The 64487-nt window shown below is 62.5% G+C and overlaps 6 protein-coding genes across 15 annotated transcripts; 4 read left to right on the top strand and 2 right to left on the bottom strand.

The window, feature by feature from the left end:
• The first annotated feature begins 5842 nt into the window (after nucleotides 1–5842).
• On the top strand, nucleotides 5843–22485 carry Fzr1 (fizzy and cell division cycle 20 related 1). 2 transcript variants are annotated; one of them, XM_076851617.2, is made up of 14 exons: nucleotides 5843–6014; nucleotides 15762–15865; nucleotides 16284–16409; nucleotides 16520–16583; nucleotides 16667–16794; nucleotides 17325–17407; nucleotides 17688–17871; nucleotides 18208–18273; nucleotides 18989–19091; nucleotides 19179–19363; nucleotides 19633–19866; nucleotides 20225–20329; nucleotides 21187–21279; nucleotides 21351–22485. In XM_076851617.2, the coding sequence occupies exons 2-14, from the start codon at nucleotides 15797–15799 to the stop codon at nucleotides 21390–21392; spliced, it is 1482 nt and encodes a 493-aa protein (XP_076707732.1). In that variant the 5' UTR covers nucleotides 5843–6014; nucleotides 15762–15796; the 3' UTR covers nucleotides 21393–22485. The 2 variants fall into 2 exon arrangements, with proteins under 2 accessions (XP_076707732.1, XP_076707741.1); XM_076851626.2 differs by lacking the exons at nucleotides 21187–21279; nucleotides 21351–22485 and adding an exon at nucleotides 20694–21177.
• Nucleotides 22486–24285: 1800 nt separating this feature from the next.
• Nucleotides 24286–26211, top strand: Tektip1 (tektin bundle interacting protein 1). Its single transcript, XM_076859223.1, has 4 exons — nucleotides 24286–24368; nucleotides 25528–25766; nucleotides 25837–25962; nucleotides 26039–26211. The coding sequence occupies exons 1-4, from the start codon at nucleotides 24286–24288 to the stop codon at nucleotides 26209–26211; spliced, it is 621 nt and encodes a 206-aa protein (XP_076715338.1).
• Nucleotides 26212–26459: 248 nt separating this feature from the next.
• Mfsd12 (major facilitator superfamily domain containing 12) lies at nucleotides 26460–34527 on the bottom strand. Of its 2 annotated transcripts, none has more exons than XM_076851602.2 (10): nucleotides 34049–34527; nucleotides 30250–30460; nucleotides 28935–29079; nucleotides 28680–28859; nucleotides 28441–28533; nucleotides 28265–28357; nucleotides 27866–28036; nucleotides 27701–27795; nucleotides 26888–27018; nucleotides 26460–26797 (listed from the first exon to the last, which is right to left on the bottom strand). In XM_076851602.2, exons 1-10 carry the CDS (start codon nucleotides 34344–34346, stop codon nucleotides 26775–26777), a joined length of 1440 nt encoding a protein of 479 aa, XP_076707717.1. In that variant the 5' UTR covers nucleotides 34347–34527; the 3' UTR covers nucleotides 26460–26774. The 2 variants fall into 2 exon arrangements, with proteins under 2 accessions (XP_076707717.1, XP_076707707.1); XM_076851592.2 differs by having other exon boundaries at nucleotides 27701–27790.
• Nucleotides 34528–42672: 8145 nt separating this feature from the next.
• Hmg20b (high mobility group 20B) lies at nucleotides 42673–47706 on the top strand. 2 transcript variants are annotated; one of them, XM_076852046.1, is made up of 10 exons: nucleotides 42673–42724; nucleotides 43037–43092; nucleotides 43439–43547; nucleotides 44080–44283; nucleotides 45065–45185; nucleotides 45442–45488; nucleotides 45645–45717; nucleotides 45952–46167; nucleotides 46760–46892; nucleotides 47150–47706. In XM_076852046.1, the coding sequence occupies exons 2-10, from the start codon at nucleotides 43055–43057 to the stop codon at nucleotides 47160–47162; spliced, it is 954 nt and encodes a 317-aa protein (XP_076708161.1). In that variant the 5' UTR covers nucleotides 42673–42724; nucleotides 43037–43054; the 3' UTR covers nucleotides 47163–47706. The 2 variants fall into 2 exon arrangements, with proteins under 2 accessions (XP_076708161.1, XP_076708169.1); XM_076852054.1 differs by having other exon boundaries at nucleotides 42688–42746.
• A 2043-nt stretch (nucleotides 47707–49749) lies between these two features.
• Nucleotides 49750–56257, top strand: Gipc3 (GIPC PDZ domain containing family member 3). Of its 5 annotated transcripts, none has more exons than XM_076851547.2 (6): nucleotides 49750–49988; nucleotides 50662–50847; nucleotides 50983–51163; nucleotides 52227–52339; nucleotides 52536–52630; nucleotides 52741–56257. In XM_076851547.2, the coding sequence occupies exons 1-6, from the start codon at nucleotides 49764–49766 to the stop codon at nucleotides 55718–55720; spliced, it is 3780 nt and encodes a 1259-aa protein (XP_076707662.2). In that variant the 5' UTR covers nucleotides 49750–49763; the 3' UTR covers nucleotides 55721–56257. The 5 variants fall into 5 exon arrangements, with proteins under 5 accessions (XP_076707662.2, XP_076707681.2, XP_076707673.2 ...); XM_076851566.2 differs by having other exon boundaries at nucleotides 52536–52617; nucleotides 52741–52984; XM_076851558.2 differs by lacking the exons at nucleotides 49750–49988; nucleotides 50662–50847; nucleotides 50983–51163 and adding an exon at nucleotides 51235–52133.
• Nucleotides 56258–56544: 287 nt separating this feature from the next.
• Tbxa2r (thromboxane A2 receptor) lies at nucleotides 56545–63902 on the bottom strand. Of its 3 annotated transcripts, none has more exons than XM_076851580.2 (5): nucleotides 63560–63902; nucleotides 62174–62361; nucleotides 60377–60447; nucleotides 59347–60194; nucleotides 56545–57183 (listed from the first exon to the last, which is right to left on the bottom strand). In XM_076851580.2, exons 4-5 carry the CDS (start codon nucleotides 60130–60132, stop codon nucleotides 56938–56940), a joined length of 1032 nt encoding a protein of 343 aa, XP_076707695.2. In that variant the 5' UTR covers nucleotides 60133–60194; nucleotides 60377–60447; nucleotides 62174–62361; nucleotides 63560–63902; the 3' UTR covers nucleotides 56545–56937. The 3 variants fall into 3 exon arrangements, with proteins under 3 accessions (XP_076707695.2, XP_076965814.1, XP_076965817.1); XM_077109699.1 differs by having other exon boundaries at nucleotides 63565–63902; XM_077109702.1 differs by lacking the exons at nucleotides 62174–62361; nucleotides 63560–63902 and adding an exon at nucleotides 60805–62148.
• Nucleotides 63903–64487: the final 585 nt, after the last annotated feature.

The following is a 64487-nucleotide window of genomic DNA, read 5'->3' as shown; positions in this document are numbered from 1 at the left end:
CAAGGCTGGGGGGCAGCTCCGTGGGGGGTCCTGGGTTCAGGTTCACCCCCAGCACGGCAGGGGTCGGGGATCTTGTCAAGGATGAGGACAGCTTTGACAGGAGTGACTGGAAGGATGCAGCAGCCATTAACCCATCTCCACCCTCCCTCTGAAACTGTCGGAATCCGCTCACGTCACTCATTTCTTCACTTTTTTATTTTTAGTTTTGCAGTTCTGGAGATGGAACCCAGGGCCTCACACTGGGTAGGCAAGTGCTCTACCACTATGCCACGCCCTGTCTGGCTAAGTGGCCCAGACTGTCTTTGAACTTGCAAATCTCTGGCTCTGCCTCCCTAGGACCTGGGATTACAAGCTGTACCACTGCACCGGGCTCAGCAAATGCCTTTTATTTCTATCTATCTATCTGTATGTAAATATTATATTTATATATGATCATATGTATTTAGATTTACTTTAGTTGTAGATGGACACGATATCTTTATTTTTTATGTAGTGCTGAGGATCGAGCCCAGTGCCTCACACGTGCAAGGCAAGCGCTCTGCCATTGAGCCACAACCCCAGCCCCTCAGCAAATGCTTTTTAAGCAGAAGCCAGAAAGCAAAGATTTCACACACAATCTCTACAGGCATGCCTGTAGTCTTTGCGACTTGGGAGACTGAGCTAGTAGGGTGGGAAGTTGGAGGCCAGTCTCAGCAACTTATCAAGGCCCTAAGTAACTTAACAGGACCCTGACTCAAAAAAAGAAAAAAAAAATTAAAATAAAATAAAAGGACTGGGGTGTGTCGTGGTTAATCACCCCAGGTTCAATACCCAGAAACTATAAACTATTAATAATAGTTATAATAATAATAATGTGGGCAGGGAGCCAAGTGTGGTGGCACGCACCTGTAATCCCAGCTACTTGGAGGTGGGGGGAGTGAGGAAAGAGGATGGCAAGTTCAAGGTCAGCCAGGCAATTTAGCAAGACCTTGTCTCAGAAATGAAAGGGGCTGGGCTGGGGATGTGAACTCAATGTCTATCATATGAAAGGCCCTAGGTTCAATCCCCACTACTGCAATTTAAAATGTATAGGGAGAGAGGGGTGGGATGGGGCCAGGGGCTGGGGAACATCACCCAGTGGTAGAGTGGTTGCCTGGCATGTGTAAGGCCCTCGGATTCAGTGTTGCAAGAAATCCACACAGGGGCTGGGGATGTGGCTCAAGTGGTAGCGCGCCCGCCTGGCATGCGTGCGGCCCGGGTTCGATCCTCAGCACCACGTACAAGCAAAGTTGGTGTGTCCGCCAAGTACTAAAAGAAAATAAATGTTAAAAAAAAATCTCTCTCTCTCCCTCTCTCTCTCATTCTTTAAAAAAAAAAAAAAGAAATCCACACAAACATATAGGTATCCATGTATTTATACGTATAAACATGCATGCGCACGCACACCACACGGGCAATTCATGAAAACTATTCCACGCACAGCAAAACAGAGTGCAGTCACTTTGACCGGCCAACTGCTGTTTTAAGACAACGCTGATTCAAGATGAGCAGAAACACCTATGTACAAGGCACAGCCCTGGACACCAAAGACACGGAAGGAAGCAGATGCCATCACTGGCCTCATGAAATCGACTTCCCAAGGTTGTGCTGCCTCCCAAGCCAAAGGAGACTCTAGACAACCAGCTCTGGGCAGCCTGGGGGCGCTCCCCAGGACCCCGCCCCCCAGTCCCACTGTGGCTCAGGCTGAGGTTTAATGAGTCTTCTAGAAGGCCAGAGGCTGTGCCGACAGGGCAGAGTGCCAGGTGTGAGGGCCCCCAGGAGGATCTGCGGGAGGAGATAGGCCCAGGGGTACAGGAAACAGATATCAGAAACCACACCCCAAAACAAGGCTTGTGTAAGTCTGAGAACTTGATGTCTGGACCCTGCAGACACACCTGTGTGTAACTGATACCAAAGAGAAGCCCAGGCACCTGTGTTCCCCCCTCTGCCCTCACCCCAGTGTAGGGGTGAGAGGCAGGCCTCTTGGCACAAAGGAAGGCCATTGAACTAGCAGGAAAATCGTCTTCTTCAAAGCCAGCATTGAAGGAAGGTAGAGGAGACATTTTTGCCTCAAATCCCCATCTTCAGAAAACTCCAGGGACAGGAAACTTTTTCTAAGAGAAAAGCAGCAGAAGAGCTGGGAACGCCCGCAGGTTCAGTTAGCAGGCAGCGTGGCGTCCTGGCTTCTGGGGAGTCCCCTCTGTGTGAGGAGGCCTCCATTCCCAGTAAGAGGCAGTTTAGAAGTTAAAGCAATTTGGAGCTTCCACTTCAGAAGGGGCTGCTCCGGAGGCTACAGAGAGACCAGTTATCAGGAAGTTGTCCTCAATTTTAGAGGGTGTCTGTTCCACCACGGCTACTTCTGCAGGGTCCTGGCAGCCAGAAGTCCCTGATGGAGGTGTCAGCAGGGCCAGCCTCTCTCCTGGCTCTGGGGAGGGTCCTTCCCGTCCTTCCTGGTAACTGGCAGTCCATGGGGTTCCTCAGCTTGTGGCCTGTCCTCACATGGCCAATTTTTTCAAAAAGGTATAGTGCGCCTGGGTGGTTTGGGTGAGTTCTCCAGGTTGCACCTTAGCTGACGTGTTGATGCCTTGGTGGGGCAGGGAGCCTTCACTGACCAGAAGCATCTCTCTTGAGCCTGGTACTGGTCTGAGGAAAGAGCAATCAGGGCTGGTCAGGGAGAAGATGGTCACTAACAAGCTGCTCAGTGCAACATTTTTTCTTTCTTTTATGTGCTAGGGATGGAACCAAAGTCCTTTTGAAGTAGGACAGAAGAAATTAGAAGAAAAAAACAGGTAGACAGGACCCAGAAGGAGCGACAGGGAGCCAGGCTGTGGGTCAGAAGGGCCGCCCGTCACTCCCGGATTCCTGGGAAATCCGTGACTCTGCCTATGCAGAGCTAATCTACCCCAGAACATAGAAGCGGCAAAGACAGGACATTTTAAGAAATCTAAAGCTTAGGAGACCTTCCATTCCTATCTACGGATCAGATAACAGACCATGTCAGCCTCAGGATCTCAGAGTGACCAGACCCATGTCACCCACACAGCTTCCTGTGCCTACCCCTCCCTAAGATTGCTTTGAAGAGGAGCCCTCGGGACCTCTGGGGACCTCTCCCTCTGGAGATGGCCGCATCCAGCCTGGAGGGCGCATCTGCTTCCTACACAAGCCTCTCTCCATGCCCAGGGCTGGCAACCGCTGGAATTCCTTTCTGTCACATGAGCCAAGGGCCCCATTGAGCCTGAGTCAGTTCTCTGCTCTCTCCAGGAACTTCACCCTTCTCCCGGGCCACCTCCTCTCCAGTGACACTTGTACTCACTGAGTGCAGGCTGCATCCTAAGTTATGCTCTGGCCCCTCGCCCATGTGCTGGGATCCTGTCTGTGATGGAGGATATAGTCTACATCTTCACCAGCCAGCATGGTGGCCCCTAACTAGTTGGTGCCACTCTGGAACTGAATTTGTAGTTTTCAAAATTTAAGCAGTTGAGGGGCTGGGGATATAGCTCAGTTGGGAGAGTACTTGCCTTGCCTGCGCAAAGCCCTGGGTTCAATCCACAGCACCACAAAAAATAACAATAAAAAAATAAGAATTTAAGCAATTTAAATGTAGAGAAAATAAAGCTGATACTTTGATTCAGTGTTCGGAAAACTTCTAAGCCTGTTTGAAATACCTGGCAATGCAAACCTGTTTTTTCCCACTGTAAAATGTAAAAAGAGATCAAGGATTTCTGATGCAAATTAACATCAAGAGGGGGATGTAATACGCACTGGATCCTAAGACTGGATTTGACAAAAATGACATAGAATACCCCATTAATGATAGTTGAGTTTGATTACATGTTGAAACAAAAATATTTTTAATAAAACTACTTAAAATGAATTCTGCAGGAATTTTTGTTTTACATATGGCTACTAGGAAATTTAAATTCCCAGATGGATCATGTTCCATATGCTGAGTGACTGCGCCAGATCCTATGGTGGCTGTGGAGCTCATGGGAATCAGACAGATGTGCATTTGTATAATACACATCATTTCACACCACAAGGAAAAAAGTAGAAATTGGGTACCATGGTGTCTACTCTCCTTGCAGGATTCTGCCCAAATGCAGGGGGTCTTGGGGAATGGTAGAGGGACTCCCACCTCCCAGGAGACTCCACACCCATGCACACAAACTGAGCCAACTTTCAGGAGCAGTAAAAGGACACCTTGGGGCTGGGGATGTGGTTCAAGCGGTAGCGCGCTCGCCTGGCATGCATGCGGCCAGGGTTTGATCCTCAGCACCACATACAAAGATGTTGTGTCCGCCGAGAACTAAACAATAAATATTTTAAAAAATTCTCTCGGGCTGGGGATGTGGCTCAAGCGGTAGCGCGCTCGCCTGGCATGCGTGCAGCCCGGGTTCGATCCTCAGCACCACATACAAACAAAGATGTTGGGTTCGCCAAGAACAAAAACATAAATATTAAATAAATAAATAAATAAATAATTCTCTCTCTCTCTTTAAAAAAAAAAAAAGGACACCTCAATTTGCCATCTGAATGGGTCATTATCCTTTCACGAGTTGAAGGACATCTGGGTTGTTTACACATTTTGACCACCATGAATATTTGTGTAGAAGTTTGTTTTATGAAGTGCTTGGAATTGAACCCAGGGCTTCACCCATTTTAAATTTTGAGACAGGGTCTTGCTAAATTGCCCAGGCTGGTCTTGAACTTGGGATCCTCCTGCCTCAGCCTCCAGAATATGGGTGTGGCCACATACCAGCTGGAGTGGATGTGTGTTTATCTCTCTTGAGTCCATACCTAGGAGCATCATTGCTGTGTCATGTGGTATTTCTGTTTAACTTTTGAGGAACTGCCCAAAACTGTTTTTCACATCGGCCTGCACCATTTTACCACCTCACCAGCAGCGTAGGAGGGTTCCTATTTCTCCACATCTTTGCCAACATTCATTTGCTTTCCTTTTTTGTCTGTTCAGATTTGTTTTGTTTTGAATCAAAGCCAGCCTAGTGGGCAGGAACTACTATCTCAGCGCGACTTTGATTTGCGTTTCCCGATGACTGAAGGTGCTGAGCATCTTTACATGCACGTGTTGTTCATTTACATGACCTTTTTGGAGAACTGTCTATTCAGATCTTTGCTCCCCAACCCGGCTATTTTATGCGGTGCTGGGGATGGAACCTAGGGTCTGGAGCCTGCTAGGCAAGGGCTCCACCACTGACCCACACCCCAGGACCAACCTTTGCCCATTTTTTTTGTGCAGGGATTTTTAAAATGCTCTTGTTGTTTCGACGGCCAGGGATCTCCATCGGGCTGGCTCCTGCTGTTGGATGAGGGCTGGGAGGACACTTCGTGGGAGCAAAGCGCTTGTTGAATGACGGTCTCGGCAGTGGGTTTCTTGGCGGTGGGTCCCCTCTGCCTTATTACGCGCGTGGCCGCCTCACGAAGGTGTAAGCCTGCCTCTCCGGTCTACCATTTGTGGGTCCACCACTCGGGGTCCAATTGTACAACCGTCCCGTAATAGGAGCCACGCCCTCCACTGAGCAGAGACCTTTTCCCATTCTCCGTGCCGACTCAGCTTTCCGCCCGCCTCATCCGGCCGCGGTTGCCCTTGGCAACGCGTGGCGCCTCGCTTCCTGTATTGATTCGAATAGCGAGGGACGTCACGTCCTCCCGAGATGCTCCACGCGCGCAGGCGCAGCCTCCCGGGGTGGGCGTGGCGTGGCAGGTTGAGGGCGGGGCGGCAGCACGCAGCGCGCCGGCGTGGGGGCGGGGCGGCCGCGCGGGGGCGCGCGCGGCGGGGCGGGCGCGCGCGGCGGAGGGAGGGAGCCGGGAGGCCGCGGAGCAGCGAGCGCCGCCATATTAGGCACCGCGGAGCCCGGGAACCCGTCAGCGGCGGCCGCGGCCGGGCCTGGCGGAGCTGCGGGGGCCGGAGGCGGGTGCGGCACGGCGCCGGGAGAGGCGGGGCCGGCGGGAGCCAGCGGGCGACGGGAGCGAGCCAGGTGAGGTGGCCGGGTGGGGGGACCCGCCCCCCGGGCTCCAGGCAGCGGTGGGGTCGGCCGCGACCCCCAAACGCGGCGGACCGCCGGGCCGCCACCCCTGCGCAGCTCGGGCCCTTGCAGGAGCTCGGCGCCCTAGTCGCCCCCCAGGTGCGCCGGCCCGTGACCTCAGCATCCCACCGCGGTCCCAGCCCCGAGCCGAGCGCCCGCCGCTCAGCCCAGGGCGGCCCCCGGCGGCACCTGCAGGTCGGACTTCGCTGTCCCCGCGGGCAGCGCCGCAAGTGTCAGGCCGAGCGCCGCCCCGGAGCCGCGGGGTCCCGTCCTGCCCGGCCTCTCCCCCGGCAGCCCCACGCCCTCCTGGCCGGTCGCTCTCCGGCCTGTCACCCGCCGACCCTCCCAGCCCTGTCGCTTCCCCTTTTAAACCGCCCACCCCGCGGCGGAGCTGCCGCGACGCCCTCCCGCAATAAAAAACAGCGGGAGACCCGGAAACGACCGACTCTTGGGTGCTGGGACCCTGGTCTCCACAGGGACACAGAATTACCCAAGGGACAAAGTTTGAATGCTTTCATGTCCCCATCCCACCCGACCCCTCAGATTTTTCATCCTCCACCCTCCGAGCCCCGCAGCCAACGTCAGTGACCCCTCAGCACCTGGCTTTCCCATTTCAGCAGTGACCCTACCAAAACCAGAGGCAGCCTATCTCTGCCCAGTCCCCCATCTGAACCTGCATCCTGCCTGGCCACCTCGGACCTCCTGCATGCCCCTCACTCCCAGCCCTTTCCCCAGCTGAAGCCCATGGACCACCCCCTTCAAGACCGGTCCGGACCTGAAGCCTGAGACCCACCCACTTCAGATGCCTAAACCTGTTTGGTTTTTCCCTGATTTCTGCACCCAAAACTCATGCCCTGAATCAGGGCACTTCTCTGGCTGGGAAGCAGATCCCCCCCACCCTAGTCCACTGATGACCTCACCCTCTGGCTGGGGAGGTGCACCCCCCCCCACCTTCTCACCCAACTTTGAATGAGGGTGATTTGCCTAATGGAAACTCATCCAGGCAGAACACACACTGCCCCCTGGGCCTGGGTCCTAGAGGACAGACTTTGAAGTGAGGGAGCTCGGGAGGTATGTCTTGTGGGTGGGGGCTTGATGCACCCCCACTGGAGGCTCATGGCTGATGGCCCCTGAGGGCCACGCTGGAGGAGCAGGGTGCTTCCAGAAGGTATCCAAGGCTGTTAATCATGCAGAATTTCTCATGAGCCACTGGGCCCGTGTAGCGGGTGCTGTCTGTTTTGGTAGTGCTAGGTTGTCGCAGGTGTGCGGGCACCATGTGGGGAGCAGCTGGGCTGCAGGGGTTTTGTAAGGCACAGGCTCCCCCAGAGAACTGAGCTGTGGTCTTCACTCCTGCTCCCAGGGTGACTCGTTGCTGGTGGCAGTTTCTCAGCAGTGTGTGCTGGTCGCTCCTGTGACTGTTCCTCAGTGAAACCTGGGAACCCGTGTGGGCGAGGGGGTAGTGATTGTTTGGGGGTAGGGACAGGAGTACCTAGAGGCAGTGGAGAAGCCTAGGAGGGCTTCCAAGGGGGTTCTGTGTAGGTGCTCAAACCACTGTCTCTATTTCAGCAGGAAATGTCACACTGTTTACTAGTCATTGGGGCTCTTGGTGGGTTGGGCTTTGTGTATGGGACACATCCAGGTTTGGGGGCCTAGAGTGGGGTTAGTTGGCCCTTCCCTCTGGGTTATTTAGAGGGATGACTATCCAAAGCCACTCTGCTTGGTGGACTGATCCTGGGGCTCCTGGGAAAGGGACTTGGATTTTGGGAACTGATGCCCACAGCGCCCTCATCTGCCTTCTGTTAGAGTTGAGCCAGTTTGGGAAGTTACCTGAGCTTGTCTGAACTGGAGGAGGGGTCCTGGGATGAAGTGGGTGGGAGCCAGGGAGTCCAGATGGAGCCTGTGGCGTGACTGTCTGGTCTCCTCTCCGTCCCCAGAGGGGCTGTGTCCTGAGCAGGCTGCAGTGCCCAAGCACATACTGGGGTGAGTGGAGGGACCGTGGGTGTCCTGGACTCCTGCTGGAGGACTCATAGGGCTCATGTGGCCTCCCCCCTTTTCTGTCCCCAGCAACTCCCTGGGGTTCCTACTGACCTCCTGCTTGCCAGAGCGACCCATGACTATCCTGCCCACACCTCCCTTTTGCCCTGCAGAACCTGCCCTGGGGACCTGGACAGGGTGTGCTGTGGTGACGGCTGGGGCAAGCCCAGAGCCAGAGGCCCCCAACATGGGCATTCCTGCCCTAATGACCTCGGCAGGTCACTTCCCTTCCTGGTCTCTTCATCTGGGGAAGGAGACCCAGGCGGCCTCCCCTGCAGTGCCCCATCCAGCGTCAGGTAGTCATGCTGGCCGCACACCCTCAGGGTGGTCTCTGGAGCGAGCCGCTGTCTGTTCCCTAACCTGGCTCTCTCTCCTTCGGTTCCCTTCACTTCCCTTTTAAAATTTTGTTTATTTTTTTAGTTTTTTGCTGATGACAGCGGTGGCGTGCACACAGTTCTCACGCCACGCCACTCACAATAGACACGCACAGTTTGGGTTTTATGTATTTGCCAAGCTGTGTGGTTGTCACCACTGTCCACTTCTAGGACCATCACCCCAAGGGGGCCTGTCCCACGGGCAGTCACCCCATCCCTCCCTGGCCCCCAGCACCCACAGATCCTTTTCCTGTCTCTGGACTCGCTTACCAAGACAGTCACACAGTGCCACCTTGTCATCTGGTCCTCCCTGAGCATCGTGCCCTCGAGGCCCGTCCGCTGCAGAATCTTGCTCCTGCCGTGGCTGAGTAGTCCTCCAGGTGTGGCTGGACCGTGCTGCGCATCTTCTCCTTCCCAGGCCTTCCCCACCTTCGTGATGCTGCACCAAGGGACACGGACAGTCCTGAGGGCGCCGGTGGCTGTCAGGTCTGGGCAGTTCTGGCATGGAGCGGGTGGAGACAGCGAGGCTGCACACCAGGACAGCCTGTCACCGAGCAGGCCCCAGCCTGCCACGCCGGGATGGAAAGGCCACCTGAGCAGCCTCGCTGTCCTCCACCCGGGCATGGAAATGCCCAGCCTGAGCACCCCAGTTCCTCCTGCGGCACTTCTTGACCGCAGGTGGGCACTGCGATGGCCCGCGACCAGGGAGAGTGAGCGCTGGGCGTCTGCAGACCGGGCACCACGTCACCGTGTGGATGCTGGAGGACCAGATGACAAGGCACAGAGTGTGCTCCAGGTCCCCCGTGTCACCCTTTTCTACCTGGAGCAGCAGTTCTCTCGGGGTGGCCTGGAGGGGCAGGGCCCCCTGGCTGGGGACAGTGGGGCAGGAGCTCAAGCCAGTGGTGAGAGCTCTGCTGGGCCCAGAGTTCTCACTGGGGCAGGGTGGGGTGTAGTCACGTGAGCTTGAGAATGAGTGGGCACAGGGGTGGCCGAAGGCCTGGGCACAGTCTCCCTGGAAGGCACCTGCCTCTGAGGGTTCCCACTGGAGCCTGAGGCTGGGTGCAGCCCTCCTGGGTTCTGGGCCTTTTGGCCTTGTCTTGGCTGCCTTGTCTGAAGGGCCCCTGGCTGTTCTTGTCCCCCATGGCAGAGGCCCCGATTTTGGCAGGTCTCAGTGTGCGGCTCAGCTGTCAGCGGCCAGGGCTGAGTTCTGGTCCAGCCACCGCCCCATGTCATCAGCCGCCTACCTGTGGGACTGACCACCCACCGGGGAGCCCTGTTGCTCTGTACTTGACGCCCTCCCCAGCATGGGCATCACGGGGGCTGTCACTGGATGGTAGGATGGCCTCCAGGTACCTCCCTGCCACGCAGTTGCCTGCACTGGGCAGATAGAGGGGCAGGAAGCAGGCCGTCTGGGGGACCTGTCATGTGCCTGTCATTGAGCCTGTGGCTAGCCACCAGTTGCTTCCTGGGCACCTCTGTGTCAGGCTGCTGAGTGCTTCGCAGGCCTTGTGCCCTGTCCCACAGCTGTGCTGGCAGGAGGGGGTACCCCTACCTGAGAAGAGGAAACCAAGGTGCCAGGAGGTGTCCAAAGCCTTGGGGCCTGTAAGGGTTGAGGTGGCCCAGAGCCAGAGCTGGCTATCCAAAGCCCAGGTCTTTCCCTTTAGAATGTCACCAGGGCATGTGATTCACGGGAGGGAGGGCAGGAGGGTTACAAGGTGGTTCCTGTGCTCCAGGGGTTCGCTGGCCAGGCTCTGTGGGGTGGACAGCATGGGTTGCCCGTGGCTCCTGATCAGCATGCAACCGAGAGGCCAGAGGGGGTGACAGGAGCAGGTGAGGGGGCACGGTGATGCTGGTGCAGGCGTGCTGTGCTGCCTCCAGGAGGCAGGGGAGACCGGCTCATGAGACCCCTCCTGTGTGCGCAGGAAGCCGCTGACTCGTGCCCTGCTGGCTCCGTCCTTCTTTCTTTGGAAGTGGGTTTTAGCTGTAAGTGGACACAGTACTCTTATTTTTATGTGTGTGTTCTTGTGTGGTGCAGAGGGTGGAACCCGGTGCCTCTCATGTGCCAGCAGAGTGCTCCGCCACTGAGCCCTAGCCTTGCCCATCTGCGGGCTCTTTCTATCTGGATCTTCTCGCCCAGCCCCGTAGAGGATGGCTGGCTGTAGACCATAGGCCCCGGCTGCCCTGGCTGCCCAGCCTGGTCTCTTAACCTCTTAACCTCCTGGGAGGCAGGGCTTGCCTGCGGGGGCTGCTGGAAGTCTGGGGATGCCTGGGACTGTGCTGGGTCTCCTGGTTCTTGCGTCTGGATGCCCTAGATACAGCACTTTGCCTCTGAGTCTCTGCCCTCGGCCATTTGTCACCTTGGTCTTTCATTGGATGGTTCCAGCTGGAGCCAGACTGCAGAGGTCCCAGCGGTGCTCTTACTGTGGAGTCCTGGGTGTCTCGACCCCTAGAGCGGCCTTGTCTGGGGCCCAGAGGGTGAGCACAGGGGCGAGTGCCAGCTCAGGGCCCGGCTCCTCCACCCCCCACCCCGCCCCATCCCGGCTGCCAGCCCCACCCAGTCACAGGGTAGCACTGGGCCTGTCTGCAGGGCTCTTGTGAGGACAGAATTAAGAAAGAGCATGCAGAGTCTGCCGTGTGTTGGTGGCTGGGGCAGGACCCAGTCACACAGGCATCCAGGAGGCTGGTCTGGGGCTCTTGGGGCTGGCAGGTGCCAGTCTGCAAGTACCTGTTGGTTGGCTGCTGCTCTTGAAGGCTAGAGCCACCCTTATCCAGGGATGATTCTGCCCCCAGGAGGCACTGGTGATGTCTGGGGGCATGTGTGGTCCTCACTCCTGGAGGAGCCCCTGGCCTGGAGTGGTGGAGGCCTGGGACGCCTCCTCATGGCCTGCCTGCCCAGGGCCCCGCCCCAGAGAACAGCCCGGCCCTGTGTCTACAGTGCTTTGGGGACACTGGCCTAACCATGTCAGAGCCAGTCACAGCCAGACCCCAGTCAGCTGCTGATGCGGGTGACAGAGGTCCCTCATTACAGGAGTGAGCCTTTCCTTTTGTTTCTTGAAGAGCTTTAAAATGTGAAAAGAGTAGGGACCAGTTTTTCAAGATGAGCAGGACTGGAAGGAGTCAGGACCAGACTGCTCTGCTCCTGGAGATGCCTGTTGGTCAGCAGAGGTCCTCAGTGCTGCCCCTGCCAAGGGAGGCCAAGCCTGCAGCAGCCCTGACTGCTCCAGCCAACCCTGGAGCCTGCAGGTGGAGCCCGGAGATGGCGCCCTGGCTCCTGCCCACGCGGGGGCGTGGCCTAGCGCCCGGAACTGAAATCTGGTGCCCCGTCCCTTCTCATACAGGAAAGTGCTCTCTGGGACCACACTGGTTTCAGGGGGCAGAAGGACATAAGTAGGGCACAGGCTGCCCTCAGGCCACGGGGTCCTTGCTGGCCTAAGGGCCAGCCTGCTCACTCCCTGTGCCTCAAAAGCAGATTTGGCGGTGGCCTGGCCCTGGAGCAAGGTCTCGCCTCAGCACTGTGGACACCTGTCTGGTTCTCGGGGTGGGGTATCCTGGGCACTACAGAGTGCCGGGCAGCATCCTGGCCTCCACCTGCTCCATGTCGATGCACTCCGCCCCGCCCAGCAGTGACAGCCACAAGCCTTCCTGAACACCACCCAGCATCCCCTGGGGCACAGTGGCCAGGGCAGGAACTCCTGGGTACAGCGAAGGGGAGCTGCCTCTGCTAGATACCTGCTGAGGGGAGCCTAGAGCACCCACGGCTGCGGGTGGGCGGGCTAGTGTGGCACAGCGGCGAGCAGCAGGGCAGGCCTGGGAGGCCCAGCGCAGGGGCTGTCGGAAGGCTGTGCTGGGAGCCAGGCCCTGGGCGACCCGTGGTGTAAGCAGGAGAGCACCCCACCAGGCACAGGAGCCCTGGCTCAGGACAGCCTCCCTGAGGGCTCCCTGAGTGGACCCTGGCTGCGCGTCACTGGCTCACGTTGTACTCCCAGAGGAGCAGGTGGGAGCGCAGAAACAGAAGGCGTGAGTGTGAGTGGAGCAGAGGCCTCCTGGTCTTTATTCTGGGGACTCTGGTGAGCAGGTGGGCGACACAGTGGCCCTGACCAGCAGCGGGTGGGCAGCGGGAGGCTCAGCAGCCAGGGGTCCTGGCCCACCTCGCGGGGTCTCAGACAGCAGCCTCCCCATGGGGCACACCCTGGGCTGGCCCCGTGGGGCTCCCTGCAGGCCTGTGGGAGGCCCATTCCTCGTGCTGCTGGGCTCTGTACTGAGCCCCTCGATGCCATGGTGTCCAAGCCCAGCGGTCTCTCCTTCTCGGTGGCAGCTCGTTCTGATCGTTCTCCCCAGACATTTCATTGTGAAACTTCTGAGGGGTGGGTTGGTTTGAACAGCTGACGCGGCCACGTGACTCCAAACTCAGGAAGTAAAAGTGGCGGCAGGTTAACTGGGACTTCCTTCCCCTGACCCGCCTCATCCCCTCCCCAGGCCCAGCCTCTGCTCCAGGTCCTTCCCCCCCTCTGCAGGCCTGTGGCCTGGCTTCTGCAGAAGAGCTGCTCCTGTGCTCCCGAGCGGCCAGAGTTTCCAAGGATGAGTTCTTAGAAGGGACAGTGCCTCCCTGTGGCCTCAGAGATGTGTGGTCACGTCCTGTGAGCACCAGATTGCCCTCTTAAAGCTCAGTTCCGCCAGCTGTGCGCCCCGCAGGCCCAGGCACCTTCACTTCTGCGGCCGCAGGTCAGGCGCTCCTTGGCTTCGCAGCTGCGGTGAGCACAGGAGTCTTTCTGAGAATGATTTGCTCAGGCCCTTTGCCAGTTTGGTCCCCTCTCTGAGGGGGACAGTTTTCCTGGTTTGGCGGGGGGGGGGGGGGGTGGAACCCAGGGCCTGGCACACTGGGCAGGCCTCCACCCGAGCCACACCCAGCTGTGTTGGTCATGCTACGTGATAAGGTGCCTCTCACGGCAGATGCCCCCGGCTCCTTCTCTGGAGGCTTCCGGCCTTTCGTTCTCCTGCGGTGCAGGTGAGCTGGGGCCTCGCAGCAGCTCCCACAAGTCCAGAGTCCTCCAGGGCTGAATCCAGGTGTGGCAGGCCTTGCCCACGGTGGGGAGACTCAGGAGGGGATGAGCCGCCACCCGCTGTCAGCTGCTCTGTGTGTCCAGTGCACTGAAAGCCAGGATTGCATTGAGCCACAGGAGCGTGTCCCGGTGTTCATGGGGCAGAAGCCAGTCACCAGGGAGTCGCAGCTGCTTCAGGAGGCTTAGCTGATGGGGGAGGGGCTGGGCCCTGTAGCTTGGCAGCCCCCTCCCAACAAGCCAGAGACTGATGTCGGCCAGGACGAGGACCCCAGAGCTCAGGCCTCGGGAGCCAGCCCAGCTCTTGGTGTGACGGACCAAGCACAGGTCTGTGCCCGTGCTTGGTCTTGGGGGTCTCACCTACAAGAGGGCCGCTCAGCTAGGAGACCCTGCAGAGGGTACAAGATGGGACCCGGGTCTCAGCCGAGCGGGGGCTGCTGTCTGCATGCTGTGGGCTCTGCCTTGGGGTTGCTGGGTCCGCCAAGGAGCACGGGTGCCCTGCTCCTTTGCCCCCGGATTCACACCGTCAGAGGCCAGCGGGGGAGGGCGTGGGAAATGGGGGTGCAGACCTGCCTCCACCTCAGACACCAGCCGAGGCAGCCGGGCATGCGCCCACGGCGGCGCTGACCAGCATGGCCTGTTCCTCAGGAGTCTTCCTCCTCCCCTGCCTGTCTGCGGAACTGGTGGCCCTGGGAACCTCCTGTGATGGCATCACCTGGCTTTGGGCCTTTTGGCACTGGCTCATTTCCCTGAGCACGGTGCCCTAGAGCCGTGCCGTGCCGTGCCGGTCACAGCATGTGGGAGTTTCTGTCCGTGGCTGGGTGGCACTCCAGCCGAGGTGTGGGCCGCGCTGCGGGTGCCGGTCTTCACCTGGATCTGCATTTCCCTTCTCAGTGTCTAGGCGGTCACTGGGTCACATAGCGTTGACGTGACAGCTTCAGTGTAGGAAAAGGAGGACGTTGTGAAGGTGGACGGTGGTGAGGGCTGGCCACAACCTGAGCGTGCACTGGGAGTGGTCAGGACAGTGAATTTCAGGTCTCACTGTCACAGTTGTTAAAGCCACGCGTTGGTGTCACTCTGGTGCTCCTGGAGAAATTTGTTGGTTTTGTTTTTTGGGATTTTTTTTGTGGGGGTCGCTAAGTTGCTGAGGCTGGCTTTGTACTCACGATCCTTCTGCCTCAGCCTCCCGAGGTATGCGCCACCGCGCCAGCTAGGATCTGTGCTTTAGAGCTTTTGCCTCTTGAGTGGGGCTTTGCTTTTTGACTTTCTGCATACCCAGCTGTCCACCCCAGGCCCCAGGCCGAGGAGACCAAGCAGCAGTGCTAGGCTGGAGGAGGCAGGGGCTCCTGGGGTGCAGAGTGGGCAGACCAGGGAGAAGCGGCCGTGGCTGAGCCTGATCCGCTGCTGTGCAGAGGCGGCGCCCAGGTCAGGCAGGAGGCTTCTCTGGCCCACTCTGAGCACTTCTGCCCTTACCTGCTCTCAACGTCCATCACTGAGCACAGAAGCACCGTGGAGGCTCCGGGCAGTATGTGCAGCTGTGTGCCAATAAAGTTTTACTTAAAAAAACAGGCGCTGCCCCTCACCCGCCTGAGGCCACATCCTACTGCCCTCCCTAGAGGGCTCCTTGCTGGTGCACCTGCTGACCTCAGCTTGCAAGTCACCCCTCAGAGAGGCCTCCCTGGGCTGGCTGCGCACACAGGACCCCTGTAGGGTACCATGTGGTTGGTGTGATGGCCACACGTTGGCATCCCTGAGCCACAGCCTGGTCTGTCTTGGCCCTAGACCCCATGTGCTGTCCCCTCGGTAATGTCTGCAGTGACATGGAGCTCACTGACGCCACACGCACACGTGCAGGCCAAGGCCTGGGGCTCCCGTGCTGTGTGGCAGGTCACAGAGGCCACCATGCTCAGGACAGGTCTTTGCTGTGCCACCTGCACCCTGCCAACTCTCGGCATCCAGAGCAGAGAACCCTTTCCCAGGCAGGCAAGGACCAAGGGGCACAGACCTGCCCCAAGGGCAGCATGTGGGTGGAGGGTCTGCGGGCCGGCCTTGGGGCCTGGGGCCTTGCAGTGGAGGTTCCTGCCGAGCAGCCTGTCCCCGTTCAGTGTTGCTCAGGGCTGCCGGACCCTAAGTTGTGGGAGCCAGTTCCACAGGCACTGGACACTCGGCTACTCGTCTAGTGACCCCCACGGGGGCTTCTGGCACTGACTGACCTCCAGCCCTTCCTGCTTCAGGCTGACCTTGCCGGCAGGCCCTGCCCTGCCCCACCATGGATCAGGACTATGAGCGGCGGCTGCTCCGTCAGATTGTCATCCAGAATGAGAACACGATGCCGTGTGTGAGTCCTGCCCCTGTCTGTGCAGGGCTCTCCATGGGGTGGGTTCAGGGGCCTGGGGACCAGTGGGGCCCCAAGCACATTCTTCACCAGGCTCCCTCTGCGGAGGCTGCTGGCCACTGTGGTCTTGCACTCCCTTGGCAGGTGGCCTGGGTATGACCAGAGTACCCCAGTGCCCATGTCCGTCCCTGGACCTGGCAGAGGCCTGCTCTGGGATGCTTCTCCCCTCCTGTCCCTCGGCCTGAACCTTGGGCCAGCCCAGCACCTGACGACCTGGGCCCACCAGCAGGCTCCAACGTGTCAGCTGACAGACGCTTCCCGACCTCGGGTTCCTGAGAGGGTTCATGAAAGGAGCCGTGGCAGCAGAGGCTGGCCCGGGGCTCCTGGGTCTGGCTGAAGCAGTGTCCGCCCGCCTCTTTAGGTCTCGGAGATGCGACGTACCCTGACGCCCGCCAGCTCCCCGGTGTCCTCCCCCAGCAAGCACGGGGACCGCTTCATCCCCTCGCGCGCCGGAGCCAACTGGAGCGTGAACTTCCACAGGATCAATGTGAGTGGCCCCCGGGGGAGGGAGGCCGCCAGGGTCCACACGGCCTGCTGTCCCAGCCTTCTCTTGCTGGACAAGCAAGACACGTGCCACTCCCTCTCCTCCCCACGCAGGAGAACGACAAGTCTCCCAGCCAGAACCGCAAAGCCAAGGACGCCACCTCAGACAGCGGCAAAGGTAGGGCCCTACCCACCCATCTGCCCACCCACCCGCCCACCCTTGTCTGCCGGCCCTGGCCTCACTATGAGCGCTTCCCGCAGATGGCCTGGCCTACTCAGCCCTGCTGAAGAACGAGCTGCTGGGAGCTGGCATCGAGAAGGTGCAGGACCCGCAGACCGAGGACCGCAGGCTGCAGCCCTCCACGCCTGAGAAGAAGGGCCTCTTCACGGTGAGCTGCTCTGGCCACCCAGCCGGCAGGCCAGGTGCTGGGTCCTCCGTTGCAGCAGGCTGAGGACCCAGCGGGTGGGCTGCAGGAGGGCTGCACAGTGTCCATGGCCTCTAGTTCCTTCCCCACAGCGGTCCCAAGCATCGTTCCAAATACCTGAGTCAGTGGGGCCCCTCCTGGGGGCCAGGCCGGGCTGCAGGTGCCCCCAGCCACTCCCTGCCGCTCACCTCCTGAGCATGCACTGGCTGCGGGGACCCTGTGGCTGGTGCCTGGACAGCAGCCTGCAGAGGTGGCCAGGGCCTCCTGTAGGAGCGCTGCACAGAGCCCCCCAGTTTGTCCTCTGGTGGGAGACTGCGGGCAGCAGTGTCAGACAGACCTGGCCAGGCACCTCCGCAGAAAGCAGTCCAGGTGCCCAGAGGCAAGGCTGCCTCGCCCAGAGCAGGGCTGCGCCGGGGTCACAGAGCACACCTGGACGCCTGCCCACTGGGGTGCTGAGTGCAGGTCAGGTTCTTGAGCGCCTGTGTCCCCCCCAGTATTCCCTCAGCACCAAGCGCGCCAGCCCTGAGGACGGCAACGACGTGTCCCCGTATTCCCTGTCTCCTGTCAGCAACAAGAGGTCAGCCCCGTCTCTGGGTGGGGTGTCCCTGGGGGCCCCGGAGGCTTCCCAAGAGGGCCTGTCTTCCTGGGGCACAAGCCCAGCTGGGACCCCACAGCACTGGGTACAGCGGGGAGCCAGGGAGGGCGACCTGGGGGCCTGGCTGCAGGCGTCCAGGGCCGCCTCAGCCACAGGGTGGATGTGGCGGGCAGTAGGCCTGGGGCTGGCGGGCGTGGCCGGCAGCTGTGCCGTGCAGGGTGTAGGCTGCTTGATGCCAAATGGCCGTCTCGGCTGTCTCCAGTCAGAAGTTGCTCCGGTCTCCACGGAAGCCCACCCGCAAGATCTCCAAGATTCCCTTCAAGGTCCTGGATGCCCCTGAGCTGCAGGACGACTTCTACTTGAACCTGGTGGACTGGTCGTCCCTGAACGTGCTCAGTGTGGGGCTGGGGACCTGCGTGTACCTGTGGAGCGCCTGCACCAGCCAGGTGGGCCCGGGATGCGGGCGGCTCTGAGCAGTGGAGTCCTGGGGCAGAGCCGGGTGGGTGCCACCACCAGACGGGACTGCTCAGGGACGAGCCCAGGGCACAGGGCGGAGGAGGAGCTCTGCCCAGGGGAGCTGCCCTGCCTTGGCCCACGCCACCCACGACTTCACCCTGTGGCCACGGCCGCCTTCTGGCAGCAGGGGCCCCTTGCCCCGGCTCTGCGCTCTCCCGCCCAGCTGTCCTTGGGCCTGTGCTGGCCTGCGTCCTCCCCACTCCAGGTTGGGCGCTCCCCGACCCTGGCCACAGAGGACATGTGGTCTCACCAATCTCTTCTTACAGGTGACCCGGCTCTGTGACCTCTCTGTGGAAGGGGACTCCGTGACCTCCGTTGGCTGGTCTGAGCGGGTGAGTCCAGAACCCGTCTTTCTCTGGAGAACCCTCAAGTGGCCCTGGGTGCATCCCTGACGTGACCTGGGCGTGCTCCTGGTGGAGGGTGACAGAGACGCACGCAGCCCTGGGACCCCGCTCAGAGTTCCTCCCCACAGGGCCCTGTGCAGGTGGCAGCAGCTCCTGACCCTGCCCTGCCCCTGGCCGCACACACCCCTGCCCTGGAAGGGAGGGCAGGGTGGGGGGAGCCGGTCCCCGCTCCTGTGGAGCCCTCCGTGGCCCAGTGCAGGTGGCCTGTGTGGGCTTTCACGTCTCGGGGAAGCCGGGGCCCTGCCCAGCCCCCCTGGCTCCAGTGTGCAGCCCCAGCGCTCGAGGGGCCGCCCTGTGCCCCGCAGGCTGCCAGCAGCGCCTCCCCGTCCCGGGAGTCCACGGGCCCAGCCAGCTGCTCCCCACGCCGCCCGTCGCCGTGGCCTGGGCTCAGGGTGGAGGTGCTGCTTTCTGTGTGAAGTCCCCACGTTGGAGTGCAGGTGTCCCACATGTTGGGCCGGTCGTCACACCTGAGTCCTGGGGCGCTCTGGGGGCTTTCCAGCCTCCGGCAGGTCACTCGCAATAGGGGCAGTCCGAGGCACCACCCCAGTCCCTGGAAGAGGAGAACTGGGTGACCAGGTCCAGGCTGGCTGCCCGTCCACAGTCCGGGCCTGACCCTGCCCTCTGCCCTTGCCGTTGCTCCCAGGGGAACCTGGTGGCCGTCGGCACACACAAGGGCTTCGTGCAGATCTGGGACGCCGCTGCGGGGAAGAAGCTGTCCATGCTGGAAGGCCACACGGCCCGCGTGGGTGAGGAGCCCGGGCCCTCCGCCCTCTCCCTTGGGGCCAGGCTTCCCGGCCAGGCTGAGGCCCAATCTGCCTTCTGCCCGCCTCCAGGGGCCCTGGCCTGGAATGCTGACCAGCTGTCTTCCGGGAGCCGGGACCGTATGATCCTGCAGCGGGACATCCGCTCCCCACCCCTGCAGTCAGAGCGGCGGCTGCAGGGCCACCGGCAGGAGGTGTGCGGGCTCAAGTGGTCCACGGACCACCAGCTCCTCGCCTCGGGGGGCAATGACAACAAGGTAGGCACCAGCGCCCGCACCCCAGCCCCAGCTGCCCACCTGCTGCGCGCTCTGTGGGGACACTGGGACAGGAGGCCGGGTTCTGCTCCTGGAGGCTGTCTGGCTTGAGCTTGTCCCTTGCTGCTGGCCCAGCCCTGCTTAGAAGAGCAGGGTGACGGGGGTGTGCCCTGGTGGCCCCCAAGGGAGGGCCTGGGGAGCAGGTACCACCTCTTTTTTGGGGCTGGCCTTGGGGACATGTGCCCCGGGCTCACACAGCCACTGTCCCCTAGCTGCTGGTCTGGAACCATTCAAGCCTGAGCCCCGTGCAGCAGTACACCGAGCACCTGGCGGCCGTGAAGGCCATCGCCTGGTCCCCTCACCAGCACGGCCTGCTGGCCTCAGGAGGCGGCACGGCTGACCGCTGCATCCGCTTCTGGAACACGCTCACAGGGCAGCCACTGCAATGCGTGGACACGGGCTCCCAGGTGTGCAACCTGGCCTGGTCCAAGCACGCCAACGAGCTGGTGAGCGGGCGGCCACCGGGCAGGAGGACGGGGCGGGGACACGGGCCGGGCCTGAGCCTCTCCCCGCCAGACCAGCAGGGTGACGGGTCAGAGCGGCCGGCTGGCCAGGAGGCCCCGTGGCTGCCTCTGTGGGGAGAGGGTGGAGAAGGAAGCCTGGCGTCCCCTGGGCACACTGACCCACGCCTGTCCATCCTTCCACGGGTGGAGGAGGGTTTGCAGTGGGCACAGAGGCAGGGGCTGCAGCGCCCTGGGATGGGGGTCCTGTGGGCGACCGGGAGGCCAGTCCTCCTTCAGGCACCTCAGCCCTGGGCGCGGGAGCAGCCACCACGTCCTGGAGCCCAACCCAGCCCTCCCCTAGGTGAGCACCCATGGCTACTCCCAGAACCAGATCCTCGTGTGGAAGTACCCGTCCCTGACCCAGGTGGCCAAGCTCACGGGGCATTCCTACCGCGTCCTCTACCTGGTGAGCGCGTCCTCTCCTGGCTCTTCTCCTGGACCCTGGGAGGGGACTGGGGCCAGGTCACGGGGGGGACAGTTGCTACGTCCTTGGCTGAGCCGCCTCACCCACCTGGCCCTCCCGGCCACCTCCACCCCTTTGCGGGTTTCGTTTCCCATGAGAAGCCAGCCAGGGTCAGCCAGGGACAGCCAGGACAGATGACTGGGGTCTTACAGCAGAGCCGTTTGGCCACAGAGGGCAGGGCAGCTCCCTGCAGACCCCCTCGCGCTGTTTGTGCCGCGCTGGGCTGGCACCCAGGGCCTCGCACCTGCTAGGCAAGCACTCCACCCCTGAGCTACAGCCCGGGCCTTTTTATTTTATTTTGAGACAGGGCCTCGCTAAGTTGCCCAGGCTGACCTCGAACTTGTGATCCTCCTGCCTCAGCCTCCCGAGTAGCTGGGATGACAGGCGTGGCCATTGCTCCGGGCCTCTGCAAGTTCTTTCTAGCAAAAAACGTTTTTGTGCTGGGCTGGGATGTAGCTCGTGGGTAGAGCGCTTGCTTGAGCATGTGCGAGGCCCAGGTCCACCCATAGTGCCCTGCGCCAGGTTTAGTGCTTAAGGCGGCGTGTCCACCTGTGTACGTGTGTGCCCTTGCTCCTGGGCACTCGGCTGCCCGTCCTTTGGTTTCGATGCTCTGCCCCGCTCCTGCCCTGCGCGGCCTCTGGCCCTTGCCCTTCCTTCTGGCCTCCAAGGCTGGGCTCTGCCCCTGTGGCTCTGAAGGCCTCTGGCTGCCCATACCTGCTCCCAGCCTTGTGCCCCCAACTCTGTCCCTGGGCTGCCTGCAAAGACCCAAGGACATGGAGGGGTTTCTGTCCTCTGCACAGGCAATGTCCCCTGATGGGGAGGCCATCGTCACTGGTGCTGGAGACGAAACCCTGAGGTTCTGGAATGTCTTTAGCAAAACCCGCTCAACCAAGGTACGGTGGGTGGGGGCTGCCTGGCCGGCCCGCGGCCTATTCTGCGGGACTCACAGGCTCCGTGTCTGCAGGAGTCCGTGTCGGTGCTCAACCTCTTCACCCGGATCCGGTAGACCCAGCGGCAGGAGCATGCCACACCTCTGTCCAGGCGGAGACCCCTGCTCATCCGTTTGCATGGACCCTGCTGTCCCCCGCACACAGCCCGGAGGAAGCGGCCGGGTGGGCGGGAGCTGGGCCTGGAGACACCCTGGAGAGTCTAATTAAACGCCTGATTGTGAACAATGTCCACCAGTATTTGGGGCGGGGACCAGGGACCCTCAGGATGGGGGCTTCGTCTCCCTTCCCGAAGGGCAGGAGCCTCCCAGCAGCCCTGAGACCCAGTGTGGACGTCGGCGCTCTGAGCAGGATGGACGCCTCTGGGACCCGCCCGCGTCTGTGCCTCGCTGGGGCCGCAGCTGTCCTGGAAGCACGTGCCCATCTGCTGCCACTGCCTGCCGTGCTGACCTGCCAACTGGACGCCAGGGCTGGCCAGTGGGGGCGGCCAGGAGGGAGGCCTGAGGCCACGCGTCCAGCCAGAAGTGCACTGCACCGCTCCGCCCAGCCCGAAGAGCCTGCAGCCTTGGGGCGTCTTTGCATCCATTTGTGTCACCACCCGGCAGGGGCCTCAGCGGAGATGTCGGCCAGCAGGCCGGGCCTGTGTCCACGGGGAAGCATCTGGATGGACTCGTCCTCAGGACAGCTACACTCCGCCATCGGCCGTCCTCGCCTGCCGCCCGCGTCTTTCCGCCTGCGAGACTTGAATGTTTCTGTGCCTGTTGGGCGCGGGGGTCCCAGAGGCTGCCTGGCCAGGGCTCAGGCGGCCGCGGTCATCTGCAGCGCCTCACCTCCTGGCCTTCCACCTGGCCGCCGGCCGCCAGCCTCAGGGAGGCTGGAGAGGACAGGAGCAGGGATGCCCGGGCCTCCAGCAGCACCCTGGGCCTCCCCTGACGCCGGATCCTGCTCCTCGTCCTGCTGGCCCGGGCACAGTGCCCTGCTCTCATCGCCCCGGAGCCCGCAGGATGGGTGTGGTTGGGCCAGAGCAGCCACCTTGTCCCCTTGTTGACGGGTCCTGGGCAGGTGGGGTTGGGCCTGGCGCAGCCAAGGAGGCCGCGCGGGCTGGGTGCGCTCCCTGTGCGGTGCCGCTGGCCGTGTGCATGTGTATATATGTATTTGTGACTCTGCATCCGTCTTCTGTGTTCTGTCAGCAACCCGGCGGGGGGTGGGCGGGAGCCTGCCCTGCCGCCTGCGGACTCCCCCTGTGCCGGAGCCAGGCTCCGCCCTGCAGGGCCAGCGCTGGATCCACTGGGCCTGCCTTCCCAGGGTCGCGGTTTTGACTTTTTTTTTTTTTTAATAAGAAAACCCCACCACCACCACCTGCTCTCAGCCTGGAGCCATTGCCAGCGGCAGAGCGGTTGCCGCAGGATCTCCGGGCCCAGGCAGGTGGCCTGCTACCTGGGGGACTCAGGCGTAGGCGGTGGGTCCTGTGGGAGGGGTCATCAGCAGGTGCCACTGTCCTATCACCTGGGGGTTTGTGTGGGGGAGGCCCAGCTGGGCATCTGTGTTCCTGCCTGGAGCCAGGGGCACCTTCTGTTGGCCCACTTGGGGGACACGAGGGTCACTGGGTCCAGCAACTCCTGCCAAGGACAAGCCACAGTCACAGTCCTGTGGGGCCAGGGCCAGGTGCACACCCTGGGTTCCTCGGGCCACCCCGCGATGGGCTGCTGCCATCGGGGAGGGGAGGGCAGGACAGGAGGCCCGGAGCTGGGCTCGTTTGGCAGCAGATCCCAGGTGGAGGGGCCAGAGGGGCAGGAAGGACGGGGAGAAGGCCGTGAGGCCAGGCCAGCCAGAGGCTATCGGTGGGGACCCAGGGCAGGAGCGTCCAGAGCCTCTCCTGGTCTCACAGGCTGCCACATTGGAGGGGAAAGACCAGCGGGTCTAGGAGGGAGCAGAGAGGCCCCTGCGGGGAGGCCAGGGCCGGCTGGGGAGGGACAGGGGAGGCAGGAGCAGGATCCTCTTGAGGGCAGCGCCGGGTTGTGGGGGCTGGCCAGGGGCCTGGCCACCTGATCAGAATCCAGAGCCTCAAGCTGCACCCAGTGGGCGAGTTCAGGGTTGATTGGGGTCACTAGGAAGCCTCTGTGCAGTTGTCCCACAGATGGGGACAGAGGCTGTGGCCAAGGGCACTGCGTGGGGAGCTGGGGGCGCACCTGGCTGTGAAGGGGGACCAGGCTGCAGCAGGAAGCCTGTGCAAAGGCCCTGGGCTCAGGGGAGCCCCAGGACGGGCAGGGGCAGTGCCCACTGTTGGGGACCCGTCCAGGTGGGCAGAGTCTGCACGTTTGCCGAGTTCTGTCCGCGCTTTCGGTCACGGTCAATAAACACAAAGTACCCGGATAAAATGAACCAGCCAGTGGCCTCGGCGGTCTTAAGGCCTCCAGTGCCAGCTCCAGAACATTCCGTCACTGCAGGCCCCTGTGTCCCCGAGTGGTCTTTCCCCTCGCAGCCCGGCACTGGGTCCAGGTCCACCTCTGACCCCCATCCCAGGTGTGTCCTGGGCATCTGTGGCTCTCAGGTCCAACCACACTGCAGCTGTCCCCTCGCTCCTGCCCGCTGCCAAGGGACATTCCAGCCTGTGTGTGGACGGTGCTGTGTGTCCCTTCATCCCCCATGGTCACTGGGTCCACCCCGAGCCCCTGAGCACCCAGGTCCTGCGCTCCTGCCCTGCACGTAGGAGGACAGGACGGCAAGGAGCCGAGAGGTGGGACCCAGGGCCTGGGCCCGGCGGTGGACTGCCTGCCCACCCCCAGGCTAGGACACCCAGCTGGGGGCACTGAAGGGCTCCCCACAGCGGGAGGTTGGAAGGCCAGGGCGGGACCAGGGCCAGCCCCACCCGTTGCCAGGTGGCCTTTGTTGCTGTCAACAATGGCCCCAGAGGCCTTCCTGGCAGGAGCCTGCAGGGACACAGAGGCAGACATGCAGACCCTGAGGCGGGAGGCTACCCGGCCCTGTGTCCCCCTGGGCACCCTTGAAACCGACTTCCCAGCTTCCCTGGACAGGTGAGCACTGTCCCGGCCGCAGACACTGCCTGGCCTTTTCCTTCTGTCCCCAGCTCAGTGTCATTTGCTATGCTGGTGACATCCTTCTCCAGCTATGGGGCTGGGGCGCGGGGAGCCTCACCTGGGGTCACTGCCAGAAGCAAATCCAGGGCCCAAACAACAGAAGAGCCTCGGCTCGGGGCCACTCCAGGTCAGGTCCGGGGGCGGGGCCCCTCAGGAGTCCTGGGGCCGACCACCCCTCCGCAGCTCCCGGTGGCCCTGGCCACTGCGTGCCTTCTCCCTGCCAAACTCTTCTTTAAAAGGACAGGGCACCAGAGTAGGCCCAGCTGGCAGTGCACTCATCTCGGGGTCACACTGGGCAGAGCCTCTATCCAGACAAGGCTGCTACTGAGGCTCCAGGGGACGTGAGGGGCGCCCCCCACCCAGGGCAGCTTCTGCTGAGGCCCCCCTGATGGGCAGAGGGAAAAGTACGCAGCTGTGCAAAAGGATGGGCAGGAAGGAGCTTGGGGCCCTCCTCAAAGGGGAGAAATGAGTTCCGAAGGAGGGCAGGACAGTGTGGGTCCCCCCCACCCCCGGACGGCGAGGGCCTGCCATCACACCTTCTGCTTCAGCGCCTGGATGAACCAAGGCCTCATACTGGGCAGCACTGGCCTCTGGACTGCTGCCTGGCCCCTAGTTTTAGTCTGAATGTCCTTAGTGAAGTGTGGTTTGGGACATTAGTAGCACATCTCCACTCCTGTTGGTACTGCAGTTTCTGTCTCTTGATCTGTGCCTTTATCCACTGCCTGCTGCCCCAGGGCCTTTGCATGTGCTGCATGCAGCCTCTCAGGAAGTCCAGGACAGGTGCAGCGGCCTCTGCATCACCTACCCAGCCTGGGGCCCCGGTGTCCTCCCTGGGCCATGCACCCAGCCCCCACCCTCCTTCACCCAGCCTGAGCACCTCCAGGCCAGGGCTTCCTGGAGGAGGAGACCCAAGGGTCCTAGCAGCTAGAGAAGGGTGGCAGTTCCCTAGGAGGAGCTCCAGCTGGACACTCCCCCACCGGCCAGGCAAGAAAGGCTCCAGGTGAAAGGTCGGGTGAGGGTCTCCTGCGGCCGTGGCCACTGGGGCAGCAGGAGGCCTGCACAGCGGCAGGAAGGCTGAGACTGCTCCTGTCCTCAGCGATGACTATGAGACCCTGGAGGGGCCCCACTGGACACCGGCTATCAAGCAGGCCACGCGCTGGAAGTACTCGCCCATGGGACACGACGCAGCGGGCCAGGCGTGGTACACGGGCCTGACCAACTCGGAGCCCCGGGAAGCCTGGTACACCCTGCCCCGGGACCCCGACAGCCCGCACCGCGAGGCCTACTCCCGATGGCACCGATGCCACAGCCACCGGGAGCGGGGCCTGCCCCCAGGTGAGTGCCCTCGCCCAGCCCCCGACGGCAGGGTGCCCGTGGGCGGGCGAGTGACCTCCTGTCCCCGCAGCCTACACCCAGCGCCTGCGGGAGACGGCCTGGCACGACCCCACCATGCCCGCGCAGTACCGCGGCTCCAGCACGCGCTGGGGCAACGCGCTGTGGAGGGACCGGCCCCTCCGGGTCAAGGACTATGGTGAGCGGGCGGCCGGGACCCTGGCAGCGGGGGCGGGGTGCTGGGGACACACGCTGACCCGGGTCCCTGCCTGCAGTGGTCAACAGGAGCCGATATAAGGCGGAGCCGCACTCCCACGCGGCCGACTACGTGCCCTACCTGTCGGTGCCCCAGCGCCCGCGCTACACCACCCAGAACTACCGCCTCTGGGACCTGGATCCCTACTGCCCCGCCACCGACCAGCCGTCCACCTACACACCCACCTTCTGATAAAGTTCGTTCTGCCCATGCCATGGCCTCCCTGGCCACCTCCCTCTCTGGCCACCGCCCTCTCTGGCCACCGCGCAGGGGACCCTCCACCCTTCAGCTTCTCCCCAGCGGGGTCTGCCCAGCCAGGGGCCGCACTGCTGGCCAGGGTGCAGGTGACCAGAGGCCTGGCACACCAGGGACGGCACACAGCTGCCCGCCCACATTAGCTCCCCGAGTCCCCATCCGTCCCCAGGAGAAGAGGAGTGGCACCCAGTGCAAGGTCTTTATTCAGGCCCCAGCGGGTCCCCAGCCCCTGGCAGCCTGGCGGCCCCACAGCGGCCGTGCCATGGCCCAGGCCGGACTCCTGGCAGGATCGGGGTGTGAAGCCGGCGCAGAGACTCCCAGGACAGAGCGAGGCGCACACGGCTCTCCCCCTGGGGGCCCCAGGCCTCGGGGTGTCGGGACCACCAGGTGTGCCCAGCCCGTGGGGCTGAGCCGGCAGGGTCACCCAGTCACCCAGGGTCACCCACGGGGCTTCCTGAGGCCTGGGGACCAGCTGTGTGCAGCGCAGGTGGCCGAGGCGGTCAGGGTCGGTCTCCAGGGTCCCCTGGAAGGGAGGGGTGAGGGTGGCGTTAGGAGGAGGGCCTGTCCCAGGCCCCGCCGGCCCCACCTGGGTGGAGGAGAGAAGGTGACTCACGGCTCCGAAGGTGGATGGGCCAAACGACCAGGCTGCACAGGGCCAGGGTGGCCACCACGCCCACACCGCCGGTCACGGCCACCATCACCCAGTGGTAGAAGCCCACGCAGGACCGACAGCAGAGTTCCGAGCTGGGAGGGCAGAGGGCGGGACACCTGAAGCCCAGCCGGGGTGCCCTCACCTCCAGCCACAAGCACACCTCAGAGTGACCAGGGCTTGGCCTTCTTGGTCACCCCAAATCTGGACACTTCTCCCCTCCTGGACCTCCACCTGGTGCCGGCTCCACCCTCACCCGCAGCCTGTCCTCCCCACAGCAGCCACCAGAGGGCGCCGGTAAGCCCCTGGGCCAGGCCCCGCCTCTGCCCACAGCCCTGGGGCCCAAGTCCTCTCTCGGCCCAAAGGTCTGCAGGAGTCACCCACCTGGGCCGCCCTCCTCCTCCCGCTGCTCCCTGCTGCCCACGGCAGGTGCCTCCAACACACTGGCCTCAGTCCTGCCCCAGGGCCTTGGCACAGCTGCACCTCGTCCCTGGCCCAGGCCTCCCCACCCCCCTCCAGGTCCTCCGTCCTGCTGGCCAGCCTCCCCAGGCCAGCTCCACCTGTGCAGCTCATGACTCCTCCGGCTGGCTTCAGTTAGGTCCTGAAGAGTCACCTGCCCCTGGAACCCGATGCTGGGCCTCCTCAGTGGCCTCCCTCCCCTCCCGTCTGGCCCCGGCCTCCCACGACTGCCGTGGGCCTGCCACAGGGGAGGGCCCAGGCCCCCAGCTGACCCTTCAGCCCTGCAGGGACGGCCTCAGGCCCCGGGGGGTCACTCACGGGCAGGGGTGCAGGCTCTGCACCACCATGACTGCCAGCCCGTTGGCGACCTTGTCTGAGAAGCTCATGGCCCCGTACACGAAGGCCCCGCTGTGCTGGAGGACAGGAGGGGTCAGCGCTAGGTCAGCGGCTCCGTCCCCTCCCGGGCCCCTGCCGCAGCCCTACCGTGTGGGGGCCGATCAGGTCCGCCGTCATGGCCAGGGAGGTGACGAGGATGGTGGCACAGCCTGCGCCCAGCAGCACCGCCACCACGTACACGGCCATGCCCAGCGTGTCCACCAGCGCCACCCAGGCCGCGAAGACCAGGACCACCAGGAGGCCCGCGAAGTAGGTCAGCTGCAGGAGGCCACACAGCTGGGCACCCGGGCTCACCACCGAATGTCCCCAGCAGCCCCTCTGCTGGAGCTACCGTGGAGCGTCCACCCAGCAGCTGTGAGCAGGTGGCCATCTACACCCCAAACGCCAGCCCTTGAGGCGAGGACAGGCCCCCGGAGCCGGCAAAGTACAGGGAGGGCAGCGGGAGAGCTCTGGGCTGCACCCCTCCACCCCTGGCCGCCCACTCACGTTCCTCCCGATGCACTTGTTGACCGGCTTCATGAGGAAGGAGGACAAGAATCCACTGAGGTACATCACCAGGGGAATGGTCGCGATGAACCTCTGCGGGGCAGTCAGCAGCAGCGCTCAGACGAGGCTCGCGGGGCTGGACCACCCCGGCCACCCCTTCTGCCCGCCCTGCTCACCTTGGGCAGGTTGAGGGAGTAGGTGAGGTACATGGCCATGTAGGTCTGGGACAGGTTCACAATGAGCCTTGTGGTCATGTACAGCACACCCACCTGTGGGCAGATTAGCAGAGGGACAGCCAGTGCTCAGCCAGGGCCCCTGTGCACCCAGGCCAGCAGCGGGGAGGTGAAGGGGCTTGCAGCGGGCGGTGGTGGCCGGGGGCGTGGTCCAGGGGCGTGGCCCGGGAGGCCAGACCCACCTGGTAGAATGCGGGTTCCCGGAGCCAGTGCTTCCAGAGCAGCAGGGGCTGCGGGTGGGGGGACACCAGGGGGCTGTGCTCATCGGGCTCCTCGCCCCGCGGGCGGCGCCCCTCCCGGGTGCCCAGGTGGAACAGCAGCGAGAAGACGGCACCAACGCCCACCACCATCAGGGACAGGTTCTAGGACGGCAGCAGGAGGGTCAGTGGCAGCCCTCCGGGCCGCAGAGACTCCGGTGGCCACCTGCTCCAACTCACCCGGAACACTGGCACGTCCTGGACCCCCAGCTGGTCACCCACGCTGAAGTCCTGGGCCGGCCCCGAGCTGGAGGAGCCCTGCAGGTGCAGCAGCAGCCAGGCGGCGCCGAAGACGGTGATGTTGGCCACCACGGTGAAGGCGTACCTGGCGGGGGCGGGGCCTCAGCCGGGGGCACCGCGCAGCCACGGCCCGGGCAGCGCCGGGCGGCCCAGGGACGCCCCTGGCTGCGGCCTCCCAGCCTGCCCGTGTGCACCACTCAGCACAGGGAGGCCGCCACCAAGTCTGAAAACCAAAGTGCTTAAAGATGGCCCTTGAATTCTGTCCCCAGAGCTGCAGGGCGACGACTAGGGTCTGGGACCAGCCTTGGCTCCTCCTGCCTGCAGGCTGCACGCCCGGCTGGAAGGGCGCCTCCATGTGACAGGACTAGGTTCCCCTTGCTGAAAGTGGTATCGTGCCACCTGCAGAGTCCCTGTGTCCCCACACTGATGGCCCAGAGTGGCTCGGCCCAGCCCTGCCGGCAGGGCCCTGGGGATGCTGGCATTGGGTAATGCCTGCCGTTACCATTTGCCACAACGGGGAAGTGGGAGGCCCTGGGAGGAGCCCAGGGCAGTGCCCAGTGGGGCTCTGCCTGCAGATGCCGGTCAAGCCCTGGCCCAGGACAGAAGTTCGGCTTAGTGGTCAGCCCTGGCCTGGGGGGCATAAGGCCTTGGCTATGTCCCCAGTACAGCAAAACAGAACAACCTGGCTTTGGGCCCACCTCCTCTGGACTGTGGGAGACATAACAGACCCGACTCCCAGATTCCCAAAGAGCTGGCACACAGCAAGCACTCAATAAATGCTCTTATCACTTCCAGAACAGCATCCTCTGGCGCCTGTAGCTAGTCGGAAGAAAGCCAGGCACTAAGTGTACCATGTGGGGGGCAGTAAGGGCCCATGATTCCTCTTCTGTTCAATGCCCAGGAGGGGACTGTAAATCCAGGACAGTCACCGACCCAGGTGTAGGGGACACACTGAAGCAGAATAAAGGGATCTTGCAGGTGTGATTTGGTCCTTAGGAAGGTGGCCTTGGGTGGGCTGAGAGCCCCCGAGGTCAGAGATGCCCTGGTGGTCATGTGCACCAGTTTGTAGGAAAGCAACTGCCACCAGGGACATGCACACAGCAGGGGACCCCAAGCCTGCCCCAAAGCCCCAGCCCCACCTCAACGACCCCCAGCCCAGCTGTGCCAGGGCCAGGGCACCCTGTGGCCAGTGTGGCACGCCAACCCTGAGCACCAGCCACGGGTTCTGGTCGAGGCTCGCCTGACCCCCGCGTACCTGAGGGCCGTGAGCTCCACCTTCTCGTGGTCGCTGGTGACCAGCTCGGGGATGAGGCTCAGGTGGGCGATCTGCGTGGCGGCCCAGCCGAACTGGAAGGTGACAATGAAGGGCCCGTAGTAGAGGAGGGCGGCCCACTCTGGGGTGGCCGCCCCACAGCCCAGGCACGGGCTGAAGATGAAGGGGAAGGACAGCAGGACACAGATGGTGCCTGGGGACAGGCAGAAGGGATGTCACTTACGGGTCCTCCCCACACCAGCCTGGGGCTCCCCAAGTGTGACGAGGGGGACGTGGAAGCCCCCAGGCCTGTGACGGGCCCCTGCTACTGAGGGAGCTGAGGTGGAGACGGGTCCCCTGTGAGGCAGCCTCCAGGACAGGTGAGGGTCAGCCGGGAGGCCGCAGGCCTGAGGTCCAGAGGGAGTGTGCAGGGCCCGGTCTCCTCGCCGGCCAGGAGAGCAGGGAGGGCAGGAGTGGGCCCCGTGCCAGCCCAGGGCCCATGTCCCCGGTCCTGGGGCGGGACGCTGGTGCAGGCTGAGGGAGGCCACATAGCAGGAGAGTTGTCCCCAGCAGAAGCCCTGCCCTGCCCAGCCCTATCCTTCCCTCCCGGCCCAAGAAGGCCTCTTGGTCCCCAGCCAACACCCACAGGCCACCAGCCAGCCAGGAGGCCCAGGTGGTCCTGGGAAGGCCCTGCTTTTCCCATCCTCTACAGGGGGCCTCTCCTGGGGATGCTGAGGTACCCTGGCCCCGAGGACAGGCGCTGAACCACAGAGCGGAGCCCACCACCTCCCGAGACCTGCTGCTCAGAAAAGGTGCCTCAGAATGAACAGGATGCTCCTGTGCCCAAGGCCCCGCCGACCCCTCCCCGCCTCACTGGGCCTCCAACACTGTCCTGCCCCGGGGCCTTTGCACAGCTGCACCCTCTGCCTGCCATGCTCATCCCCTCACCTCCCAGCAAAGCCAGCTCCTTTCCACCCCATCTCAGCTTGAATGTCACCGCCTCAGGGAAGCCCTTCCTGACCAGCTCCATCACCAGCAGGCCCCTCCTGGCCCTGGACCAGGGACCTTGTCTGCTCCCCCCACGCACAGAGCTCCAGGGGGCAGGTGGCCGAAGGCCTCCATTCCTCCTGTGTCCCTGGCACTTGGCAGAGAGCCTGCAGCCCAGTGTCCTTCCAAGGAGTTGAGGACAATACCAGGGGTGGCCTAGTGGGTGGCCGTCCTATCATCCAGGCCAGCCTGGGTGACTTAGGGAGATCCTGCTCAATCAGAAAGGTCTGGGCTGCAGCCGGGGGGCGCTAGGTCCCACCTCAGCAAAAAGGAATGGGACTCACAAGTTTGTAAGAACTGGGGCCTGCACTTGGAGCCCAGAGGGGCAGATGGCCCCACTCCCTTTCCAGACCAGGAGACGAGGCCGGAGGGAGCCCTACCCCAGCTCCAGCTGCCCGCCCCGGCTCCTCCCAGCCCTGGAGCCCCGCAGCCTGGGGGAAGTGAAACCAGCTGCCCTCTAGAGCCACCCACTTCTGTGGAACTGGTGCCCAGGAGGGGTCCTGGCAGGTTCCCGGAGGCCACCCTGGGGGAGGCCACCCTGGGGCAGGGCGCAGTGAACTTCAGTCCAGAGAATGTGCCTCAGGCCTGGGAGATTCCTGCTGCAGAGTTAACCCTTGCCGGCCCAGGCTGCCTGGGGGGCCAGCGCAGGCAAGTGTCTTCAGGTAATGACAGCTGACACTCGGGTGGGCACAGGGTCAGCTGTGCAACGCAAGAGACCTGCTCTTCCTCCTGCCACAGCACTCAGAGCTGCCCCAGTGCTCCCCTTTCCACAGCGCCCCCAGCCCCACACCAAACTCCTACTCAAACTTCAAAGCCCCATGGCCAATGTCCCCTCTGCTTTCTGAAGCCCAGTCTCGCCACCTGCCCTGTCTACAGGAGGATTCAGGTCTGGCTCTGAGGGTCCTCCAGGCCTGAGGAAAAGCCTGAGGAGCTGGTTAAGGAAAGAAGGGTCTGTCTCCACCGTCCAGACCCACTCCCAGAAAACGGAGAGGTGGGCGCTGTTGCCAGGGCGACCTAGGCTCATCACCTGGTCAGGCACCAAGAGGGCTGGCTGGCTTGCTCTCCGACATGGGGTCTCCCAGCATAGGTCTCCCCATGTGCGGACCCTGAAGTGGGGAAGGGGTAGGCAGCGCTTGGTGCCTGGAAAGCACCCACCCCCAGGCCCACTTTGCACCCCACAAGCCAGAGGCGGGGAGCAGTCAGCAGCTCTCCCGGCAGGTCCTCGCTCCAGGCTCTGCCACTGATAACCAGCCTGCTCCTGTCACCTGCCCCAGGCGAGGGCTCCCTGGCTGGTCAGTGAATTTCCCAGCAGCCAGTCAAGCTGCTGCACTGGGCCCTGCACCCAAGCCCTATATCAGACCAGGGAAGGGGCCAACTCTGCTGTCACTGTGTCCCGGGAGGCCCCTGCCCCTCCCTATTACAGTCTCAGGTGACCCAGGAAGAACTCAGGCATCTTCCTCTGCAAAACCTGAAAATCCAGGCCCTGGGGCTATGACCACAAGGATGTGGGCCACCCACAAGCCACCTGCAGACCACCCACAGGCCACCCAGAGATCTGCTGCATCTGGCAAAAAGTGTCACCAGGACCTAGTCAAACACTGCCCCGAGGGCAAAGGACACCAGCCCACCCCTCCTGCCTTCCCACCCCTAGAATTCCAAGGAGTGGGCAGGGCCTGGCCTGACTCTTGCCATGCTTGGCAGGCCCAAAAGGCCAGGCTGAAGCTGGCGGTGCCTCCAGGGCAAACCACAGGGCACCTGGGGCTCATCTCAGGAGGCGCAGGCAGCAGGCCTCGCCTTATCAGGAGCACCAGCAGCGCGCGCCCCAGCAGGAGCAGCGTCCCCCTCACCAGAGCCCTCTGGTCCTGCAACACTGCCAGGCACAGGGGTCCCCTTAGCAACCCACACTGCTGACCCCAACCCTGGTCAGAGGCGGCACAAACACCGGGCACAGACCTGGCCCCTCCAGGCCCACCCAGCCCCCAGCTCCTGGCTAGCTGGGCAGCACCCACCCCTCTAAAACACCAGGTCACTGAAGATGGGGCAGGGCTGGACAGGGTGCTCAGGGGGAGACAAACAGAGGGAGTCTAGACAGCTTGACCTTCCTCAGACAGAGCTCTCCTGGACGGTCACCCTGATCAGAGAGACGGGGAGGCCAGGGTGGGCCCGACAGACAGGCAGGGAGGTGCTGGGCAGTCAGACCAGGCCCAGAGAGGGGGCACACGCTCCCCGGGGCCCCACCAAGTCCTATGACAGGCCCTGCAGGCCAGACAGAGCCTAAGAAAGCCAGATGAGGAAGGCTGGCCTTGGGCAAGCAGAGGGGACACAAGGCAGTTCAGCAGCTCGTGGGTCAGGCAGCCAGAGGGGTACTGGGCAGTGGGACAGATGGAGGAGGCTCAGTCCAAGGGACAGGCAGAGATGGGGCGGACATTGGGGGTCTCAGGTCAGGGAACAGAATCACAGAGGGGAGGAACGCATGTCACAGACAGAGGGGTTCTGGGTCAGACAGATGGAGGAGGCTCAGTCCAAGGGACAGCCAGACGCGGAGCTCCTGACAACGGGACAGGTGCCCAGGCAAAGCAGAGCGGGGGAACTCGGGCACAGGTAGACGGAGCGTTCCTGAGTGATGGGACAGACAGATGGAGGCTCAGGCCAGGGGGCAGGCAGAGGGGATCTCAGCAGTGACACACAGGGCTCTGTCACACAGGGAGGCGGCGGCCCCGCGCCGGGGTGGGCGGCGGGGCGGCGGGCGCCTTACCGACCAGGTGCCAGGCCTTGCGCGGGCCGTAGCGGGCGCAGCGGCCGGCGGCGCGGTCGGCCTCGTAGCCCACCAGGGGCGTGCACAGCCCGTCGGCCACCTGGCCGAGCAGCAGCAGCAGGCCGGCGCCGCGCGAGCTGTAGGCGCGCACCGAGTGCAGGTAGAGCAGCAGGTAGGTGAACCACATGGACGCGCACAGGTCGTTGAGGAAGTGGCCCACGGCGTAGCTCAGCCGCGCGGCCAGGGACAGTGGCCGCGGGGGCGCCCCCGCTCCGGCCGCAGGGGGCCCCGGGCCCATGGTGCGGGCGCTGGGGACGTCCCCCCGAGTCGGCTGCGCCTCGCGGAGGGGATCGCGGGGCCGTCCGGGCCCGCCCGGGACCCGCGCCGCGCTCCGGTCCCTCCGCGCGAGGCCAGGCCACGCTCCCCGGGCGCCGCGGGAGAGCGGGTCTGCGGAGCCCAGCCGAGCGCCGGGAGCTGGCGACCCGGGCGGGGCGGGGCGGGGCGGCGGCGGGGAAATCCCGGGAGCGGCGGCCGCCTCCACCAATCGGAACCGCGCGCCGGGCCCGACAGCCAATAACCAAGGTGGAGGCGTGGCCCTGGGTTCAGCACGGCCTCCTCACCGGACGCCCTCGCGGTCCTAGCGCCTTGCCGGGAGCCTCGGGGTTAGGGAGAAGCTGGACTGTGGTTCGTCGCGGGTAAATGAGAAGCCCGCAGCCCTTCCGCCCACCCAGACTCGTGCCTCGAGGTCCGGCCACCCCCGCCCGCCCGCAGCTTCACGAGGCTCCTGGGGCCGGGGAAGTGAGGGTGGGATGGAGACTGAGCCCGCCTCTGGGCAGGGTGACTTCCTGGCCCGAGAGGCCCAATGGGACGCGGAGAATTATTAGTACTAATTAATTAGTCATTACGGATAATAACGGGGCTCATCATTACAACACCAGCTGGCATTTAATGAGCGCTGACGGTGCCAAGCGCCCCACGTGGCGGAGGCCGGTCTCACTCCCACTTTAGGAGCCGAGCCCGGGGCTCTAGGGAGGAGACAGGGGCCGCAGGGAGGCAGGTGCCTGGGGCCCACTGCCTCCGCTCCGCCGGCCCTTCCAGGCACGCGTCACTGGACGCCAGAGATTGCCAGTCCCCCGAGGGCTGGGTGCGTTCCCTCTACCCCCAGGCCTCCTTCCGGGGCATTTTAAATTTTAAATGGAGTCTGAATCCTAAGTCCAGCCCTAACTGCACAAGGCCCTGTCTTCCAGCTCTAGAAGGGGTACCGTGGGTGTCATACCGATACCGGGAAGCCCCCTGGGGTACTGCTCTGGGCGTGCTGCCCTCTCCCCACCTCCCCAGCCAGTCTGCCATCCGTGTGAGGTGGAGGCCGTGCGCAGCCTGGCCTCCTGGGCCTCTGGTTCAGAAGTGGGCGTCCCTGTTGCTCAACCTCTGCCGGCGATTCCCACCGCTCACTCGTTCATTCCACTAATTTCTTTCTTCCCCACCCACTTGCCCCTGTGGCAGTCTTGTTCACTGCCTTGTCCCCAGGATGCCTCGTCTGGCTTGAGGTGTGGCCAGTGGGGGAGGGCTCGCCTAGTGAGGGAGAGGTCCTGGGGTCCGTTCTCAGCACCAGAGAAAAGAACAGAAAAGAAAAAAAGTCAGTGGGATGAGTGAAGGGGGGGATTGTAGGCTGAGGGCCAGAAATGCGGGCAGAGGTTGAGCAGCAGGGACGCCTGGTTTCTGAACCAGAGGCCGCCCCACCCTACACCAGTGACCCCGACACCAGTGCAGGTAGACCTCACCCACTCTTATTATCAGGAGGCTGAGGATGGGTGGGGGGAGCAGTGGAGGCCGGAGAGACAGCCCGGGGGGTGTGATGGCCTCCTGAGAGGTGAAGGGATAGGAGAGAGCAGAGCTCTTCCGTCCCCAGCAGAGCCACCCCGCCCCTCCGGACAGAACCTCCACTTTTCACTCATTTGTTTCCCCTCCCTCCCAACATGCAGGAGATTGGACACTTTGTACCCACTTTACGGATGTGAAAACCAAGGCAGAAACCCAAGTTGCTTGCAGGAGGCTGCCCTTGACAAGAGGCAGACCTGGGTCCATGCTCTGCTCTGGGGACCTCCAGGGCCTCTGAGTGACCTGCTCACCAGGAGGGGAGGGTCACCTGAGAGTGTGTGCCTAGCCGGAGGCCAGTGCTCTGGGTTCCTCCAGGAGCCCAGCGGCAAGCCCAGAAGCGTCTGGGGGCAGATTCAGCAGGGGTCATGTGGTGTCTGGGTTGGTTGAGGGCCAGCTGGTATTTCCTGGCCCTAACTGGGTGGGGACAGCAGGAGCAAGCTCAGCCTTGACCCAGGCTCTTCCATTCAGCTTCCCAAGAAGGTCAGGTCGCTGGGAGCCGTAGAAGGGCTAGGAGAGCACCTGGTCAGACAGTGGGGACGCCTCTCTGGCTGACACCCTCACCCCACCCTGAGGCTGGACAGAGGCCACCAGGATATCTGATCCCCAGTCAGGGGAGCAGGGAGAGCTTCAGACGAAAAAGGCAGTTGCTGGGGACAGTTTATTTTAAACTTTTGAAACCAGTGGAGGGGACACGTGCCCCAAAGAGGGGGGTCAGATTGGGGGTAAAGATCAGAGAAGACCCTGTCTAGGAGGAGGAGCGCCAGGAAGGAGAGATAAAAACCAAACCGGTCCCTGGAGGGAGGACAGTCGTCTAACAGAAAGGCCTGGGGTTAGGAGAGATCCTGGCAGCCTTTGATGTCCCCAGAGCGTCCCAGCCACCCCCGACGCCAGCCTGCTTCACCCCTCCCCGGCTGGTGATCAGATGTCCTGGTGGCCCCCGTCCAGCCTCAAGGTGTGGGGGGGTTGCTTTGATCCTGCCTGACCCAGGCCCCTGATGGGGGTGAAGGGGCTCCCCAGATGCCACAGAAACTTCTTAGCTCTGAGGGTGGTTGTGGGGGGGCACGGCCAAGATCAAAGGCGAGTGGCCTCCGGCAGCCCACCAGGCCTCCGCCTCACTCTCCGAGATGCAGGGGAGTGGCCTGATGGAACAGATGCGGCACTGGGGCTGGGGGAACTTCCTCGACCCCAGCGCGCAGCTGCCCAGCCTCAGCACTGACCTGAGGCAGGACCTCTGTGTTGCCCAGGCTGGCCTTGAACTTGCGATGCTCCTCAACCTCTGAGTGGCTAGATGACAGCCAAGTGCCACTGTGCCCAGCTTATTTTTTCGGCAGGGCTGGGGATGGGACCCAGGCCTGCGTGTGTTAGGCAAGCACTCTGCCTTGAGCTGCGCCCTGGCCAGGGCTTCCTCCTGGACGGCAGGCGGGTGGCCCTCTGCGGTGGTGCTGTGTGGGAATGGGTCTCTGAATCCCCAACAGCTTTGGGCAGTGCACCAGCTGCTACTGCACCTGACAGAGGGGAATCTGGGCCCTGGTTTCAGCCAATCACCCAACTACAGAGAAGGGCTCAGCGTCACCCCACGGAATCCCTGAGCCGAGACCCCTGTCCCCAGAGACTGTGCACTGCAGGGCCAGGTACTGTTTCTGACAGGTGTTCCTGTGGGTCCTCATTTGCTTTCTCAGAACACCAACAAGCCACAACCTGTGTGAAACTTGCTCTGTTAAAGGGCCTGTGGGGACTGGGGTGTCCATACTGTGGGAAAACCACTGAACCCCGGCTCTTCTTGCATAGTAGAGAAGTGAGACCTCATGGTGACAAATATCCATAAAAATTTAAAAGGGATCTGGGCGTGGCGGCCAGGTCTGTAACCCCAGCATCTCAAGAGGCCGAGGCAGGAGGATAGCACATTTAAGGCCAGCCTCAGCAACTCAGGGAGACCTGTCTCAGAATAAAAAATGAGCAGGGCTGAGTGTGGCGCGTGGAGGCAGAGAGCGGGCAGAGAGCCGCATCCACATCCCGGTGCTGAAAGGAATCCATAAATAATGAAAGGGGAGACCTCCCACCCAGCTTCCTGTTCTCCAACTTCCCCTGGAAAAGCCGTCCAGAGACTCAAAAGGGCCAGGTCAAAGACACACCTGAGCCCGGGCTGCTGTGGCGAGTCACAGGGAATGATCATGATGGTCACCCACTGGCAAGCGCAGGGTGGCAGTCACCTGAGCCTCCTTGGGCGGCCGGGGGAGGGAGGGGGGGAGGGATGCCCTGTGACACACAGAGGCTCTTCAGAAGACAGGCTTTGGCCTTTATCCTGTGGCACTGGGGATGGACCCTGGGGGCGCTGCCACCCAGCATCACCCAGCGCGTTCTATTTTGAGATGGGGCCTCCTTAAGCTGCTGGCGCTGGCCTGGGAGTCGCATGCTCCTGCCTGGGCCTCCCGGGTGGATGACAGGCACAGCCCTGTGCTCTCTTAGAGGTCATGGAAGAGTCCAGCAGGGGCAGGTGGGGGCCTGTGGTGGCCTCAAGTCAGTCAGACACCTGAAGGCGAGGCCGACCAGCAGTCTGCTCTAGACAGAGGCTGCTGTCCTAGCCTTGGGACCTCAGGGAGTGACCTTATTTGGAAATAGGGTCCATGCAGATGGAATGAGTTAGGATGAGGTCATGAGGGTGGGACCTGATCCAATGTGACTGATGTCCTCATAAAAAAGGAAATTAGGCCCCTGAGTTCAATTCCCGGTTCCAAAAAAAAGGGGAAATTAGGACGCACACAGGGCACATCCCGTGAAGATGGCTACGGCGGAGTGGCTGCACTGTCCACCCGCGCTCCCCACTGGCCCCCACTGGGAAAAGCTGCTTAAGGGAACTAAGGAGCTGCCTCCAGGCGCGGCCGCGGACGTCCAGCTGCTCCCGCTCCAGGCTCCAGAAGTGAGAGCCCTGTGCACGATTTCCACAATGAAACTTAATTAAAAACCAAGAGGTCGGCTGAGCCTCCTCAGATGGGGCTCATGACCCTACCACATTCCCGGGTAATTCATTAAAGGAATGAAGGGAATCGACACAAATGGGGCGCCCTTAGACACTCTCCCAAGAGCTGGGGCCCCCAGGATCGCCTGTTGCTAAGGAAAGTAGACGCGGGCGGGGGCGCAGCTGCGAGGCTGCCAGCTTGTCTAGCATCTGTCCCCATCCGGTCCCCAACGCAGTGCCCGCTCCTTCTTTTTTTGGTACTGGAGATCGGTCCAGCCCTTGAGACAGGGCCTCACGAGGTGGCCGAGGCTGGCCTTGAACTCTTGAACTCGGTGCCCTCCGGCCTCAGGCCCTGCACCGGGGTTACAGGCTGCAGCCGCCGCGCCCCTCACTCCTCTGGGTGGGCAGGAAACCCCTGAAAGGGTGTGTGCTGCGCGGGGAGGGGAAGGCGGCTCCTCTGGCGACGCCAGCCTTGTCAATCAAGCCAAAGAGGCGGGGCCGGAGGGGCTGGCCGGCCCGGCCACCGCGAGGCGCGGGAGGTCCCCGGGCCATAGAGCAAGGAGCAGTCTGGAATCCGGTCCGTCCTGCTGGGCTCCGCCCTGGGCTCATCTTAGAGAACCCGGCGGGACGAGCCCAGCTCCCAGGCCCGAACCCCGGGACAGCGAGCCCCCTGCGGGTCTCAGGGCGTCTGCAACCTCCGTCACAGTCGGATTTTACAACATTCCATCATCCCCCAAAGAAGCCCTGTCCCCTTGAGCAGTACCCTGTCCCCTCCCCGACCCTCCACCCACGAATCCCGTCCCTATCTCTGGATACTCCTGTTCCCGACGTTTCCCGCCAATGCAGCCGCACACCGAGAGGCTCGCTCCTGCCGTCCCCCTGACCAGGGGGTCCCTGTCCGTCCTGCGCGGCGGGAATCGGTCTTCACTCTTTCTTTCCCTGTAGTGCTGGGGATTGAACCCAGGGGCGCTAGACCACTGAGCCTCATCCCAGCCCTTTTTATTTTATTTTGAGACAGAGTCTCACCGAATTGCCCAGACTGGCCTTGAACTTGCCATCCTCCTTCCTCGGCCTCCCCAGTAGCTGGGTTGACGGTCGTGTGTCATCACACCGGCCTTCTTCCGTTTTCATGGCCAATAATATTTTCTGTGTGGACACGGCACACCTCACTGATTCATTCATTGTCCAAGAGTCGATGCTCTCACTTTCTGGGGCTTCTGACCACGTGCTGCTGACATCCTCGGACACTCCGGTCTTTGCTTTGGTGCTGGGGTGGAATGGAGGCCGTGGTCTAGGCAAGCAGTCTGCCCAGCTGCCTCCCCATCCCTGAGCCGCCTTTGACGTGTGTGCTTGGAACGCCTGTTTTCCCAGGAGCGGGTCGCAGGGTGGAATCCAATGGTAACTCCACGTTGGCTTCACCCTGTCAGGAATCGCCTGCTGTTTTCCACGTTGGCTGCCCGGTCTGCGAGCCATGTACAGGATGCCTCCATGCATTCATTCAGCAACACATACTAAGCACCTATGAGGGGCAGTGCCAGGTCACAGACAGGAAACATCAATGTGGAGAGACGTCACAGGAAGGGGGTCATGAGCAATTCCCAAAGATGGGGGGCCAGGACAAGTGGGGTCCTTGACCAACCCGGGGGGAGAATTTCGGCTCCTGTCCTGGACCCAGAGACTGACTAGGAAGGCAGGGGATGCCCTGTGGGCCGTGCCAGAGCGAGACTCTTTTCAGGTCCTTGGGTTCTTCCTTTAGAGGAAACTTGGGGAAGGTGGCCTGGAAGCTCTGTGGGGTTGACAGGGTGGTTCTGAGGATTTTGTTTCATATTTATTTTTTAGTTGTAGTTGGACACAACACCTTTATTTTATTTATTTTAATGTGGTGCTGAGGATCGAACCCAGGGCCTTGCAGGTGCTACGTGACCGCTCTACCGCTGAGCCACACCCCCAGCCCCGGTTCTGAGGATCTTTGGACTGCCATGGTCTCCATGATCTCATCGTAGACAATACCGGAAAGTCCCCCAGGTTATAGGTTTCTTAAATGTCATTTCTGGGCTGGGATTGTGGCTTACTAGTAGAGCGCTTGTCTGACATGTATGAGGCTCTAGGTTCGATTCTCAGCACCACATAGAAATAAATGAATAAAAAAAGGTCTATCAACAACTAAAAAAAAAATTTTTGAATGTCACATCTCTCTTAATCTGCTGGTAGGCTAACAGGGTACAGGTGATTTTCGTAAGCTGGTGCAGTTAGAGTAACTTTGATATTTACAGGTATCCAGAAACTTGAGAGTGGCAGGTCTGGGAGAGACTGGCTTGGGGAGTGACAGACCTGGTATAAAGAAATTTAAATCAAAATCATATTTTCTTGGTGGGGCGCGGTGGCACACACCTGTCATCCCAGCAGCTCTGGAGGCTGAGGCAGGAGGATCACAAGTTCAAAGCCAGCCTCTGCAAAAGCCAGGCCCTGTGCAACTCAGTGAGACTCCATCTCTAAATACAAAATAGGGCTGGGATGGGGCTCAGTGGTTAAGTGCCCCTCTTTCTTTATGTCTTTCTCTTCATATATATATATATTCTATCCTGCTTCACAGGGGCATGTGGGAGTGGGGGGACAGAGATGGACCACAAGCCTGGGAAACCCTTGCTGAATAGGCAACATTTGGGCAAATACCTAAAAGAGGTCCAGGAGAGAGGCAGGAAGGTATTGGGGCAAGAGTTTTCCAGGAGTAAGATACAGCAAAGGTCCAGCATATAGAAAAGAATGAGATGGATTTGGGAAACAGCAGGGGGCGTGGAGCCAGGGAGGGAAAAGAGGAGTGTGTTGGGGGTGGACGGATTGATTAGCATCTAATGGGTCACGGTAGGGTGCCCGGCTACACAGCAGTCAGGGTACCCTACCTGTCCACCACATTCGCAAGATCCCTGTGGTCTTTCTTCCCCACTATCCGTTTCCCAGTGCTCTCAGCCCTCCTCATGACACCATCCCCAGCCTGACCTAGACCCTGTCTAGCCTTTATTTTGTTTTGTTTTTAGAATATTATTTCTAGCCATTAATGGACCTTTATCTATCTATCTATATGTGCTGCTGAGATTCGAACCCAGTGCCTCACACAGGCCAGGCTAGCGCTCTGCCACTGAGCCCCAGCCTCAGCCTGGGGTCCAGTCTCTTGGTCCTGAGCATCGTGCAGTAAACCTATTGCACAGGAGGTAAAACCTTGGTCCTAGGGTGAAGCAACCCCCGCGCCCAGAAGCCCCAGACCGCGTAGGGCGACACAACAGGGACAGCAAGTTAAGTGAATAAACGGGAACTCTCCCCCTCCCCAGCTTTTGAAGAGCGCTAAGAACAGGTCCACCTTGCCCTACCGCAGGGCGGTGCCTCTTGGACACCTTAACCTCTTCCCTAGCAACCTACCGCTGTCCCCATGGAAACTGAGGCGGGACCAACCTGGATCCGCAGGTTCCCAGATCCGGCAGGGGCGGGGAGTCTCAGCTTCAGCCTGGGAGGAGCAGTTCGCGCCGCGCCTACTGGCCCTTTAAGAGGCTCCGCCCAGCGAGGCCTCCAGGAGCCCTTGATTGGTCCCGAGCGCAGCCGAGTGCAGCCGAACTTGACGCACCGCCCGCAGTCTTCCCGCCCCACCTCCCACGCGCCTCTGCAGCCTACTCAGCCAATCACCCACGGGCGCGCCGACCTTCATCTGCATAGTCACGCCTCAGAGGGATGCTGCACCCAATCGGGCCACAGGCCACGACTGTCATTAGCATGCCGGGGGCGGAGAGGGGCGGAGCGGCCGGCAGGGGCGGGCTCGGGGCGGTTGGTTGGAGCGTCGCTGCAGTCGAAAGGTCCGGGAAAGTTTCTTTGGAGGTGAAAACAGCCGCGGAACTCGGGGTCCTGCGAGGGGGCGGGGGCGCCAGGGTCCGGGAGTCGGGGCGGGGCCCTTTCCGGGCGGGAGGGAAGCCGGCCCGGCCTCCCGGGGGGCGATCGCCCAACAAAGGATTCCTGGGGCGCCCGCCCTCGAGGACTTCCCCGCCCCCGGATCCGGCTCCCCCCGCCAGGCGCCCCGGGCCCGGCATTCGCGGCTCCCGGTCGGGGTGGGGGCGGGACCCCGCCATCCGGGGCTCGAGAGCCCACACCTCTGCCTGCTCGTGTTCCAGGTCCGGCCCGGAGCGGCCATGTCCCACGGTCCCAAGCAGCCCGGCGCGGCCGCCGCGTGAGTGCGCTGCCCCCCGCCCTGTCCGAGCTCCTGGACTCCCACCCCTTAGGGTCTTGACTCCCCCACCCGGGTCGAGGGTCTCCATGGGCTTCTCCCCAGACTCCAGCCTGCGGCCCCGCTCCTGGGCTCCAGCCCCTCCCAGGACTCCCGGCTCTCCCCGCTACCGAGGCAGTCTCGACCCCTTGACCCTGACCCCCTCGAGGTCAGGGAGGCCCTACCCCTCCCCGGACTCCAGCCCCTCTTGGCCAGCTCCGTGGGCTCCGTGGTCTCAAAACGCTCAGGGTGAGCGTGGCGGGTAGAGAAGGCTCCGGGTGGGAGTAATCCTGATGACCCCTCGTCCCAGGCCGGCGGGTGGCAAGGCTCCGGGCCAGCCTGGGGGCTTCGTGGTGGCTGTCAAGCAGGAGCGCGGCGAGGGCCCGCGGGCCGGCGAGAAGGGGCCCCACGAGGAGGAGGTGAGAGTCCTTCCCCTGCGGCAGGGGAGGCCCCGGGGTCCCGCCCCCAACCTCGAAGCCCCGCCCAAGACCAGATTTGAATTCCTGGAGCCTCCTCCCACTGCCCCGATTTCTTCTGGAAGCAGAGACCCCACCCCACCCGTGCTAGATGCCACGCCCCTGGCAGACTCACTGCCTCTGAGCCCAGACCCCGCCCAATGCCAGTGGTGGTTCTGCCCACGCCGAGGGCCCCGCCCACTTCCCGCCTCCCTGGGGCCGCACCCTCCCCACCAAGAAGCCACGCCCATAGCCCAGGCCAACCACCTCCCTGGGCTCTGCCCGCTCTCTAGTAAGTCGGATGCCCTCCCCTGGTCAGGGAACCCCTCTAATACCCAGGTCCGGATGCTTGGCCGCGTTATACCTCCAGTCCTTCCCGGTTTTCCAACTAGGCCCGGCCATCGTCTAGCCCCGCCCATGCAGTCCCCGCCCCTGCTCCGCTGAGCCCCGCCCCTGCCCTCCAGGCCCCTCCCAATAACGCAGAGGGGTTTTGCAGCCAGTGAAAAAGCGTGGCTGGCCCAAGGGCAAGAAGCGAAAGAAGATTCTTCCGAATGGGCCCAAGGCACCTGTGACAGGCTATGTGCGCTTCCTGAACGAGCGGCGTGAGCAGATCCGCACGCGCCACCCGGACCTGCCCTTTCCCGAGATCACCAAGATGCTGGGAGCAGAATGGAGCAAGCTGCAGCCAGCAGAGAAGCAGGTGAGGGTGACCCCCAGCCCACTCGGACACCCCTGCAGCCACGTCCCTCAAAGCATGTGGAGGGTTCATATTCTGCTTGGAAAAAATGAGCACCTATGAACACCCACCCCAAGTTGGCAATAATTAGCAACAGGGGAGAATAGTTCTGACATTTAATGTTATACCTAAAGATGTAGAGATGGGGCCATATTTCTTGGTGAAATCTTATGAGTCTCAAATTCTGGTAATTAGTTTTAAAATTGCAAAAGCATTGAAGAGATTTAACAAATCCGCTTCCAGTTTGCACCTGTTGAAAGGGATATTTCAACAAGCAGAAACCTTGTGGCGGAGCTGGGGATGTGGCTCAAGCGGTAGCGCGCTCGCCTGGCATGCGTGCGGCCCGGGTTCGATCCTCAGCACCACATACAAAACAAAGATGTTGTGTCCACCGATAAATAAAAAATAAATATTAAAGTTCTCTCTCTCTCTCTCTCCCCCTCTATCACTCTCTCTTTTAAAAAAAAAAAAAAAAAAGAAACCTTGTGGCATGGAGTAGGGACAATCCGGGCATTAGCAGCCTAGAGGAGGGGGGCATTTAGGAGGGAGGAAGGCGCTGAGTTGGGGCCGTGGGAGGTAAGGTGGGCACTCTGAAGTGCCCTGGGCAGCATCCTGAGGGCACAGGGAGCTATGGAAAGCTAGGGGGGTGGGGCAGGGCCAGACCTGGGTGAGGGAGGCAGAGTCTGGCCATAGAGGGCTGTCATCTGGGCTGGGCTGAGCCTCTGGATGCTGCTCTGTCCCGCAGCGGTACCTGGATGAGGCCGAGCGGGAGAAGCAGCAGTACATGAAGGAGCTGCGGGCCTACCAGCAGTCAGAGGCCTACAAGATGTGCGCTGAGAAGATCCAAGAAAAGAAGATCAAGAAAGGTGAGTCTGCTGGAGGCCAGTGCGTGGCACCTGCCCTGCATGGTGCTGACCCCTGCCCAGGCAGAGGTCCCCTCCATGGAGAGGAAAGACACATAACCAGCTACACATGCATGAGGGTCACTCAGTGCTGCAAAGGGGACCACGTGGGGAGCCCGAGCCAGGATGAAAGAGAACTGACCGAGGGGAGGGGCGGTGGACAGCCTGTGTGAAGGTGGCCACTGGAAGGCTGATCCTGCCCTCCTCCCTCCCCCACCAGAGGACTCGGGCTCCGGGCTCATGAACACTCTCTTGAATGGACACAAGGTAATGATGTTCCCCTCCTGGGACAGCATGCTCCTGGGAGAGAGTTCTGGAGGTTTCTAGACCCTCTGGTGGATGTTAAATGACTGCCATCTCCCGGATCATTCAGGGGGTGTGTCTGCCTTCCCTCCAAATTGCCACCTTGTCCTTTTGTCCCAGGGTGGAGACTGTGACGGCTTCTCCACCTTCGATGTTCCCATTTTCACTGAAGAGTTCTTGGACCAAAACAAAGGTGAGCGTTAATGGAGTCCTAAAAGCCCAGCGCATGGACGTGGGTGGTGTGCTCAAGGGTGGGCCAAGGGGTGCCACGGTGGGAGAAAGGGGAAGCGGGGTCCGCCTCCTCTAAGCTGGAGGCTGGTGTGGGGCGGGTAGCACAGCTCAGGCCAAGGCCGAGTGGCGAGTGGCGAGTGGCGAGTGGCGGGGTCCCAGGGCCAGCTCCAGGCTCTAACCGGCTCCCCGGCTGCAGCGCGGGAGGCGGAGCTGCGGCGTCTGCGGAAGATGAACGTGGCCTTCGAGGAGCAGAACGCGGTGCTGCAGAGGCACACGCAGAGCATGAGCAGCGCGCGCGAGCGCCTGGAGCAGGAGCTGGCGCTGGAGGAGCGGCGGACGCTGGCGCTGCAGCAGCAGCTCCAGGCCGTGCGCCAGGCGCTCACCGCCAGCTTCGCCTCGCTGCCTGTGCCGGGTGCGGAGCGCCGGGCCTCCCCCGCCTCTGAGCCCCGCCCAGCCCGCCGCAGACCGACTCGAGCGCCCCGAGCCCCCAGACGCTGACCCAAATTCCTCGCTCCTAGCCCGGTCACCCAACGTCCCTGGCCGACCCCGGGAGCCCCGCCCCTTTGACCTCCCCCAGCTCCCCGACCACAGGAGCTGCTCCTCGCAGCCCCTCCGACCTCAGGCCCTCCCCGCACTGAGCCCTGAGCCCCGCCCCGCCCTGCCCTGCCCTCCCTGTCCCGCTAACCCCCAACTTCTTAGCACCACCCCCTCCCCATGCCCCCTAGCCCCGCACCCCACTCCGCGGGGTCCTCCGCTCTTATAGGCCCCCCATCACCATTAGCCGGGTTCCCCACAAGACCCTGCCGTCCAGCTTCCTGCCCACAGCTGACCTTGATGGCCTCCCGCCGCCTCCATATCCAGACAACCCAGTCCCGACCCGAACCCACTATTACTGCCGGTGACCCCCCTCGCAGGACCCCTTCCTGCAGAACCCCTGTCCTCTGCCCCAAGGAGCCAGTCCCTGTGAGTCCTTGGGCTGCTGACCACCTGCCCGCCTTCCACAGGCACTGGCGAGACGCCGACGCTGGGCACGCTGGACTTCTACATGGCCCGGCTGCATGGGGCCATCGAGCGGGACCCAGCCCAGCATGAGAGGCTCATCGTCCGCATCAAGGAGATCCTGGCCCAGGTCGCCAGGTCTGTGCCTGGTTCTGTGGCTTGGACCCCAGCTTAGCCCCAGAGGGGTCCCTGGGGAGTACTGGAGGGGCTAGTAGGGCATAGCCTTGTCAGGTGGGGTCCACGTAGGTCCACAACGTCCCAAAATCTCAGGGTAGATCCTAGGTGCCCAGGTTAGTTGGGCTCCACTCTGGGAGGAGCTGGGGGCCTGGCCTCTGGGTTTCCTGGGAATGATGGGTGCTGAGCCCTGATGTGGGGCCTCCTCTCTCCCCTTACAGCGAGCACCTCTGAGGAATGGCCGCCACGTTGCAGATAAGCAGCTCTGGGCTCATCTCTATCCCCACCCCAGTGAAGGAGAGGCTGGGGGTTCCCCTTAGGGGCTAGGCCCCATTCTGCACCTTGGGGGCTCCAGCCCCCCTAAAATTAAATTTCTACAATATCCCTTTAGCTTTCAGTCTCCCCAGCTTCTTGAACCCAGAGGAAGCACTGGGCATTGAAGCTGCAGCCAGACCCTGTGGCCGCAGAGCTAGAGAGGCCTGCTCCCCTCTTGGGGCTGGCCACAGCGCAGGACCCAGACAGGACTGCTGCACACCTGGTGGGGCTCCGTGGCCACCCACCGCACGATGTGGGACCCCGAATTGCTCACCAAGAGGGCGGCACCGTGTGCCTTACAGGCAGGGGGCACCCTGGTGACCACTTTCACGGGTGGGCCCCCAAATCCCTGCACCCCAGGGAAGGCTGTGCAAACCCCTTGTCCAGTAGAAGGACCTCGGGAGCCAGACCTTCCCCAACTCAATCCCAATGTCTGCAATAAACACAGTGGAGTTTGCTTTCAGGCTTGTGAGTGTGCAGTTTCTGGGGTATGGATGGGCCAGGAGATGCACACAGGGCCTCTGTGACACCAGCAAGGGACATCAGGCCTGCCCTCCTACCTCCACAGAGCAGCATCCACCCCGCGCTCCTGGGGCGGCTCAGGAGGTTGCAGGGGTCCGTGGCCATCCAGCTGGTCTCCTGCAGTGGTGGGACCGTGCTGTTTCCTCTGAGCTGCGGCTACCACCTCAGCCCTTATGAAATGACGCTTCTGTGGCATTGAGCTCATTCACAATGTTAGGCCACCATCGTTTCTACTGACTACCAGAACATTCTTACCACCCCCAAAAAGAAGTCCCGTCCCTATGAGCATCCATGCCCCAGTCCCCGAGACCCTGATAGCCAGACTCCACTTCCTGTCTCTGATTCAGGCACTTCCTGTGAGTGGACTCCCACCCACACTGTGTCCTTTTGTGTCTGAGCTCAGGCTGAGTGCCAGGTCCTCAGATCCACCCACACTGTGGCTGGTATCATGTTTGGCAGGTCGGTTGGTTGGTTGTGGTCCTGGGCATGGAACCCAGGGGCGCTCTGTCACAGCTACATTCTTAGCCCTTTGTGGTTTTGAGACAGGGTCTTACCTGGCATGTATGAGGCCCTGGATTCAACCCCCAGCCCTTCAGGGCAGGTGAGAAAAAAAGGGAGCCAGGCCCTCAATAAGTTACCCAGGCTGGCCTCCGACTCAGCTCTCCTGCCTCAGCCTCCCGGGTACCCAGATGATAGGCGTGAACCCTTCCCTGGCTTCACTCGGCAGCTTTCTAAGCCATAGCAACTTCTCCTTCCTGCCCAAGGCCTCCTGGAACTTGCTTCCCACCAATGATTGGTTCATGAGATTCCTCGGCAGCAGGAGGCTGCTCCAGGCTCTGCCTTGTGGCTGTGTGCCACGCACAGGACAGGAGCAGTGTCACGGGCCAAGACACCTGTCTAGGAACCCTGATGGATGCCCAGGTGGTTCCAGTCCCACAACCCCAGGGGGCTGCAGGCTTCTGTGCTGGGTATCCTTGTCCTCACCAAAGACTTCCTGAGTGCCCGCTCTGTGTAGCAATGCTGCAGGAATAAAGGACACCAAGGGGGGGCTGGGGTCATGGCTCAGCATTAGAGTGCTGCACCTGTGAAGTGCTGAGCTCCACCCTCAGCACCACATAAAAATAGACAAATACATAAATAAAGGTATTGTGTCCAACTACAAAAATGATAAGAATTAAAAAAGGACACCAGGCCCAGGCCCTCCAGGAGCTGAGTCTGTAGACAGGGACGCAGGCAGGACACAGGGGAGAAAGTGAACTATCTACTGTCTTTAGATGCTAAGGAGACAAGGCTGGGGAAGGTAGGTTTAGAGGTGGTGCAAGCAGGAGGTCAAAGTCCTGAAAGAGGTGGGGAGTGGGCTGACTGTGCAGGGTTCTGGGGAGGGTGACCCAGGCAGAAGGCCCGCTGTGCAGAAGCTCTGGGGCAAGGCTTTGGAGGCAGAGTCAGGAGTTTGTGTGCCTGGAACAGAGGGAGAGGGAAGGAGGGGGCAGTGAGGGGACAAGAGAGGTCCTGCAGGGTCTCCTGGATCACAGGAGGACTTGAGCTTTGACTCAAAAGGAAGTGGGAGCTATGGAGGGCTGTGGGCAAAGGAGGGCCGCCTGGCAGCTCACAGTATACCAACATAACGCCCCTCCCCATTTCTTAAGTCTGTTGCAAGAATTAAAGAACCCACGCAGCAGAGAGTGAGTGCCAGGGCACGTAGCTGTCCCCGACCTTATTTGCGATCCTTGTTATTTCTGCTTCTGCATCTCAGGCCCCTGCAGACCGCCAGACGTCCCCAGGGAGGGTGCAGCTGGCCCTGGCAGGGCCCGGACACCTGGGGCCCGTGCCCCCCTCCCCACCCCATGGTGTCGCCTTCCCGGGCGGCTCGGGTTCCCGGATCGCCTTACCAGGGCGACTCGGCTATCGCGCCCTGGACAGGGGGAGGGGAGGCTGCAGGAAGCGGTGGATCCGGAGGCGGCGGCGGCAGCCTGGGTGGGTGGTGGAGCTCCTCCGGCCATGGAGAGCGCTGCTGCCCGCGAGGCCCCGGGGGCTGAGACCCCGCGCGCCCCCGTGCCCCCGCCCTCCCCGGCGGAGACCCCAGCCGCGCCCCGCGTGCGCCCGCGCCTCGTCTTCCGCACGCAGCTGGCGCACGGCAGCCCCACCGGCAAGATCGAGGGCTTCACCAACGTCCGCGAGCTCTACGCCAAGATCGCAGAGGCCTTCGGAATCGCGCCCACCGAGGTGAGTGCCCCCCACCCCGATTCCCGCGCCCGAGGTGCCGGGCGGAGCGGGGATAGAGCCAGATCCTGGGCCCTAGACGGGAGCCCGCGGATCCCAGATTCCTAGGAAACCTCGGGTCCCAGGACCCCCGGATGCGGGGAGCTTGCGAGGTCGGTTCGTCAGATCTCAGGAATGCTCCTCTGGATCCGGAGGTGCCCTGCGCAAAAGATGAGCAGGTCTTGGGTCAGGAGCGCCTGCTCTTCCAGGGCCCACTCCGTGGACCCAGCTAGGATGGATCCCTGCCTCCGGGAAGAGCTCCCCCAGCTCCTGGGCGCGGGTGCCTGGGGTCCGGAGGTCCGTGGCTTGGAGGCTGGGAGCTGGTGCTTTCCAGACAGGTCCTTGCACTGTGCAGCCCGAAGGGGGCGCCAGGAAATTCCATTTTTCTGAAAAAAAAAAAACCTCCTCCGGGGTTTAACATGGAAGTCGGGGTTCGGAGGTGGCGGAGAGGGACCCCTTGTGTCCGCAGCTTCCTTCGCTCCCATATCCCTATTCTGAGGTCCCAACCCCGGCCAATCCCTGGGGCTGCCTTTGCACCTCTTTGGACCTCGGTTTCCTCGTGGGGCTCTGCACCCGCGCACCCCAGGGTGGTGCAGACTCGAGGGCTGAGGCGAACTCGGGCCCCCCTCTCCCACAGATCTTATTCTGCACCCTCAACAGCCACAAGGTAGACATGCAGAAGCTTCTGGGTGGACAGATAGGGCTGGAGGACTTCATCTTTGCCCATGTGCGCGGCGAGACCAAGGAGGTAGAGGTCACCAAAACAGAAGATGCCCTGGGACTGACCATCACAGACAACGGGGCTGGCTATGCCTTCATCAAGGTGCCTAGGGTGGGCCGGTCACTTCCTGGGTGTTTGGGGATCTGACTTGAGTGACTATCTCTCTGGATCTACGTAGGCTCTGGGGGCCCAAGGGAGGTGGCCGGGTGGCCTAAGAGCAGCTCTGGGTGCCCACAGAGGATCAAGGAGGGCAGCATCATCAACCGCATCGAGGCAGTGTGTGTGGGCGACAGCATCGAGGCCATCAATGACCACTCCATCGTCGGCTGCCGCCACTACGAGGTGGCCAAGATGCTCCGGGAGCTGCCCAAGTCCCAACCCTTCACCCTGCGCCTGGTGCAGCCCAAGAGAGCCTTCGGTGAGAGCCACCTGGGCTGGCGGGGGGAGGGACCAGAAAGCGGGCACTTGGGACAGTGGAGGACGGGAAGGGGCAGGGTGGACGGTGTGGAGGGCCGGGCTCAGGGGCAGAGTGCCGGCCTGGACGTGGGAACCTGGGCTCCACCCCCAGCATCACACACACAGAGGACATTTCTAGATGCCTCTTGTGCATGGCAGGCTCCTGGCACTGTATCCAGCAGGACTTTCTAGACCACCAGAGGGTCAGTTGTGGGGAAGGACGGGGGAAAGCTCGGGCAGAGGGGTCAGATAAGTCAACTGTTTGGCCGGCTGAGAGCTTGTGAGGTGGCCCCGTGACACCCTGGCGTGTTCTAGGAAGGTGCTTTCAACAGGGCATCTGAGACTGGCCCCTGGGAGAGGCAGGAAGCTTGCTCCAGACGGTGGCTCTCGGCCTCGGCACTGTGGACACCGGGGCTGGACCCTTCTCTGGAGGGGTGTCCTGGGCACTTCAGGGTGCTGAGCAGCATGGCTGGCTTCCATCCACTCCGGCCAGGAGCTCACGACAGCCACAGATGTCAGACATGGCCCAGGGTGCCTGGGGACAGGTCCAGCCTGCTGGGGCTCTGTTCCAGAATGTGCACCATCACGGCCACTTCCTCCTGTGGATCAACATGGGCTGCCCTCCTTGGCCCATCGTGGGTGGCCCTTTGGGTGGCACCATTCTAGGGTGACAGACTCCAACAGTGCCTGGCACATGGTGGAGGAGGCCCAGGAGACAGGAGCGGGGGGTTTAGATCTGTCTAAAAGGAAGAGCCACTTCTCCAGGGAGGACCCGACCCTGCAGCCACCGAGGGGAGTCCTTTGAAGAGGCAGGTTTGGGCCAGTGTCCGGGGCAGGATGGACATGTCGGTCTCCGCCTGGCTGCTTTGTGGCTCGCTCTGGACTCGTGGCTTCGTGTCTTAGGAAGAGTGGAACCTGAATGGTCTCTGAAGGTGAAGGGCAAGAAGGTTCTAGCAAGCTCAGCTGGTGGCTTCCCGGGGTTCTCCACATCCAGAACACGCCTGTCCCCACTCTGTTCCCTCCAGATATGATCGGCCAGAGGAGCAGGGGCAGCAAATGTCCTATGGAAGCACGAGTGGCCAGTGGGAGGGAGACCCTGCGGCTCCGCTCTGGGGGTGCTGCCACAGTGGAGGAGGCGGTGAGTGGGGCGTCCTCCAGGGCCGGGCGCCAGGCTCCCCCCTGAGCCTCCGTCCCCTCCCGTGAGGCAGGTCCTGGGAAGAGGCGGGGCCATCGGGTGGCGCCAGAGCACTGATGCTGGGTGTCCCACCTGCTCCTCCCCGGGGCGGGTGGCTGGGTGGCACTTCTCACCCTCGGCCTCCTCCCCTGTGCCCCAGCCCAGCGAGTTTGAGGAGGAGGCGTCCCGGAAGGTGGACGACCTGCTGGAGAGTTACATGGGCATTCGGGACCCAGAGCTGGGTAAGGGGCCCGGGTAAGCTGGGGGTCCCTGGAGGGAGGACAGTCCCCGGGAGGAGGCCAGGGCTCCGGGGCAGGCTGAGGCCAGGAGCAGCCTCACCCACGTCCTTCCCGCATGGCCCGCAGCATGCACCATGGTGGAGACATCCAAGAAGACGGGCAGCGTCCTGGAGTTTGCGCGCTGTTTAGACTCCGTCTTGGGCGAGTTCGCCTTCCCGGACGAGTTTGTGGTGGAGGTGTGGGCCGCCATCGGAGAGGCCAGGGAGGCCTGTGGCTAGTCTGCCCCGGGGCCGAGCGCAGCCCCAGCCCGCAGCCCAGCCCACTGCCCCCGCCATCCCAGCCGGTGCCCAAAGGCCAGCCCTGCTCAAGAACCCAGTGGACCTCAGAGGCCAGGTTCATCTCTAGAACCCAATCCACTTCAGAGTCCCAACCCGGCTCCACAACCCAGCCCTTCATCAGAATGCAGCCCAGCTCTGAGGCCAAACTGTGCTCCAGAACCCAGGCCAGCTCTGAGCTAGAACCCACCTCTAGATACCAGCCAGGCTCAGAGACCAAATGCAGCTCTGAGACCAAGCCTGGCTCCAGAACCCAGCTCAGCTCTGAGATCAAGTCCTGTTCTAGGACTCAGAGCAGCACTGAGACTAAGCCTGACTCCAGAACCCAGCTCAGCTCTGAGACCAAGTCTTGCTCTAGAATGCAGGCCAGCTCTGGGCTAGAATCCACTTCTAAATACCAGCCAGTCTCGGAAACCAAACTCAGCTCTGAGACCAAGCCTGACTCTTTAATCCAGCTCAGCTCTGAGATCAAGCCCCGTTCTAGAACTCAGGCCAGCTCCGAGACCAAGCCTGATTCTACAACCCAGCTCAGCTCTGACACCAAATCTTGCTCTAGACATCAGGACAGTTCTGAGACCAAGTCTAGCTCCAGAACCCAGCTCAGCTCTGAAACAAAATCCTCTTCTACAGCTCAGACCAGCAGCGAGACCAAACTCCACTCTGGAACCCAGCTCAGCTCTGAAATCAAATCTTGCTCTAGAACCCAGGCCAGCTCTGAGCTAGAACCCACCTCTAGATACCAGCCAGGCTCAGAGACCAAATGCAGCTCTGAGACCAAGCCTGGCTCCAGAACCCAGCTCAGCTCTGAGATCAAGTCCTGTTCTAGGACTCAGAGCAGCACTGAGACCAAGCCTGACTCCAGAACCCAGCTCAGCTCTGAGACCAAGTCTTGCTCTAGAATGCAGGCCAGCTCTGGGCTAGAATCCACCTCTAAATACCAGCCAGTCTCGGAAACCAAACTCAGCTCTGAGACCAAGCCTGATTCTACAACCCAGCTCAGCTCTGACACCAAATCTTGCTCTAGACATCAGGACAGTTCTGAGACCAAGTCTAGCTCCAGAACCCAGCTCAGCTCTGAAACAAAATCCTCTTCTACAGCTCAGACCAGCAGTGAGACCAAACTCCACTTTGGAACCCAGCTCAGCTCTGAAACCAAATCTTGCTCTAGAACACAGGCCAGCTCTGAGCTAGAACCCACCCCGAGATACCAACCAGACTCAGAGACCGAACTCAGCTCCGAGGCCAAGCCTGACTCCAGAACCCAGCTCATTTCTGAGATCAAGCCCTGTTCTAGAACTCAGGCCAGCTCTGAGACCAAGCCTGACTCTACAACCCAGCTCAGCTCTGACACCAAATCTTGCTCTAGACATCAGGACGGTTCTGAGACCAAGTCTAGCTCCAGAACCCAGCTCAGCTCTGAAACAAAATCCTCTTCTAGAGCTCAGACCAGCACCGAGACCAAACTCCCCTCTGGAACCCAGCTCACCTCTGAGACAAAGCCCTGTTCTAGAACTCAGGCCAGCTCTGAGACCAAGCCTGTCTTTAGAACTCAGCTCATTTCCAAGACCAAGTCCTCTTCTAGAATTCAGGCCATTTCTGCGATTGAGCCCCGCTCTAGAATTCAGCCAAGCCCTGACAGCAGACCAAGTTCGGGAACCCAGACAGATTTTAAGATTCTGCTCAGTTTGGAGATTAATCGCAGTTCTGGAACCCAGTCCAGCTCTCATACTAAGTCTGGCCATCAAACTCCACCTGTCTCTATGACTCAAGACACCTGCATGGCCCGGCCCTACCTGGACACTCAGGCCGGCCTGGGAGCACCACTTAGTTCTGGACCCCAGGTGAGACTCCAGAATAAGCCCAGCCACAGAATTCAAGCCTGCTCAGGATCGAAGGTCAGCTCTCAGACAAAACCCCATCCAAAAACTCAGGCCAGCCCAGAAAGCTGGGCCCATGCTGCTTCTCAATCCAGAACCAAACCTCAACTCTACTCTAAAACCCATTTGCTTCCAACTCCCTGCCCCCGTCCTGAGTCCAAGTCCAGCTCTGAGACTGAGCTCAGCTCTAGAACCCAGCCTACGGCTACAATGAGGCCCGTCTCCAGAATCCAGACCAGCACCGGCACGCCCCCTGCCCCTGAGCCCAGCTCTGGAACGCGGCAACGTGCCGAGCCGCAGTCTCCCCGCAGAGCACAGTCCAGCTCTGGGACCCAGACAGACCACACAGCCTGGCCCAGCTCCAGAGCTCAACCCAGCCCCAGAACTCAGTTCAGTTCTGGAGCACAGCCTGGTTCTAAAAACCCAGCCAGCTCTGAAATGCAGGCAGCAGCTGGGAGCCAGCTGAGTTCTAGAACCCAGCTAAGTGCCGGAGTCCAGTCTAGTCCTGCTGCGACCCAGTTCAGTGCAGCCCTGGGGCTGGGCTCCAGGACCCTGTCCAGTTCTGGGAGCCTGCCAGACTCTAGGACCCAGCACCCCCCAAGAGCTCCACCAACCTCTGGGACTCTACTGTGCTCCAAACCCCTGCCAAGCACTAGATCCCAGCTCAAGGCCACACCCCAGGCCACCTCTGGTCCTCAGGGGGACTTAGGGAAGCAAACCGGCTCTGGAGCACAGTCTGGCTCAGGGACTTGGGCAAGGGCAAGGGTGCAGCCCAACTCTGACCCCCTTCAGCTCCAGCACTCCCCCCCCCCGCACACCGGCTCTGGAGCTCAGCTCAGCTCTGAGAACCCAGGCCAGTCCCGGATTCAGTTCAGCTCAAAAGCCCAGCTTTAGAGCCACCTCAGCTCAGAGGCCCAGCTGAGCCCCAGCAGCGGCTCCACCCACTGACCCCTGGCTGTGACGCTGGAGTTCAGCCTGCCCAGCCCAGCCCCAGTCCCCAGGCCCATGGCCCAAAGCCCAGCTGCAGCCCCCGGGCCTCTGCCTCAGCCCAGGATCTGGGACATAAACCCCCCCAGGAGCCAGCCCACCCACCATATCTGCCACTTCAAGTCCTGTCCCCAGGGTGGTCCTGTGAGTTCCCAGCCCCCTGTGCCTACCCTCCCTCCCCCTGGGATGGGTTGCCGGGGCACAACACCCTCCTGGCTCCTGCAGCCTCCTCCTCACCTGTCCCTCCCAGCCTGCCCCCCCCCCCATGAGGCAGGTGACCTCCTTTCCCAGCAGGTGGAGGGGGTAGAAAGGGGCTTGGGTTTCAGGTGCCTGGAGGTGTAAGCGGACCCGCGGGAGGGGGAGGCGGCTGCTCTCCACACCCTCAGGGCTCCTGGCAATAAAGGCACTTGGCACCCTGCAGCAGCCCTGTGTCACTGAGGGGCCGCCAAGGAGAGGGGGCTGGGCATGGGTGGTCAGCGAATGCCCGCGGGCGCCTGCTGGGTGCCGTGCACTTATTGAGCTCTTCCTGGGCCTCTGTACCTGCCCGGGTCCCAGTGCTGTGCGGGGGCCCTGTGCCCGAGTGCCTGCTGCGGGGACTGGAGGAAGCTTCCGCACCTTCTTGCCGCCGTCCCTCCCTCTCTTCTCCCGACCGTCACCCGGGAGCCCGACAGCCCCGCGCCCTTCCTGGCCGAGGCCGGCCGCGTCCGGAAGCGAAGGAACACACAGCGGGGCCCAGAGATATATTTCGGCATGAAGGGGGGACCCTGCTCACACCCCAGGCAGAGCCTCCTCAGGCGGGGTTCGGAGGGAGCCCCCGGGCCCCCAGCGTCCAGGTCCTCGGCTGCGGCTTCCCGCATCTCTGCGGGGTTTCGGGAAGGGGAGCCCCGCGTTCTGAGCTCCCCCAGCCTTGCTCCTGGCCCCTCCTGGGGCGCCGAAGGGTCCACGGCTGGGGAGAAGGGGACCTCAGAGAGGGCGGTGGCCCCCATGGCGGACCCCCGCAGAGGGGCCCCTGCTCCCGCAGCTCCGGTCTGCGGTCCACTCAGAGCCCCAGCTCCTGGGCCATGGGGACAGGCGGGTGCCAGGTGAGAGGGGACGGGGTTATGGGAGGCTGGTCCTTCCCGGCCCTACTGCAGCCTGGCGCCCTGGGCCTGCTGCGGCCGCAGGGAGAGGGACCTGGGCCGGGCGCTGAGGCGCGGGTGCAGGCGGCGCAGCACTGCGCGACGGAACAGGATGTACACCCAGGGGTCCAGGATCTGGTTCCAGGTGGCCACCCGCAGGTAGATGAGCAGCTGCTGCTCCGTGGCCCGGGACAGCTGCCCGGCCGGGCTCATGGCAGGCGGGTTCTGCAGCACCGTCTGGGCGATGAAGACCTGCGAGGGCGTTAGCAGGCAGCAGGCTGAAATGCACCTGCTGGGCCACCTGGAAACCACACTGCCCACCTCCCCCTCCGCGGTCTAAGCTCCCCCGGGGCACACTGGGAAGCACTGCTGTATTAACTCACATCTCATATAAGCTTTTGTGGTCCTGGGGATGGGACCCAGGGGCAACAAACCGCTGAGCCACACCCTCAAACCTTTTTGATTTTTATTTGAGACACAGCCTCACCAAGTGGCTTAGGATCTTGCTAAGTTGCAGAGGCTGACTTCGAACTTGCAATCCTCCTGCCTCAGCCTCCTGAGTCGCTGAGATTACAGGTGTGAGCCACCTCGCCCTCCAAAAGAGTTATTTTACACATGCTATATTTCTGCATGCTGTACTTGGTTATTTTAACACATTTCATTAAATATGAAGTTTATACTCATAAAATGTAGGAGAGATGTTTTAATAAATTATTCTACAACATGATTTTTGAGAGTGACATGATAATTACATTGTTAATGTGATTACTAGTGATGATAACTCACGGCAGGTATATAGTTACATAACATGAGGTACCATGCATTATGTCGTCAAACCTGGTATAATAATGTAACTATTAGTTTGGATAACAAAGTAAATGTAATCATCTTATATTGTACAATTACAACTAATTATAATTAAAATGTATAGTATGCTAAAATAATTCACATTTTATTAAAATGTACTGCTACATTAGAATCATTTCCTAAGCATCTACTGTGTGCTGGGTGCCGCTGGGGACAGAGCAGAGGGAAGGCAGACCCGGGTCCCACCCTCACCAACCACAACAGGCTCCCTGAAGCTGGGCTCCTCCAGCCTGTCCTCCCCGCAGCCGCCAGAGGGCGCCTGCGAGCACCTGACTCGGCCCCTCCTCTGCCCACAGCCCTCCAGGGCTCCCACCTCCCACCTCCCAAGCCCCGTCCTCCCTGCAGCCGCTGGCCCTGCACCACCTGCCCCGCCCCATCCCTGTTTCCTCCCACCGTCTCTTTGCTGCGCCCACAGGGGCTCCTCACTGTGCTCCCAACATGCCAAGCCCCTCCCCAGGGCCTTGGCTGGGCTGGACCCTCGGCCCGGGCGCTCCTCCCCAGCTCTCCACACAGTTCACCCCTGAGGTCTGCAGTGCCTCCTCCTCCCGGCCCTCGGCCTCCAGGATCCTGCAGCCTCCCTCCTTCCTCCCTCCCTCCTTCAATTCTCTCCTTCCTTTTTTTTTAAACTGGGGATTTGACTCCGGGATGCTCTAACCCTGAGCCACCTCCCCAGGCCTTGGATGTTGGAGGCCTCTGGCCTCGGCCTCCCCAGGCATCACAGGCACGTCCCTCCCCGCCCGGAACGGGCTCTGCCGTGTTCCCAGCCCTGGGAGGTGGGCTCTGAAGGATGCCTAGGAGTTCGCCTACTGGGCAAACCAGGGCGGCTCTGGGCAGTCAGTTTTGCCCTCTGTGGTGTCTGCCCAGGACCCGCTGGTGCGTGGTCAGTGCTCGGTGAGCGTCTGCCGACACACGGAAAGGTGGACATCTTGTCCCTTTTGTGTGTGTGGTGCTGGGCAGATCCCAGGGCCTCACGTGCCCACCTGTGCCTGGTTAGTGTCCACCAGGATCAGTGGCCCAAGGTGCCATCTGTTAACCCCTCCCCCCTCAGAGGGCACCACCAGACTGAGGCAGTAAGCCCCTGGGCAAGGCTGGGGACCGAGCATGGCTCTGACCTGGGCTTCTCGTCCTGACTCCAGTGGATATGGGAAAAAAAATAGCACCCAAATGGCAGACGACACCCACTCAACGATAGGACCCCAGACCTTCAGTGCACCAAGAGCCGCCCGGGCATTCCTGCCACCAGCCAAGCTCCCCGACCCAGGGACCATCTGGCCCGGCTGAGGTCCAGCCTGGCATCGGGCACAAGGTAGCATCAGGAAGTGAGGGTGGCCTGGTTCCACCCAGAAGGCTTCCCCAGGTTTCATCTGGCAGGTGAACTCCTACTCATCCTCCAGAGCCTTAGCTTTGATGCCCTCCCCTGGGACGTCGACCCCAGGGCCCCAGCGGCAGCCTGGAAACCGCCCCCCACCCCGGCTCTCAGTGCCCGGATGCTCCCCTGCCCAGTCACCGAGGTGCAGGGAGCCTCCCCGGAGCCCTGCCCACACTCACCAGCAGCGGCATCCAGCAGACACTGGCCACCAGCATGATGCCCAGGAGCTGGACCATCATCTCCACCTCGCAGTCGCGCGGGCGCTGCTGGGCGGCCTCCTGCCCGTGGTAGACGTGGCACAGGGTGGCCACGCTGATGGTGTTGAGCAGGAAGGACAGCCCGACCGACAGGCCGCCGAGCAGCGCGAACAGCAGCCCGAAGGCCGCATCGCCCAGCTGCGGCCCCAGCGTGAGGAAGCACCAGGAGCCGGGGTACTGCACCGTGTAGTGGCCCACGCCCAGCAGGGGCAGCAGCCCCAGCGCCAGCGCCGCCGCCCATACCAGCCCCACGGTGGCCCAGGCGCGGCGCTGCGAGGCGGCCGCCGAGCGGGAGAAGGGCCGGGTGATGCCCAGGTAGCGCTCGGAGGCCATGGTGGCCCCCAGCAGCAGGGGACACAGGCCGAAGAAGACCATGGCCACGCCCATGAAGTGGCAGAGGCCGCAGCCGGGGTCCGCCGTGCGCCAGTCGAAGAGCGCGGCGTGCCGGGACACCACGAGGACCCCGGTGACCAGAAGCCCCAGGAAGTCGGTGAGGACCAGGCCGCCCAGCAGGGTGAGGAAGGGGGACCGCGGGCAGCAGCTGCCCTGCCGCGCGCTGGCCAGCACGCTCAGCGCCAGCAGGTTGGAGGCCAGGCCCACGGCGCAGAAGGAGGCTGCGAACCAGGGAGAGGTCACCAGGCTCCGCTCCTCGGGCGTGGCATTTGTCGGGCGGAAGCAGGGCCCCAGGACACTGCTGTTGGACCACATGGCGCTGGAGCCGCGTCACCACCCCATCAGGCGCAGGCTGGCCGGCACTGGCGCGGGCACACCTGGGAGGCAGAGAGGGGGAGGCTGCACTCGTCCTGCGCGGTCTCCCCGTGCCTCTGGCGAACTCCTGCACAACCCTCAACACCCCAGGGCACGCGCCCCTCTGCCCTCCCTTCCCACAGGTGCGTCCTCATCCGCTGGGACCACCCCTGGGAGGCCACCGCCACTCCCGCTCCAGTCTCACCGTCTCAAGGGCTCTCGAGGGCACAGGCCAGGGCCCCTCCTCAGGGGGCACCAGGGGACGTTTTCTGCGTCCTAGAGAAAGGCAGGCAGCCGGGGGTCGAGCTGCAGCCCCGGTTCCCACCATGGCCCCGGGGGGTGGGGGCTCCCAGACTCGGCCTCCGGCACACCCAAGCTGGACATGGCTGACCCCAGCGCACGCTTCAGTCACTGAGATGGAGACCCGGCCTCCGGCTGCAGCTAGGGTGCCAGCCGGCTGCTAGGCGGTCCTGGGAAGGCCTGTGGGGCTGGTGTGGGCGGCGGCCACACTCTCCTGGGATGTGTAGCGTGAGGCCGCTTTCCGTTTCTGTGCGTCACTTTTATAATAAGAAATAGCCCTGAAGTTCCAGTTCCACGTGGGAACAAAGAGCCAGCTCCCTCGCAGGGACCCACCATGAGGGCAGTGGGCACCAGGGTGGGGCCCAGGGAGAACCCAACACCCAGCCGCTCAGACACCACGTGGGCTGCGGGTCGGCCACACGGCGAAACCAAGGCCAGATGTGGACGAGCGCGAAGCAGCTTCATTAACAGCCAGCGCCCTGCAGGCCGGGGCTCGGAGGCCGAGGCTCGAGGACCAGGAGTGCGCAGCCAGCCTCAGCAACTCAGTGAGGCCCTGTCTCAAAATAAAACCAGAGGGCTGGGACGTGGCTCGGTGGTTAAGTGCCCCTGGGTTCGAACCCTGGTACCAAAAAGAAAGGAAAAAAAAAAAAAAAGAAAAGAAAAAGAAAGAAAGAAAACTCGGCTCCTGGCTCCTGAGGACACCACAGAGGCCCTGAGTTGCCAACCATCCCCAGGGGCCAGGGCTGGACCTGCCCTGGGCAGAGCAGTGAGGGGCACAGGCGGCTCTGGGGATCCTGCAGAGGTGGCCACTTTGCTGGAGCTGATCTGAGATTGACGGGGGCTGCTGACCAGCGGCAGGGCGTGTGGGCAGCAGTCGCCTCAAGCTGACCAGGCCAGTTCTCATGCCCTCTCCCTGCCCGGACTCCACATCCCTGCTTGGAGCCTCCATTTCCCTTCCTGTAAAGGGGGCTGAGGGGCCGGGGGCTTCAGGGCACAGGCGCACACTCCTGCAGCCTGGGAGGTGGTGGCCGTCTGGGGCTCACTCCTGGGGGCTGAGCGGGCGGCCATTGGCCTCGCCCCAGCTCATCCTGGCCCTGGCATGTTCCTCTGGCTCGGTTCCTCCCTGCGGAGGCTTATGAATCACCCAGCTCCTGACGGCCACCATGGGCGTCCCTCCTGCCAAGAGCCGGGGCCTCTGCCACCGGGGTGGGTGGCCCCCCAGCCGGGAAACTGAGGCCCAGAGCCACAGGGCATGCCCTGAGACCACTGCAAGGGAGGCCCTGTGCTGTGGCGGGCAGGAGTGCGCTGCTGCTCAGATGGAGGCTGGGGCTGGGGTTCCCCTGGGACCCCCAGCCGCCATGTGCTTTTCTGAACATTGCCTTTGGCCATGGCCCAGCCCAGCCTCTGCCTGGAGTGGCCGCAGGTCCTGTGCCTCCTGCCCCCGACTCTGGGGCTGCAGGAGCCCCGCTCATCCTGGACGCACACCCAGGCGCCTCACAGGCTGGTGGCTGGAGCCTGGGGAGGGTGAGAACCGGCAGGGAGGCCTCCTCCGCCCTCCCTCTCCTGGGTTCAGGTAAAATGGCTGGCGGGCCAGGAGGGGGACCTGCCGTGGCCTCCTGCGTCAGCCAGGATGGGCAGCAGGGACCTCATCTGTGGAGGACCCACCGTGCTGTGTGGCCCTGGGAGAAGCCCCTCCCTCTACCTGCTGAGGGGCGGGGCCTGAGCGCCTGCAGCCAGAGTTCTTGAACCTGCAGCCGGGCCTGGAGCTGCGCACCCGGGTTCTGGAGTCCAGAGGCCTCGGGGTTCCTGAATCTGAGGGCTGAGCTGCTGGAACTCGGATGGGCGCGTGGCCGGTCCTGGGTTCCTGGACTCTCTCGGCTCCTGCTCCTCCTGGGGACAGATCCAGAGCCCTGCTGCAGGCGTCCCGGGTCGGCAGGCGCCGCCTCTGCTCCGGGTGGAATGTGCCTTCTGGTTCCCAGCCCCAGGCCCCTCCTCTGCTGGGCCCCCTCCTGCCAGCGTCACCTCGCGGCACAGCGTGGCCTCAGCCTGGCCCTCTCCCTCTCCACACCCAGCCCCCGCCCTGGCCCCACATCCTGACCAGCCCTGCTGCTCCCAGAGAGACGCTGGCCTCAGTCCCCTCCCGGCCCCTCCAAGCCGGGGCGCAGCCCAGCCTGGCCTCCGCCTTCCCCTCTGTGAAATGGGGGTGGGCAGCTCGGTCCTGCAGGCATCTGGCTACTCTGCCCCATGGCATCTGCCACCTGCCTCTGCCCTGCCTGCCCTGGGGGCGGCCGGCAGGAGTGCAGTGACCTTGACCTCTCAGGACTCCTGAGGCCTCTGACCGTGACCCAGGCCAGTGCCTTCAGCTGGACCTGCAGACCTGGCCAGCCCCTGGCCCCCACTGGACTCTGGTCCAAATGCCCACAGCGTGCACCCCGCACTCCCTTGCCCCTCCCAGAGAGTCAGCACTGACGGGTGCCTGACACAGGAACACGCAGGTGCTGCCCGCCTCCCCTCGCCACAGGGCACAGCTTCCGGGAGCCTTTCCTGTTTGTGACACCAGTAGGCCCCCCATGTGGATGGAGGGTGTTGCAGGGCTTCCAGAGCAGTTACACTCGGTGGGGAGCCTCACTGGGTCCCCCCTCATGTGGCCCCCTCTGAGCCTCAGTCTCCTCATCTACCCAGTGGGGTTCCCCTACCACAGCACAAGGGGCCGGGTGTGGACCTGGAGCCCAACACTAGAGTGATCACACCCATGGCACATGTGCCCAGGCACCCGGTGGAGACGGTAGACAGCTGGGCACACAGCTCAGCAGACAGACCTGCACACAGAGCACTAAGACAAGCAGCCGAGCCTAAGGGGACAGGGACAGGCAGGCACACAGATGAACAGCAAGCCACTCACCCACGGCCCCCGGGCACCCTCCCCAGGCTGGGCACACCAGCAGGCAGCCCTCAGGATGCCCGCTGGCCCTGCCCAGGCCAAGACAGGAGCAGGGCAGGGTGCTAGGCCCCCTCTGTGCCAGCAGGGACACGGGCACCTTGCCAGTGGCCACGCCCATGAGACACCCACCCCGCAGCCCGCGCAGACCTCACCCTGGCGGGGTCCTGGGAGCTGGGGAGCCCGAGTCTGTGCAGGGCAGGCCCGCGTGGTGCAGGCCCTGCAGTGGGTCCGGCCAGGAGCAGGTCGCGGCAGCTGGGCAGCCTGTGCTCCGGCTCTCGAGTCCTGCCTCCCAGTCTCTGAGTCTCTGTCCTTCGACACTCACCAGCCCTGCCCTCGGCCTCGCTGGCCACGCCCCTCGGGCCCCGCCAAAGGTCGCTGGGGGGCCCCACGCCGCCAGGGACATCCCTGGGGCTAGGACCACAGTGGGTCCCGAGGCTGCAGGGGAAGGGGTGCGGAGCCAGGGGGCAGGGGTGCCCCTCGGGAGCTGGGCCCGGGTCCCTGGTCGTCTGGGGGGCCTTCCCCGCGGCTCCCGCGTTTTGTTTTTCAAGGTCTGAGCCCCGAGGGGGCGGGGCGAGCGGCTCCCCAGAGGCCCAGACCTGGGGCCTGGGCCCCGCTGCCAACCAGGCGGGGTCGGGTCTGATACACAGTAGGTGCCTAATATTTATCGTTTTGAGGCCCCTATGGTGGTGCATGTGGAAGTTGCAGGGTCAGTGGGGGAGGGTGACCTGTCCCTCCAACTAGACCCTGGATGAGAAAGGCCCCTGTGAGGAGCAGCAGGGATCCTAGGGTGGGGGCTGGCCTTCCAGAGGTGGCTGTGGTGACGGAGGGAGGCCAGGAGACTGAGGCCGGGCTGGGCGGGCTCCCCAGGGAAACGGCTTGTCACCAGCCCCCAGCCCCACTCAAGGATGGAGGCAGGGGAGGTCTAGGCTGGGCATGGCACTGGAGAGGGCGGGTCCGACAAGCCCTGGAGGGGTCCTCCCTGCCCAGGGTGCCTGCCCTGTGGTGAGGGGCCCACAGCCTGGGTCACCCTCTGAGGCCATGCACAGGGAGGGGCTGGGGCTGGGGGTGCAGGGCC

Source organism: Callospermophilus lateralis, chromosome 1 (assembly GCF_048772815.1).
Source record: "Callospermophilus lateralis isolate mCalLat2 chromosome 1, mCalLat2.hap1, whole genome shotgun sequence".
In the NCBI taxonomy this organism is placed as follows: domain Eukaryota; kingdom Metazoa; phylum Chordata; class Mammalia; order Rodentia; family Sciuridae; genus Callospermophilus; species Callospermophilus lateralis.
Note: the sequence above shows the minus strand (reverse complement) of the source record. Positions and strands in the feature narration are given on the sequence as shown.

Coding starts and splice junctions, on each gene's coding strand:
- Hmg20b (XM_076852046.1), top strand. CDS start 43,055: ATGTCCCACGGTCCCAAGCAGCCCGGCGCGGCCGCCGC. Junction 45,718..45,951: donor GTTCTTGGACCAAAACAAAG/GTGAGCGTTAAT, acceptor CCCCGGCTGCAG/CGCGGGAGGCGGAGCTGCGG. Junction 46,168..46,759: donor CGCCTCGCTGCCTGTGCCGG/GTGCGGAGCGCC, acceptor CGCCTTCCACAG/GCACTGGCGAGACGCCGACG.
- Fzr1 (XM_076851617.2), top strand. CDS start 15,797: ATGGATCAGGACTATGAGCGGCGGCTGCTCCGTCAGATTGTCATCCAG. Junction 17,408..17,687: donor TCTCCTGTCAGCAACAAGAG/GTCAGCCCCGTC, acceptor GGCTGTCTCCAG/TCAGAAGTTGCTCCGGTCTC. Junction 21,280..21,350: donor GCAAAACCCGCTCAACCAAG/GTACGGTGGGTG, acceptor CCGTGTCTGCAG/GAGTCCGTGTCGGTGCTCAA.
- Tbxa2r (XM_076851580.2), bottom strand. CDS start 60,132: ATGTGGTCCAACAGCAGTGTCCTGGGGCCCTGCTTCCGCCCGACAAAT. Junction 57,184..59,346: donor TCTGCTGGATGCCGCTGCTG/GTGAGTGTGGGC, acceptor ACGCCCTCGCAG/GTCTTCATCGCCCAGACGGT.
- Tektip1 (XM_076859223.1), top strand. CDS start 24,286: ATGCAGACCCTGAGGCGGGAGGCTACCCGGCCCTGTGTCCCCCTGGGC. Junction 24,369..25,527: donor TTCCCAGCTTCCCTGGACAG/GTGAGCACTGTC, acceptor TCCTGTCCTCAG/CGATGACTATGAGACCCTGG. Junction 25,767..25,836: donor GGAGCGGGGCCTGCCCCCAG/GTGAGTGCCCTC, acceptor CTGTCCCCGCAG/CCTACACCCAGCGCCTGCGG.
- Gipc3 (XM_076851547.2), top strand. CDS start 49,764: ATGGAGAGCGCTGCTGCCCGCGAGGCCCCGGGGGCTGAGACCCCGCGC. Junction 49,989..50,661: donor TCGGAATCGCGCCCACCGAG/GTGAGTGCCCCC, acceptor CCTCTCCCACAG/ATCTTATTCTGCACCCTCAA. Junction 52,631..52,740: donor GAGCTGGGTAAGGGGCCCGG/GTAAGCTGGGGG, acceptor CATGGCCCGCAG/CATGCACCATGGTGGAGACA.
- Mfsd12 (XM_076851592.2), bottom strand. CDS start 34,346: ATGGGCCCGGGGCCCCCTGCGGCCGGAGCGGGGGCGCCCCCGCGGCCA. Junction 29,080..30,249: donor GTGGAGCTCACGGCCCTCAG/GTACGCGGGGGT, acceptor CGCCCCCGCCAG/GTACGCCTTCACCGTGGTGG. Junction 28,860..28,934: donor AGGACGTGCCAGTGTTCCGG/GTGAGTTGGAGC, acceptor CTGCCGTCCTAG/AACCTGTCCCTGATGGTGGT.